A 72,089-nucleotide genomic window follows, 5' to 3' on the forward strand; every position below is an offset into this window, starting at 1 on the left:
TCGTTGTTGGTAGTTACTGATAATTTTATTTCATATCAATTAATTAATAATGCATCCTTTCCTACTCCCATCATCATAAATAATCCCTCAGAAAAAAAAAGAAACAAAAATACATTATGCAGCACACAAGACGAAGTGTACGAATTTTACGCTGGGAATTCTTGAAGAGATGCAAGGAAATAGTATGAAAGGATGAGAGATAAACAATTGTTAGTGAAAGAGCTCGTAGAAAAGAGAGTGTAAGAAAGTATGAATAAAAGATAATTACAAAGAAAAAAATTGAATTAAAAAGAATTTTTTTTTTTAATTTACAAAAGAAAGAATAAAAAGTTCTTTTCATATTAATTATTATGAATTTATTTGACATAATTCAAATAAATTCATGATTCAGTGATTTGATTTGCATACGTAACGTAGCGTAACGTAACGTAACGTTCACGGATAACTAAATAAGTCATAAAGAAATTGACGTAGGCGTTAAATATTTTTGCAAAATTATTTTATTAGGTTATAAAAACAAATGATTTTTAAAAAAAAAACGCACGAAAAAAAAAATTTATTATCTTGAAACTATTTTATAGATTTTTTACAATTAAAATTTTTTACACGAATTTTACATTTAATTTGAATTTTGTGAAAGTTATTTTTTATAATGCATATGTAATGATTTCGCTAATGATAACTTTCATTTTACACAATTTTTGCAAATGCATATTAAAAAAGCATTTGATAATTTTTTTTTTTTTTTTTTAACTAATTCAAGCTAAACCATATACATATGTATGTATGATATTTGATGCATTGAAAATATTCGATATTATTTCACATAAAAATGAAAATAGTTTAATTAAAAATTTAATCGAATCAAACTCTGTTACATTAACATTTCAAATATGATATGTGATAATTAAAATATTCGTTAGATTAAACAAAAAGAAATCAATGAATAATAGATTTCTTTTTAAATAATTAACAGATTTCGTTTCCATTTATAAATTTTATATAAATAAAACAATCGTACAACAACAAACTATAATTTGAACAAATTTTTTAATTACAATACAGCCATACTGCTAAATGCATTCAGTTATCTGTTTATTTTACAAAAAAAAAAGTTGCGGATAACAATCGTAATTGAAAAAAAAGAAAAAAAGAAAAAAAAAAAAGATTGATTACTTTTTATTTCAATTCATTTGCGGTTGAAAGTGTTTGATAAGAAAAATAATTGAAATATGGAAGTGAAAAATAATTTCAAAAAAAAAAAAGAAAAAACACAATAAATCGATCTAAATCAAATTTTACATTTAATTTGAAGAAAATATAAACAAAAAAACATGAAAACTTCCTTGAAGGAATTTTTTTTTGCTTCAAAAGAAGTATCAACACAAATTAATTGCTTTATATTTATCAAAACAATAAAAATTTTGAAGTTTAATTCATTCGGAACAATATATAAATTTTAAAATGCTAAAATTATTATGTTTATTTCGTGCAAAAAAAAAGTAATACATTATGTTGATATGAAGAAGAAAAGGCCAAAAAAAAAAAAAAAAAAAAAAAACAAATAATGAATAATTAAATAAGATAAAAAATAAGATCAATGAGATAAGTAATATTTTGATCTTATCTTCATGCATCAATTTTTGCATTAACATTTAAAATCCAACGTATTATGTCAATACATTAAATCTTAAATCTCTCTCTATATATAGATTTAACATACTTTATTGCTAATTAAAAACTTGAAACATTGAAATATTTCGGAAATTACTTGCATACTTAATACCCAACCATGAAAGACTATAAAAATACACAAAAAATTTTTGAGAATTACAGAATTTAATAGACATTTTTTTTGAAAATATTTCAAGTAATACTGAAACCAATACTGATTAATTTATCCTCTATATTTGAATAAATACCTGAAATTATTTTAATAATTAAAATTTATCATAGAAATGGGACACGAAAAAAAATGAATTAACTTAAAGAAAGTAAAACAAAAGTAATTTAACATATATTCAATTTGTTGAAAGTAGCTTAATCCAACAATTAATTCAACAATTTATGATTAATTTTAAATGCCCAAAAAGCATTTCCTTCATCTTTCTTAACCCATATTTCATTGATTACCATTTTGAACTCATTTTTCATTATTTCATATTTTCTGTTTTCAAGCATAAAAATGCTTTTATTTCTTAAATGATTGTACGTTTGAATTATAATTGATAAATTATTTGATTGACTTAATTTTTCAATTTCTCATTAGATTAGCCTCATTACTATTACACTTAAAATATATTTAGATTACGACTAATTAATTCAAATTTACTTTTTTTTTTTTTTCATTAAATTTAATACTCTATCTCTTTCCCTTGCTAGCTTTATTAATTTTAAATTCAATACTTTATTTTTTTTTTCTTTTTTTACAAATTCCTTTTTTTCTCTTAAAAAAATATGTATGTATGTTTGTGTATGTGTGTGTATGTTTGTTTGTATTTGTATTTGTCGGTATCAAATATATGCCTGCAATTCGTTTGCATAATTTTAGCTTATTCATCGTCTATGATTTATCGATGAAAAAAAAAGGAGCAATAGAGGAATGTATGATTGATTTAGTATCATTTGCTTCTGATTGCAATGATGTGATAAAATGTAGCTTATTACATTAATATTATTTATTTATTTTTTTAATTTTTATCTATCATTAAACTTTCATATCGATTTTTATGCTAGCAGAGAAAAGAATTTGCTTAAATATATTATATTTGTGATATAGGAAAGATTTAATAGAAAAGAAAAAAAAATTTATTTATTAAATAAATAATTTCTTATTTCATTTCATTTTCCTATTTTATTTATTTATTATCGTTTTCATTTTTTATTACATTTGATTGTTTAATTCATATTTTTATTTAATAATTTGTTTATTCTTTTTCAGTACACCAGAAATCATCACTAATTACAGATTTCATATCTGATTCAGTTGAATACATCATTTCTAATAATAATTATTATTATTAATGAATAATTATTAATGATATGATAGCAGTAATGATTATATCAGTATCAGTAATGGCAGAGAAAAATTCCAGTTATAATACAAATTAACGGATAGACAGAACAATATTAAGTGAAAGAAATAGTATGATATTGATTTGTTATCAAATATCTTTCAAAAATATTTTCTTATGAGCCTTTTCATTTTTTTTTTCCTTGTTGTTTTTCTTTTTTATTATGCAAACAATTCATTTATACAAAATTTTTTTTTTAAATGTTGTTAAAAAAATTTTTAACTAAATTGTTGTTTAAAAACTTCTTTTTTTTCAAATGTATACTCACAGAAATTTTTTCATTAATGATACTATTTTAGAAACGAAAAAGAAAAACTAAAAATTCCTGAACTATATTAAAATTTCTTTCCCTCCTTTTTCGCTGGTTGTTCCATATTTTTTTAAATCACTTTTATGATAACTTTACTAATTAATTTTGCTATTATTTATTATCTTTCCTTTATTATATACATCAGCAACCATCCAAATAACATATTACTGAATGAATAAATCTATTAAATTTTGATAGTTTTAAAAATTTGAAGTTTGTGATTGGATTACTATCATTTAAAATCATTTGGCTTATTATAAAAAATCTGCTTTTAAATATTCTGGTGACCACTTTCAAATGATGTTTCACTAGTGCCCAATAGCAATTTCAATTTCATACAAAAATTAGTTTTTCTGACATGCATTGATACTACCATGTTATCAGTATCAGTATAATCATATTATCAGTATGATTTTACCATCGATGTTTTATCAATGGTCATTTCTCGTTGTAATATTATGCTAAAAAAATTTCTCATCAAATGATTAAAATTTTCATTGCATCCTCTTCTCTTAGTCTTTTTTCTAAAGCTCTTATCACTAAATTGTTATCAATGCTTTCTCAGTGAACTTAAATGCTATCCAACCATTTCTCATCCGTCCATAATAAAAAATTTATTTTCTTCTCTTTTTTCGCTTTCGCTTCAAATAAACTAATTCAGATATTCAAGTAGAAAGAATACCATTTATATTTATACTTAAATAATAAAATGGCGGAAATACGACAAATATTCGATTGTAATCTCTTTTGCTACTAGTATTTTAACAATGAGTAAAACAGACTTACCGGATGATTTAATTAAAATTTATTTACTGCTTCATTAATTTTTTTTCATTAATTTTTTTTAAAGAAAAAAAAAAACTTTGTATGATATGTTACTTAATTTATTTAATAAAGCATGCTAAATTCAATGGTAAAACTTTATTTTACATTTTACTTCTCTATTTCTGTATGCTTTAGAAAAGCAATGAATATAATAATTAAATTTGTCACTTTTGAAATTGAAATGTTGAAAAAAAAAGCAAAAATTTTATAAAGATTTTACAAAGAAGAAATGAAAAAAAAAGAGATACAAGTTTTTATATTTTTGGTACTGAAATTTGCTTCAAATATACCTCAAACAATGAAGAATGGTTAATAACACAATTTTTTCTTATGAAATATGTATTCGTTAGGCACTAACTTTTTTTACCAAATATTTAAGTAAGTAAGTCAATCATCTTAAAAAGAATTTGTTTATTTTAAAAGTAAAATTTATTTGTTTTTCTTTTTTGCTGTCATTTTACCAATTTCAAATTTACATTATGTACATTAGTTAACGAACATTTCAAAATATCCATTTTAAATTTCTTATCTGCATTTATATGCTTAAAAAAATATATGAAAACGATAGTTCTGAAATTTTTTTTTTTTATTTTAAACGACTTTAATATAATATATTTATTTGTAAAATGGAATGAGCAACTAATATAGAGAATAAAAACTTTGCAAAAGTTTTGCTTAGAAAGTTTGAAAAGTAAAGCTTACAAATGTTTTGCAAAAGAAAAAAAATTTGATGGCATCATTTTTATCGCTTTTTGTTTTTATTTTCAAAGTATTTTGTGTTTTAGGAAATTCAGATTGCAGGATTTCTCCATTTTTATAGTTTACACTTTTCATTTTCATTCTTTCAGTGTTTCCTTAAAAATCAGCCAAATTGTGATCTATGCAAAGGAATATTGTACTTAGCATGTATATAAATATGAAAGATGAAAAATACTAAACAAATTTGATTGTTAAATTTTGAATTTATCCGAACATATCACTTTATAACTATATAATTGTTCATTATCATTAATTAAAATAATGTTATTCTCTCTCTCTCTCTCTCCCTCTCTCCTCTTACATTACACGATGAAAGCAAATTATTGCTAATTAATCAAAAATTAAATGAAAACAATCATTGTTATCATTACCATTATTAATCACTATTATTATCATGATTATCATTGTTGTTATTATAGTTTATTGCTTATAATCACTGGAAATGCACAGGGAGAAAGATTCATTGATTTCATTCTTTGCCATTTACACATTTAGCAAACTATAAGGATAGATCAATATTGCGCTTTTTTTTTCTCTCTTTCATTTAACTTTTTGATCAATTTTATTGATAAATTTCCTCTCCATTTGTCTTTCTCCTTTTCTCTCTCTCTCTCTCTCTCTCTCTCTTCCTGTCTCTCGTTTTTTTCTTTTCCCCTCTTTCTCCTTCATTTTTTTCTTCTTTTTGTATGAATGCTAATATTGCTGTAAAGTACAGCTTTTATTCAATGTTAGAAAGAGAATAAATGAATATAAAAGTCATCCAGATGGTAGCTAAATCAAAGAAAAAAAAATTTTATCAAATATAGAAATGAGTTTGATAAAAAAAAGAGAAATAATTGATTAATTGATTGTAGGAAAGAAAAGAAATTTTTTAAAAAATGGAAAATTTCTTTTAAAGTAACAAAATATTAATGAAAATAAATGCAAAATATTATTTAAATTCAGTTTATTAATATGAAGTATATGCTTTTTTCACTATTATTATTATTATTTTTTATTTCTTGAATTACTTTATTTAATCAATATTGCATTTTCATTACTACAACAATCTTTTATCTGCTATGTCAATGATTCTCATTTCAAATATCTTTGTTTTTTTTTTTTTTTTTTTTTCATTTTTTTTTAGGGGAAAAGAAATAAAATGATAGTGTATGAGTAGAGAGGAAAGGAATCGATAATTTCTGATAATAATAATTTTACAAAAATTTTTATTTCAAACTTTTCTTTTAATTCACTTAAAATTTGAAAATTTCTTCCAGAGAAAAGATGGAAGATGAAAAGAAATAAGGAGAGGAAGAGGAAGAAAGAAGAACCTAGGAAGAAAAATATATACAAAAAAGTTTCAACTAAATGATATTTTTAAATGTTTATATAATTTAAGAATTTTTCTTTCAAAATAAAGGAAAAAAAAACGAAATAATAATGAAAACTTTGAAAATGGCAATAATGCATATAGTTATCAAATCAAATACATTCATTTCTTTCCAGTTAAAGGATTGTAGAGAGAGAGAGAGAGAGAGAGAGAGACAGAGAGGGAAAGAGGGAGAGAAAAGAAGTATTAAAATGACAGATATATGCTATTGTTATAGTATTACAAATTTTGAAAGATAAAACGATAAATGTAGTAAATCGTGTTTGATTTTCCTTCAGTTATTTGAAAAAAGCATTGAAAGCAAAAAGCAAATTTCCGTTTTGACGCTTTTCCATTTCCGTTTCATTTATGTAGCAATATAATCGTTATCCGGTTATTTTCCGGTTAAAAATTATTTCACCATTCGTTTGATATCCCAAGGATCTCCTTCTTCTGTTTCATTATTTGTTTAACAATGTAATCGTTATCTGTTATTTCCCCTTCAAAAAATATTTCATCAATTCATTTGGCATTGTAAAATGGAAAGTTTTGTTAATTAAACAAATGTAAATATTATCTTTTCTCTTCTTTCTCTAACTGAGTATAAACGCTTATTGCTTAAATTTCGATATTACTTGTCATTTTCGTATATATCGGTGACTTTTTTCATAATGACTCATGTAAGTCCTTCACAATTCACAGTGTTAGGAATTTCAGACGGTCAAAGGTCATGGTGACGTTTAAGTATAGTGATACGATTATTTTTTAGATATAATTGTTCTGATAGAAACATGTCGCAAAGCTACAATTATTCAAATAGTTACTCTTGGAGAGATTAAATTAAAGTTAAATTTTACCTTAATTTAATACATGAACAGTTTTTGGATTATACAATTTTTAGAGCAATAAATCATAAAATTCCTCAGTCTGCTTCATAAATAAATTTGAAAGCTGAAACTTGTTGAAATTTTATTATCAAAAAACTTTAGTTAGTTAACGTAAATGTCTCGTTTCACAATCAAAATTTCATCGTTCAAAAAATTAATTCTGTTATTTTCTAAAAAATGAAACCAAGTATTACTCATTACATTTAATAATATAAGAAATTCGTGTAATTTCGATTTATAAATTGATTCATTCTTTTTTATAAAAAAAAAAAATTTATGCAAGAGTTAGTATCCAAATATAAACAAACTTCATTTTTTTTTCTTTTTGTATTTTTTCGAAAAACAAGAAGAGTATATATCAAAATTATGATTTTTTTTACAGATTATAATGTAATTTCATTTGATAATATATAATAGGAGAGGGAAACATCACCATTCTATCATATATAATAATTTAATGAAAGAATTGATTTCAAATATGGACATTACCCTTAATCGATATTTCTATTAAAAAATTTCAATTACCGATTTTAAAATCAGTGTTTTGCATATATATGCAATATACGTATTGCTTTTTTTTATTCATCCATATATCATAATTTTGAATTGCTTGAATCAATTTCTTTGCTCATTTTTCAATAAACTTAATTTTATGTTTTGCGTTTTGAAATTTAAAAAAAAAAAAAAAAAAATTGAATTGAATGCTTTAAATAAATAAAAGGTAAATCTTTTCACTAAATTTTAGAAGACAAATCTTTTCGATTTTTCAAAAATAAATTTTATCAGTGAATGATTCACATACATGTAAAAAAGGAAAAAAAAAAAAGTGAGATGATTTGTTGATGTTAGTTATTCAATTACAATCACATAATAATGGATGATTAAGCATTCGCTCTTTCCTTTCCTTCATATTTTTTTCCTTTTCCTTTCTTTTTAACAAATTTTAGCAAATTTCATTTTTGTCAGGTAAAAGCAATTATTTCTGTTAGGTAAGATTAATAATGAATAGATCAAAGGAAGGTTTAGCCTGTTGAGCTATCTGATTTAAAACAAAATCAATTTCAACTCTTCACATTTTAAGCTTTATCATCGATCATTTCTGCTAGCCAACAATCAAAATGTGAAATAGTCATAACACATTGCATGAGAGCAGCAACCGGAATTATCCGGTCATCTGTTTGTCCACTCAGTATAACCTTCCACAGGAATTCATACACCGGACACACCTCTCGATGATCCGTTATTATCTAAACCAATTCAGTTTTCTTTCTCATTTTCTGTCCATCGTTATACTCTCGATCCACTCGTCATTTATTTGCTTATTTAGCTGAATATTTCATAGAAAATTCACATACATTCCAATTTCCTCTGTGATACATACAATCAGTGAATAATTTCGTAATTTCATTCAGTTGTACACCGTTTTCTGTTAAATCTCTTCTTTTTTTCCGGTAATAGTTAATGATAATTCAATAACAGCAATTAACAATAGTGATAATAATAATAAATAATAACAATGAATAATAATAATAATAATAATAATGATAGAACAGTGATGAGGACAGTAGTAAAAATGACAATAGTAAAGAGAAAAGAAGTTTTGCGAACAGAATTTTCAACTTTTGATTTTCTTTTTCGAAAATATTTCGATTTCACGAATCTCATTTTAACGTATACGAATTGGCAGCAGTTTCCATTTCCAATTATTTACCACTTTTATTCTGAATCAATTTTAGAAATTCGAATATCTACGCTATAAATGAAGTGATGATTTATCGTTCTATAAAGTAATCGATGGCTCTCATTCAGTTACGTGAATTAGGTAATTTCCACGTTATTTTCGACAGAGTAAATCATTGGCCTTTTCTTCTAATACTGAAATAGTTTTTCTGCTTTTCTTAAGTCAAATTAAGTAAGTTGTGATGACATATTGTGATAACAGATATTGTCTATCTGACATATCCATCTAAAGTGATGTATGTGTCCATTTGCTTTTAATATTAAATTTTTATTCGGTTATTATGCCATGAAATGCAAATTTATTTGCAACAGACAGCAAAGGTAATTTTATGACTAAAAATCCAATGGTAAAAACTTCAATTTTTTTCGTTAAAATTTATATTCAAGAATTTTTATAGCATGGAAAAACAATATTGATCAAAAATAAAAGCGACAAAATCATGTCAGTGGATAAGACAATTGAGGAGCTAAGCTATACCTTGACTCAGTTAGGTAACCTGGTGGGTCATATTAATTCACAAATTGGACAACTTGCATCCAGGTCAAGTTTTTTTCTTCATCTCCCTCTATCCTGCGTTTAATTTATACCGCTATATATTTTAGTATTTCTTTATTGCTTTTTTTTCTTAAATTATATTGATTTTTTATTATTTTTTTTAGGATTAATTTAACATTAGATACATTCGATCATTCGGTAGCAGGCATAGCAATTGATGCAGAAATTATGTCAACTCACGTTGCTAATACTATATCACAGGTAACTATCAGTATTTATTACATTATTAAATTCAGAAAGGTCTAAAAATTTGGATTTTGACATTTAGCATTTTCATATTAAATTTAGCCTAATTTTACTATCAAGTTCAAAAAACTTAATTGTTGAACTTAATAATTTAAACATTACAGATTAATTACAGGTACCAAACGGTTGGTTGCTTTATTTGTTGCTTTTGACGATAATTGTTGTATTTTTGCTACTATCGGTTACATTAATATTAGGCACAATAAAAAGAAGTTTTGATGTGTATGAATTGTTCAAGAAACTTTCCACTTCTGATTTCGGTTAGTAATATGTAAATTTCCATTTTTTTTTCTTAAAAATCATTTCTGGAATTTTAATTTTCTTTTTTTCCAAGCACTTGATATTTTCAAGCTGTATTTTGCTAAAATGAATTCAAGCATCAAGCGTTATTTTTATTAGCTAAATGAAGCAATAGCATCAAAAGCTCCTTTTTATTTACTTTTCATTCAAAATTTTGTTTACAACAGCCTAAGCTAACCAAATAAATGATTGCTATGTAAATAATTGGCACAAAATTCCATTGAAAATTTCATTTGATGATAGGATGATATAACTTAATTATTTAGCAATTACAAATTATATTTTATGTGACATATACAACAATTTTTCCATTAATTTCAATAAATTTTCCAATTTTTTCGTAAAAAAAATATTGATTTATAATAAGCAAAAAAGAAAAAAATGAAAACAATTAATGACATTAAGAAGCAGGTCATTCTTATGGTCATGGACAGTATAGATTAGGGTCGAATGATGTCGTCAAACAAGATCATATCTCAATATCCATGGATATGGAACATGAACCGAGACGAGTTGGTCGAGAAATTAATGGTGACATTAAAAAACGAAGTCTGTTGTGATTTTTCATTTTTCTTTTTTTTTTTCTCTTCTTTTATAATTTAAATTTTAATTCAAAATTTGATTTACTTATGTATTGAGATTGAATGCAGCAGCCAAAAAATGAAATTAAATAAAAAATAAAATAAAAACTTATGAAAATGTGCTATAATTTATATTTGTTGCAAAAAGATAATGTTAAAGTTTTTTTTTCTTTTTTTAGTTCTAATAATTAATATTAAAATAAATAGAAATAATTAGTGAAAACAGTTTGATTAATTAAAAAACTGGTGTAAGAAAAAATGATTCATTTCAAAAATTGATAGTAAAGTATATAGAGTGGTATAATGAGAAAATTTTAAATTTTCATGCATCATTTAATGGTTTAAAAAACGAAGATAAAGCCGAGAAAGAAAAGAAATATTTTAAAAAAAATATAAATATTAATAAGTTTTAGGACCACAACCAGATAGAACTCATAGATTGCAATATCGCAATTATGCATCATCATTCAACAATGACCAGTATCTTACAACAACAATAGTAACAACATCCGACCCTTCAAACATTCCTACAACAACATTTACAAATAGTATTGCTCAAGTTTAAAACATTTAGATTGTTTGATAGAAATTTTACAAAATTATTTTGTCTCATTTACTCTGTTAGATAGTCAATATGAAGTCTGTTGGATAATTAGCAAAAGAAAATTATTGTTTTAGTAATTGAAATTTAGAAATTTGATGAAAAATTCAGCCATAAAAAAATTTAATCATAATTTATGATTTTAGTAGAATTTATGATATGAACGAACTTGTCAAATAGAATTAATTATTGCTGTTTAAATAATTTAAGCTTGAAAGTTGTAGATAGCGAGGAAGAAAATATAATCTTAATTACATTACATTTTTATGTAGCAATTAAAAATTCAAATTAGAATAAATAACTAATCATAATTTCAGTATATCCATATATGTTACTATTTGTAGTTTATTTACTTTGATCAACAAGCAATTAATAGTTGTTTACGTAATTTATTATTTATATCATGAATACATTATAATCAATATTTAATTTGTTGATTTTTCTTCTTTCAAAATAAATGTCTTAACTTTTTTTTTTTACTATTCTCTTTAAATATCGTTAGTCACTCTTCACTCTTTTCCACTACAATTTTTTTTTTTCATTTCTTGTTTATCTGTTTATCTTAAGGGAAAAGATTTTTTTTCTCTCACATTTTCTAGAACATATGAGATTACAATTTTTTTTATTCCATGTGGCTTTTTTTAATTCGGTTTTAAACTTGAGAAATATACTGACGCAATAGGCAATATATTGATACAGTAGGGAAATAGCACTTTATCACTGTTATCATTTCAAAAACTAGATTTTTTACCAAGATGATAATAAATGTTACAATATATTAGATTACTAAACATTTGAATATCTAAATTACCATTGTCTTTGTCTTTCTCTTACAACTATGAATTTAATCGTTTCAATTAGTCATATTTAAAAATGATCTCATTTTTTTTTTCTAATGGAAAACGATTATTTAATTATTGTGCCTTCTGTTGTTAATGATATGATAGTGCCGGTGTTTCATTATTTTTTTCTTTAAAAAAAAGGAAAGGAAAAAAATTTTGTAAATAAATATATTTTTACCTATTCTTTCCATATTATAACAGCGTTGAATTACACCATTACCTTAAAGAGCTACATTTCCGGAAAAACGAATTCTTTCAATTGTACTTCTCTCTGCTACTAACGCAGTTGATTAAAGGCAAATGATTAACAATAAATGAAATGATCGATTTGCAAATATTTTAGTACTGATGGAAAATCATTTTACGTGAAAAAAACATTTCAAATCTTCCAAGACCAATTTTTATCGGTAAGATATAACTAATTAATTTTACCTCATATGTCAGCAATTAAATTTTAGCAAAGATCAATAATTTAGAAAGAACTAATAGATCTGAAAAATTAGGCTAATGATTTTAGAAAAAAAAAAAAAGTGTGTTCGTGAAAAATCACTTGTGTTCATAAAAAAATTTCGACAAATATTTTTCTATTTAATCTTTATTGATTTCAATAAATTTTTCTTTAGCCTTACTGAAACAATCAATGATTAAAAACTTTGAAAAAAATGAAATTGTATTAAGTGCAAATTACAATAATATTGGATTTTTTGATAGACTTGAAAAAGGAAACAATCAGTGATTGAAATATTTTTGTTAGCAGTAAATTTTATTAGAAAGAAAAGCAACTTATGGTTTTTGCATGAGTAATTTTAAACAAAAGTTGAAATCAATTTAGAAAAAGAAAATTTTCTGTTTTTCCTATACTTCCAATTGTAGTAAATTTCTAATTTTTCATTTTGTCTTTTAAATTGTCTAAGTTAGTCTTATGGACTTTAGGCTAAAAATCTTTCCATTTTTATCATATTGTACAAAAATTTAATTTTATAGGGTAATAATAATTCTTTATTAATTAATTTGTGGAAATACTTTGCTTGTTGTTTATAATTTGGAAATGCTTCTCATAGATCGAATTATGCAATAAGTTTATTTGATTTTGCATTTCAATTATTTCATATACAGAATTCTTTGATCACTAATTAATATTTAATTTAATCATAGATGACAGCGGATGATGAAGTCCGCAATATTCATTGGACATTGGGAAAAATACATCAAGCATTGCATCAAACGGACAAAGAATTTGAAAAGGCTCTTCCGCAAGTAAATTATCTTTCGGCGAAATTGGAGCAAATTATCACAGATATAGCAAATGAAACAAATAATATTCGCAATGTAATTGTTATGACTGTATCAAATGTAAGTTTTTTTGTTTTTTAGGTTACTTATTATTGATAAGTGCAAATATCACTTGAAACTTACATATTATAAAATACTATAAAAATAATCGGAAATTTATTTCAGTTCCCAAATTACACCATATATTTGCTCACACTAGTTATCTTAGAAGTTATGGCAGGTATTATTGCAGTTGCACTTATCTATTCCATTATCATTTCATTTCATCAACTTTATCACAAGCAGCTCATGTCATTTGATAAGAAGAGAAATGGAAAATTATTTCGAAAAAGTGATAAAAAAGATATACAGAAATATGATACTAAAGCTCTAATCTATTACAGTCCTTTGTTTACTTCAGCTGGTATGCCATATAATAAAAATGAAAAAGAATGCTGGATTGATATGCATAATTTAGATAATCAAAGATTACTTCAGCGCGAAAAAGTTTGATAATTATGAATGATGATCAGTTTGATAATTATGAATGATGATATGAATGATGATTAGCAATCAATTTTGAAAGTGTCCAAAATGATAAATTTAATTAATAATTTCACAAAATATTATAAGATGACCGAATTATTATTCAGATGAAAGAACAATTTTGTATGTAAATATATAGCCTAAAAATTTTTCGTCTGAATGATTTAATTTAATTATTTTTTCTTTTTTTTTTGTTGACACATCTAATTTCTATTTTCTTCTCACACAAAGATTCAACATACAAAGAGTTTTTCAAAAATTACAGTGATTTTTTTTTTCATTATGACTGTTACTTTTCAACAATATTTCAAGGAAAGAAAGATTTATAATTATGATTAATCGTGATTTTATAATCAAATAGAATTCTTTCTTCATTGATTAAAACGATGCATTACCTGGCCAGTTTATATAGCCAGCAATAAATCTCTTAAATTATAAACTATAATTTCATTTTTCATTTATCTAATATATTCTCTTATAATAGTATCATCTCAATATATCCTTTCTTGCCTTTATTTAATACAAATAATATGTTTTCCATTCATTTCATTTGCTACCTTAATGTATTCCATGCTGTACTGAAATAAATTTAATAATTTGCATTTTTTTCTTTTCTTACATTATTTGTTGTAAAAATATTTGTTATAATCTTTGTCTAATGAAATTCTTTTTTTGAGATTTTTTTCTTATTTTTTGTATTTATTTCTGTAATAAACAAATAGTTCCATGTCTCTTTAAAAAAAAAAAAAAAAATAATGTAATTGTTACTACTTAAAATATACAACTCATAATTTGCATAAATATCATAATAAATAAACTTGTTTGTTTTTTAATATAAACATGGAAATACATCTTTAGTTATCCAATGAATTAATTAGTAACGAATAAGGCAAAATTGACGTCCATGCGTCGAGTTTTTATGAGTTCCTTGTGAGATCAGATCTCCGCTACGCAGTGATCATTTCCTTTTATAAAATGAAATTAACGAAGTATAATTCCGCTTTCCATTACTGGAAAAATTCCTGCAAGAATACTTTTGAGCGCATTACTACCTGCTATTGCAGAAGAACTTCTATCTGAGAGCTGACAGGGTTTTAAAGCTCGTAGAAGCATCACAAACATATCAGTTCTCAAGCAGTTGCAAATAGAACGAAGTATTTCACACAACAAAAAATGGAATAGTATTTGCATATTTGCGCATTTGCATTATCAGTCAATTTAAATACTTTAAATCTTACATGACGCAGAATTTTGACATGTTCTCTTAATTGTCTGGGATTGAATATGTTTCCTTTGGTATAATATGGAATATAAATGACATTTTTTTCATTTAAGTTGCTGTCACTTTTAGAGTATAATGCTGAAAACGTTTGAGGATGAAATTACTGCAAGAAAGCAATCTTGTTTCACAGATCAGAAAATGCATCTTTGTAACTGATATCACGAATTCAATATCACGATATTCCAAATAAATAATAAAATAAATCTATTAGTCATATGATAAAAAATGTTATCAAATTTTAACATTTTGTTCTCACATTCACAATAATCTCATTTTATCTTATAATCGAATTTCTATCTTCTAAATTGAATTGTTTTCATGCTAATCTTTTTTGTTATCTTATAATGCTTATACATACATACACTATTGGCTCTTATGTATACATTTAAACGTTGTAATGTCTAATTATTCAAAACCACTCCATTTTCCTACCTTTAAATAAACCCTTATTGAGGAGGGAAGGATTCTTTTGGAGCTTATTGGGATCCAACTGGAGTCTTCGAACCGAACGTTTTCTTCTTTTCTCAATTATTACTCAAGTATCATTCATTTATTGCTTTTACTTAACAATATCGTGTTGTCGTAATACAATTGTTTATTCCAAACGCCGTCGTTCAACATGCATATGTTACTCCAATTATTGGACTTGCCGTAACTCTAGTAACTATTTTTTTGTATAATTTTTTTGATATTGCTGAATATAGTTCCCAGATCGTGACACCAAGAAAATTTGTCGAGAAAGTTAGATTGTCTTGATAGGTTAGCCAAAATTCTGAGTAGGTAGTCAAAAATATAGAGTAAAATAAGTAAAAGCAATAAATGAATGATACACTAATTATACACATAAAAACTATTAGGAGCCAATAATGTATCTATAAATATTACAAGATAACAAAAAAGATTAGCGTGTGAAACAATTCAATTTAGGATTGTGTAAGATATGTTTGTGATGCTTCTATTGACTCTCAAGGTAAAAGTTCTTCTGCAATAACGCGTAGCAATCCGTTCAAAAGTATTTCTCCAACAATGGAGAGCAGAGTTATAGCTTTAGCAGTCTAACATTTTTCCTTCTTATACAGGAAGATGATGAAAACTTATAATGGAGATAGTTGTTAACTTGTTCCTAACAACTCATCAAACTTGGTTATCTGATTGTTGTCTTTAATAGCTTCCCTTAGAACTAACTGCTGAGAGTTTGAATGAACGGATGACACTGAAGAGAAACTGTAAATTTTTAGAGCAGTGGTTTTATTTTTTCTTTTAAACATTTAGTCATCTTCACTGAATATGCGGCAGCTTTAACCTAATGTGTGAATCCATAGAGCTATTTTCAGGACTCCGTAGAATTCTGCGCAATTACGTAAAAAAATTGAATCTTTTCTATTAGGTATTCTTCATAATCGGTTTGAATAATCGGTTTCAAGATTTCTGCTAGAATTTAATGCATGCAAGACGAAAAACTACTTTTATTTCATGGCAAAAGGGCTAAGCGAGGTGTGTATGGTGAGCAGTTCTTCTCTACCAGAAGTTCCTGGTTGTTTCTACCAAATCAGTCTTTGCTTCTTTTTAAGAAAAATTTTTACTTCCTGAGGATTTTACTGAGGATTGGTATTAATATATTGCTATGCAGATCAATCAAAACCAATATTAAATTAAGGAACCGGCAAAATATATCTGAAATATAACTGATAAGAGTTAATTCTATAATTCATAATATAATATTATTAAAACAAGATGAAATATTTCATAAAATATGAAAGCATTTATTAAATCAAAACACAAGTTCTTTTCTTCATTATTTTTTTCACTGTTCAACACTCTTCAAATATTTATCTCTACAAGTGGAACTAGTTTCAAAATAAAAATCTCTCTTTGTAGATAAAATTTCAAAAAATTTCATCAACACAGATTTGTATTATAATTAATAACAGTCAGAACACGAAAACTAAATGATAAAAAAGCTAAAAATTAAATCTAAAATCGACTGTTGAATTTTATTTTCAACAATAGTAATTAGACAATCATGATATGAACCATTGCATTCTTTATTAATGTCTTCAATCAATTTTTTCTTATAACTTTTCCTATATCTTTGGAGGTTGTCGCAATTTCTTTTTAGTAGGATGGTGAAAATTCTCTGCAACAAATTTTGATAGCAATTTATGAATTACAAAAACGGTTCCTTAGAAAAATGCAATGTAAAACTTAATACTAGTTTATTGTCGATATGAATTTTTTTTCATCAAAGCATTTGTTCTTTTAAATATTAGCACGACTGGTGCTTGTCAAATTTACAAATGATAGTTTGCATAAATGCAACAACATGCAGAAATTGGAAGAGGCAATTATTAAGCCTATTAATGATATAACATTATCTTATTTTTGATATGAATGCAAATGCACCTTTAATTTTGTATGGATTGTTTAGTAAGAAATAAGTCACATCTGCGAAATACCATTGATTTGATTACTAGGATATAGTCGGAATGAATTGAATTAATCAGAAATGAACTAATATTCTTGTTAACCAAACTATGAAGACTAAAAACTAGAAGTTCTTACAACAATATGCAAATTATTTGGTACAATATTGGATCAAAGAACACAGATAGTACAGATTAAAAATGTATTCAACCACCGATATTTGATGCTAACTATCATTTATGCTAATATTTCTTCATTTCTGCCATCCTAAATGTTACCACTGTTTAGCTTTAATTTCAAAATTAGCATCAAATCGAAATGACTGCGATATTCAAGCACAATATTGCAATTCCAAGTTCTTTTTCATTTGGAATATATGGTGATAAGAAAATACCATAAACAAAATTGATAATAATTGCTCATACTGAGACTGTTTCAATCGTTACCTTCTTGATTTTAATTAATTCTCATGAAATTAATGAAAAATAAGATGAATTGGAGCCTCACAAATGCGTTTCCTCGTCGCACGCTTGTGACATATTTCATTATTTGTCACTGCTTTCAAACAGAGTTTCAGCTCAAATTGAAATTCTTTCTCAAAACGATAAAAATAGCAATGAATACATATTGGAATTGCAACAATTGTTGAGGCTGAAATTTCAAAAATTTGCAAATTAATAATTGAAATTGGATTAGTGACACTACCCATGTAGTTTTTTAGTTTTCATCGAGAATCAAAAACTCATTTAACTGTACAAATAGCAAAATTGGGGTGTAAGAGAAAAAGTATGCAAAATAAAGCAAATGAACAGATTAAAAACTGTTTGAACCTTTGGTCGTTTAATTCCAATCAATGTGAAATAAAAGCTTCCAATCGAATATTTCTGTCATTGTAAAAATTCAGTTTTTCATTTTGCTCTTCATTTCAATGACACAAACTATTTGGTTCAGCTTTCTGCTTTGTATTGTTTTGGCTGAGAATGGAACTGTCCCTCTACCAGATGTCGACACTAAAAGCATCCTCTCGAATAACTTGTACTTCTCCGATAGCTTCAATATTCTTGACGAAATAGATTTAGAGCCAATCCTTGGTCTAAATACTAATACCTTTAACGATTCCTCTCAGCTCTTTAAAAATGAAAATGCAAGCATTGAGGAATTCGTTATCAAAACTGATCCCATTATTGCGGAAAACTCGGAGTTATGTATTCGACAAAGTCCTTCCATTACAGGTAACATTAAACTTAGTTCTCAATATATGCTCGCAACTTTAATTTCATAATCAGTTTTCAAATTGCATTAATTAATTCTCTAATTGCAAAAATAAATGTCATACGCGAGTTTTTCAGATAAGAAAAATTACGTGTGTCCCTATATTGGGTGTACAATGGAAATGAGGAGTAAAAAGGAATACATGGCTCACAGAAAAACACACCCCAAACCTTTTATTTATGAATGCAAAGCGTTCGATTGTGGGCGAACATTCAATCATTCGTCATCATTATTCAATCACAAGGGAAAACATGGACCTAAAATTCGGTGCGAAAAGTGTGACAAATACTTTCCTAATAAAGCTAAAATGAGACTTCACAGGAATCGTTGCAACACCGAATGTCGTTAGTTTTGCAGATTTCTCAATATTTTGAACAAATTTGTCAATCTGAAATGGAATGCACTTGAAAATGTGTTGCAATACATCCGTGCTGTGATATAGTAATACCAAACTAAATAAATACAGCGATATCTTTCAACCTCATTAGAGAATTCATTGTTGAAAACAACGAAAAATCAAATGTATTCGAATGTGTATAAAATTTCTCGTCTAAAGTGGCAAATTTACTTTATGTTACCAATATTTTTATTATTAGTCTTTATTATTGGTTTCCAAATTATTTTTTTAACCACCAAATGATATAATGGGATTTAAGTTACAAAAATTTTTTAGAACAGCAAATTTATGAGTGTCTCTATCCCGCATGCAATGTAAAAACGAAGTATTACAACGAATATATAATTCATAAGGCAACGCATCCCAAACCTTTTATTTACGAATGCAGAGTGCACGGATGTGGGAGAATATTCAATCATGCGTCATCATTTAGCTGTCACAAGGAAAAACATAAACCTGAAATTCGGTGCAAAAAGTGTGGCGAATGTTTTTCCAATGGAGCTAAATTGAAACGTCACAAGAAGAGTTGTAGCACCGAATATCGTTAGTTTTGCAGATTTTGCAAAGTATGCACATGAAAATATGCTACAAAATATCCGTCTTGTAGTATAACAACATCAACACTGCGTTATCTTTCTAACCTCAAATAGGAAGTTCCTCGTCATTTGTTTTCTTATAATACACACAAGTAGCAAATATGTGTTGATCTTATCACAGCTGAAAATTTACATTTTGATATTGCTAATTTTCAAATTACTTTAATTAGCTACAAATAATATGTTAATTGCAAAAAAACGTTTTAAGGGAGAATTTTTCAGATGAGAAAAATTACGTGTGTCCTTATGTTGGGTGTACTATGGAAACGAAGAATCACAATGAATACATAGCTCACAGGAAAACGCACCCCAAACCTTTTATTTATGAATGCAAAGTGCCCGGTTGTGGGTTAACATTCAATCAACAGTCATTGTTCAGCAGACACCAGGAAAAACACAGGCCTAAACCTAAATGCGGAAATTGTGGCAATGTTTTTAGCTGTAAGAATTATCTGGAAACTCACAAGAAGTGTTGTATCGCAACTTCTCTTTAAATTATTTAAAAATATTTGTTTATTTGAAATGCATATGAAAATGTTCTAAGAAACATCGATGATCGTTGTATTGCAAAATTAAATTCGAAAGATCCTGACAGTGCGAAAAAAGCATGCAAAAAACATTAATTCTCTTACTAAGCTAAACTGCAGTGAACTTTTCACTTCCTCGATGTGATGAGATAACATCTTAAAAATTTTCATTCCAGGTCTAACAGAAAAATTTAGGCAAAGCAGAGATGTATAAATGAGAAGTTGTATGATCATTTCCATTGTTATTATCAGAATGAAACAGAAATCTTACAATTTTTTTTATAAATCTAGTCTATTCTATCAAATAAATCTTTGTAAAATTTTTCTTTAGTAACTGTAAAATGATACCGCAAATTGAATATCACATATTACTGATTAACCAACTTTGGCAGAAAAAGAAAACTGCAGTTTTTTCATTAATATCGCTCTTGATATGCTAGCATCATCCTAGCCAAAGTTCTAACAACGTTCTAACAAACTTTTCCTTCCTTAAAAATTTGCTCAAAACTGCAATTTTTCTTCTTCTATGTTTTTCTTTAAATGCAAATATATATTTCAAAGAGTGAAATCAAAGTCTGATGATCTTCCAATTTGTAACTTTTCTAGTCACTGAGTGGAATTGGCAATTAAAATTTTCAAAATTTGCGGAATTGTATCAGTCGAATTTTTGTTACAACTGATTGATAAGTATGTTCTGTGATATATTTTCGAATTTTCTATATCTTTATTGCAAATTTTTAAGAAATTTTAATCTTTAAGATCGTCACATTGTAATTAACCAATTTATGTCATAGAGAATGTCATATGAGAGTTGGGTGTAAAATAAAAACGAAGAGTCAAAAGGAATACGTAGCTCACAAGAGAACGCATCCCAGACCTTTTATTTATGGATGCAAAATGTTCGGTTGTGAGCGAACATTCAATCATTAAACATCATTGTGCCGTCATCTGGAAATGCACCAGCCTAAAGTTAAGTGCAAAAGCTGTGGCAAAATTTTCTGCTATAAGCATAATCTGAAGTCTCACGAGAAGAGCTGTATAAAAGTTCTACTTTAGTTCCACAAATTTGGTAGAACTTTAAACATGTTTGACTACCTGCAAATGAAAATCTGCTGAGAAACATCCGTTGTATAGCAGTACAAAATTCAGTAAGTACTAGAACATTTATCCAACCTTAACAAAAAGATATAGATCTTTTTGATTTATCTTCAACATGAAAAGCGATAAACAGTACCTACTATCTTAAGAATCTTATAAATTTAAAAATTATTTTCTCAAGAGGTTTTTTCGCTCTTACTTTTACATGAAATTATGGAATAGTAAAAGACGAGAACTGGATTTATTCTTATCATATCGAAAAACTTATAATTAAGCTTCTTGTTTAAATGCATGAAAAAACAAGTAAAGAACTTTTACCTAAGTTGTTTGAAATATATTATCACAAACATTTTTTGGTGTCAGCTTTTCACATACATTTTTATGACCAGTTTTCAAACTACGTTAATTAACTACAAATTGACATAAGATAATTTTTCAGATGATGAAAATTACGAGTGCCCTAGTGCTGGATGAACTATGTAAAGAACGCACATGAAAACGCATCGTAAATCCTTTGTTTATGAATGCAAAGTGTCCGGTTGTGGGTTAACATTCAGTCATCAGTCAACGCATTACTGGCATCAGAGAACACATCAGCTCTAAACCTCAATGTGAAATTGTGGCACTAAAATTTGAAATTAATGCACATGAAAATGTGCTAGCAAACACCCGCGTTTGTTTTATAGAAATAAAAATTCGATTGCCAATTCCCATTCAATTCTTTCAATTATCAATACTCATTATAATCGGAAAAATAAAAGAGTCAATTGCCAGATCTGATTTAACTGCCGTGCAACATGATGATCATTTTTAGAAATGTGTAATGACATCCTTATCGATAAGCTTTTCCAATCACTATATCAAATGTTTTAGCGAAGTTAACAAACAATAAACTTGTAAAATTTTCCATCGATCTGAAATGACCTTATCAAACTTCAATTGTTGTTCAGTGATTGTTGAGTGGTATACTGAATTACGGAGTTTTTAGCTGAACAGTAAGTAAGCACTGAAAGGCAACTGGAAATGTTTATTTCAGAATATAGGATTAATCCATGAGAAAGAAGGGAATACTCACCTAATTTGCTATGAATCATATTCTGCTAGTATCGGCATCTACGCATGATTAAATCTTCTGCACTAGACTAATCTAGTGTTCTTGACATTCCGAAATTTTTGTCAGTGTTTACTGCTAATGAAATGAGAAGGTGTTTTTCTGCAAGACCGGATGGATTGGCGAGGTGTATTTGATGAACAATTCTTTTCCTGGATATCTGTGGATTGTTTTCATCGAACCAATCGCTGGGCTTTGATAAGAACCGTAGACATTCTGCGGAAGACTGCTGGATACTATTTTTGGTGAGCTGCCAGAGTGTTGCATGAAAATCTGCAAATTTGGAAGTTGTCCTGAAAATTGTCTCTTCCTTTTGCTCTGATAATTTTTTAAATTGTTGACTTTGAGTATTTTCATTGGAATGTCGCTACTTCTTTTTGGTTTAGCCTGGTAGTAGCGGTTTAGTTTGCATCGCAATGACGGTTTGACATTCTGTACTGCGCATCATTTGGTGAATTTCTGGCGAACATCGGGAATGCATCTTTGATGTCCAAGATGTAGTCGATGAGGTGAGGTGCCAATGTTTGGATCGAGGATACATCCAGTCATTTTTGGGCTGTCTTACTGCTGAAAAGTCGTCTTTGTAATCGATGGATGTCTAGCAGGAGAGGTCATATGTATTTAAAACTGTGTGCACATGGCTATTAGATAAGAATAAAGTAAAAATAAATTTTTTTATTGCAACACAAGAAAAAATAAAATTATTAATGAATGAACAGCAAAGAATAAATTATTCGCTTATTATTCAGTGCAATGCATCAAAAAATCATTTTGTGATAATTTTATAATACATTTAAAAAGTTTATGAATCTTTATTTTTCCCAATGTTTTCCGTCTTTTTCGTTTTCTCAGCCATCCAATTTAAGTTCTGCTCGCATTAGATTGGAAATATTGCTTGATAATTTTCTCTTCAGTTCAATTTGAAAAAAAAAAAAATTAATTTTGAAGACACTTGAACTAAAATGTTGAAATGTATCGCATAAATGCATTATTATTAATAGAAAAAACGAAATAAAAAAAATTAAATGTTAAACAAAAACTAAAAAATCAATTTAAAATCGAATTTTGAATATTGCCTTTAATAATAGTAATTAGACAATCACGATATGAACCATTGCATTCTTTATTAATGTCTTCAATCAATTTTTTCTTATAACTTTTCATGTATGCTTCAGAGATTGTCGCAAGATCAATCTCAGATCGTGAAATTATCAGACGAATCAAATCACCATCTCTGGTTTCGCTAGGATTCTGAAAAATGTTTAAATTGTTTAAAAAAGTTACGCAAGAGCATATCTTAATAGTTCAATCTTGGTAATCGATATCATTATATCATATCAGTATTATTTACCAGTTATCATATCCACTATTTTTATCATTACATTATATTAAATAACAATAAAAGACATATTAAGTGATTTATTTGATCCTATAAAGTATCCTATAGATCATCCTATAAAGTAGCTTTAAAATTGATCCTAAATATTTTGAAATGATTTTTTAATTATAATTCCATGACGACATTGTGTAGAATGAAAGCTCGATAATGCTACTGAAATATTACATTTGCCTTTTCACGATCACATGAACCTGTTTTACTTTATGTTTTTCATGCATTGGTTTATGAAATGATTGTTTACTTAATAATAATAATAAAATTAACAATATTAATAATACCTTTAGTGAGCTATTAAGCAAATCAGCAAAGTATGAATTGCTATTTCGAGCATACTGAATTAATGCAAGCAATGCCTTCTTTGCGGGACCATTAAAATATTTCTGCAGGAGGAATATTATTAAAATAAATTAATTGATGGATTGCTTATTCCTATCCTTCTAATTCACAAACGTGTTAGTAATAGCAAAATTTTAAATATGCAAAATTGAATTGAAAAAATTTTTCGAATTCATTTAATAAAATTATCTAATTACTGAATTAAGATACAAATAAATTGGAATTTTTTACTGGAAAATAAGTTATAAAAAGCATAATATTTACTTTTTTTATTTAGAAAATAAATTACTGTAAAAAAATTTTTTTTTAAAAAAAATTGTTATTAAAAAATAAATTATATTTCTTAGAAAATAAATTACATTTTTTTTAAAAAAAATTTTATTACTGGAAAATAATTTATAAAAAAAGCATGATAATTACTTGGGGGATTGAATAAATGAATATGATTATAATAACTGATCAGTCTACATATTCCAACTTTTTTAAAGTATTATTGATTTTATTAGTTAAAAATTTTAATTTTATGAATTAGAACACATCTGTTATGTTATTTTTTAGCTATAATTTTTATTTTTTCTTTGAGATAACTACACGTATTGCTATAGGCAAAATAAATATTGAATGAATAAATAGATATTTGATACCAAACTCTAAAGAATATAAATATTTATGCATATCAGAATATAATATTGCATCTATTATATCACAAATACTAATGAATTATTCATTTAAACGTTTTATTTATAAAATTATTTAATATTTAATTGTAATGATTTAGTACTTAAATGGTTTTTGAATTGCTAAGGATTAATTCACTCACAAATATATGCTTTTATTTAAGGACTTTATACGAAAATGTAATCTTGTAAGATTCAAACACTGTTTTTTTTTTTTTTTTAATTATTATTCATTTAAAAGGCAAAGTGTGAGAGCAAACTTCAATGTCTTGTTCAATTTGACGTCCAGCAATTGTTGCATATTCTACGGTTAAAGTATTCAATTGATAAGTTGGAAGTGATCCGACGATAATTTTCATAGCTGTTTTATCAATTTTTTTCTTCTCACCCAATATTTTTTTCACTTCCTGTAAATAAACATACTTTTTAATTATTGACCATAAAATTAACATATCATCCTATGATTCAACACTATGTTGAAATACAATAAGATAACATTTATCAGTAATCTTATCACACACCAACTTACTTGCTTAATTTTCTCCATATCAGTGCTGCTGCTGCTATTATCATTTGTTGCAATGATTGGCTTCTGTATGACAATCAACAAAATGTCTTTGAGGTCACCACTTACACGTGTAGCTATATCATTTTCCAGTTTATTACCTAGTATAATCTGATATTCATTTTTGATCGCAGATAATTCCATGCTAGTTCGCAAGCAAAGAATTTCGATTAGTACAGATTCATTGATACTTGTTCCCTAGAATCAGTAATGCTAATATAATATTTAGCATTGTTTATTTGTGTTTATGCATGAAAAATGAACTCATGGCAAAAATGGAAGAGATTCTTAACTGATACTACTAAACATACTGAGTTAATTAAATTGGAATAAGAAAAGATGGAAATGATGCAAATTTTCTGAAGTGAATAAAATTTAAAACAACTTGCAATCAATAAATAGAAATTTTGAAAATTAAGGAAGTTAAACTCAATTTTTTTTTTTTATAAATTAAAAAATGTATTACCAAAATTGTTAGTAGTAGTAATTACATGCATCACAAAGTAATATATTAATTTCAGAACAGTTAAAATTTTTTTCCAAAGCCCAACCAGTACTCACTGTATTAAAGTATCGCATTGAAATATTCCAAACTTAGAAAATGAAATTATTATTATATACTACATATTTATTTATATGTAGAAAATATACATATGTATATAATTTAAATTTAATCATTTCACTTTTAATTTAACCATTTCATTTTTGATTTTTAGATTTAAGTTTAGATTGAACAAAATGTTTGCATTTCTCATCAATTATTATCTTCCCATATTTTTTTCTTCTGTAGCAGATATAATATAATTATGTGTAATAGTTTTGTATTAAATGAGACTAATTTAACGAAATTTTAATTTTGAATCTAACGAAAAATTCACATTAATTGCTTTAACAAGTTGTAAAGTATCATATTTGGTTGGCGTTTCCATAAGTGCCAAAATGATATCTCTATAATCATCAGATAATCCATTCATTAAATCTATCATCAAATCCTTCTTATATTTTATCTTATACGGTGTTTTAATCTGAAAAAGAACATTTATTAAATTATTCCCTTAAAATACAATAATAAAGAAAATTAAGAAAGGTGAAGGAAGGAGGAGAAATGAAAAAGAAGGGAAGAAATAAAATGAAAGAATAGAAATAAAAATTTAATTTTCTTTAAGCCAGATAAGTTAAGAGATAAGTGTATCACTTATCTCTTATCCTTTATCCATCTTAATACGAATTACTGATTGTATCAAAATGATCAATAATTAATTTAATTTTGACTTACTTCCTATGAATTTAAATTCTAATATATGAAATATTGCATGTCATTTTCACTATCTTAAAATATGAATAAAATTTACATTAGCTTTGAAATTATTAACCAAAAATATTACCATTTGCCGCTGTGTGTTGTTAATTTGTGTAAGTATATGAAATATTTGAGTTTTACTGGCATCCGTTTTTGATGTTAATAATTTTGCCAACAAATCTGCCGCTTCATCATCATAAAATGGAAATTTGGCGCTGATTGTTCCACGATGTGCGCTATTTGTTGCCAACATAATTCTTTGACAATTTTCAGTTGTTGATGAAGAAATTAACCTAGCAAAAAAATTAGCAAATTTTTTTTAAATTAAATTGCTGAGTGCTTTCAATAATTTTTAAAGTGTTCTGAAATTCTTAAAATAATGCTTTTAAATATTAAATTACAGATTTGAGTGATAGAAGAAAACTATCGAAAAATTTTCTACTTTCTGAAAAGTATTAAAATTTTGAGAAATAGAACTTCTGTTAGAGGTGATTTCTTTATTCATCAATTAAAATGAAAAAAGAAAAAGAAAGTTATTCTTCAATTTTTCTCACGTGATATGAATTAACATTTGTAACTTCTAAAAAAGAGAAAAAAATGTGTACGATGTGAGAATTTTTAGAAAATTTATATCAAAGGTCATTTATAAAAGCAAAGAAATGAATATGAATGAAGTGAAAAGCATAAGAATATGAAAAAAAAAAGTGCGATTGGTAGGAAATATCAACAGAAAATGTGAAATGAAGACGAATCACATTAAATAACTTTTGATTAAACTTTGCTGATAAAAGCAATGCTAGGATTATTATTTTGATTAGCAGTAAACAACAAATTGAATTATAGAAACGGATGAAATCATTGGTTCAGTCAGTCATTAATCAGTCATTTGATAATGATAATAATTTCATATAATCAATTTATTTGTTCGGGGATTTTTTTTCCAGTTCATTTTCTAAATTTCAATTCAAAATTTTTCGTAAAGGATGAAAATTTATTCCATTTCCTTTATTTCATTGTTTAATATAACTACTGTTTTTCCAATAATTAATAGTATGAGTGTAAATTTAGTTTCAAATTAAGTTATCTTTTAAACTTCCATTGTCAATTATCATTTTACACATTATATTTATTCTTGTATTATTCATTTGGAAGCAAAAGTTTGATATTTTCATATTTTTTAAGTTTAATTGAATTCTCTATCTTATATTAACGGAATTTGGGTCGATAATAAAGGTAGATAATAAAAAGTCTCTAGAAGAAATAACAAAAAAATTTTTCTTTTTTTTGGTTATAAAAAAATGAAAGTATTAGTATGATTTTAGGTATTTTATTTCCATTTTTATTAAATTGTCATAAACAATTTTATTCGTTTTGATTACTAAATGTTTACGAAATTCCTTCTTATCTAACACATTATTCAATATCTCAAATTTTATTCAATTTTTTAAACTATAATAAGGTATTTTATTGCTTTTTTTCTTTTTGAAATAATGCACATTTTTTGCTGTTACTGATATCTGTCTTTTATTTATTTGTCAGCAATAACTGCAAATTTTCAATAAACCAAAATATTGTTGTCACAATAAAATCAATTTCCGATTATTATTTATGTACTCTTAAATTGCAGTGCGTCAACGATAATTTATGAACATTTAGGAGCATTATTCAAAGGAAATTTATTTCACTTCGTTTTTATTGTTTTGCGAATTTAAGAGAAAAATGAAAAGGCGAAAATCATTTGTTACTTATTGCTATTATTATTTATATAATTAAACGATTCATTTAAGCTTTCTTTCATTTAATGTTATTATTACCATTATTATCACATTAATTAATAATGATTGATAACGATAACTAACAATTAAAAACAATAAATATTATTGTCAATATTGTTAATTATTATTACTATTATTATTGCTAATATTACAAGTATTATTGTTCTAGCATTACAACTACTACTATTGTTATTATCACTAATATTATTATTATTCTTATTATTACCATTGTTATAATTATTATTGTCATTACTACTATTGTCATTAATTATTGTAGGAAAAAAATGATAGAAACCGATGTATAAATGAATGATATTATGAAGTTTTATTAATTGTGTGAGAAGTTATTTAAACTTAAAGAAGGAGAAACAATATAATAAAATGTAATAAATAATAAATATTTTGGAATATTTTTCAAATTATATGCCTTTCTCCTTCCCTGTTAAAACCTTAATTCTTATTAAAACATTTTTTACTTTAATACCAAAATTGTTGCTATTATTGCTAATTACTGTTATTAATTAATGTTATTATTACTATTACTAATTACTATATTATATTATTGTTGTTGTTAATTGTTATTAGTATTATTTCTATTATTACTGATTATTATATTAGTGATTTTTGAAGAGAAAAACAATCATTGATTCACTATTTATAGCTTTACTTGTTTTTTTTTAAAAAAAAAAAAAAAAAAACCTTTTTTCATTGAATGATCTTACTTTAATGGTGGTGGAAAATTTATTATTACTAATTATTCATCGAAATGAATTAAGAATGCTAAAATACAAAATATTTTTAAATTTCTGTATTCAGATGAAAGATTATTACAATAATACCATAATGAATTAAAGCAATTAAGAAATGGGTAGATTTTTTATGAATTTCTTTTTACTAATTAAACAATGATTGAATCAGTATGAATGCACGTAATCTTCTTCGCAATGATAAATTAATCAAATCTAACATTTCTCTCAGCCAACTAATTTTTTGATCAAAATGTTAAGATATTCCTTTAAATTAATGATAGTATCAAAATTAAAATATATTAAAAGCATTCATTCCAGCAGTAATCTTTCATTGCTAACTAATATTTAATAAAAAATGATACGATATGTTATATTATTTGTATTGTTTATTGCATCAATGAGCAATAAACAGAGTTAAAAGTTTAAGACTAACTTTTTTTCTTTTCATTTTGCTATTTTTTATTAATGAATGTAGTTTTTTATGGGGTAATTTTTGTAATTTTCGTTATTTCATTATAATTTTTATTCATGCGTTTATAAAAACAAAAATTTTTTTGTAACTGCATATTCTTTTATTTTTAATCTTTTTGTTTATTCTTGAATTTGCTTTAAATCTATTTTGAATTTGTGTTTTTTTTTTTTGTTTTCTTTTTTTTTTTGAAATGATTTTAGTCACAATTTAATAGATAATCATTAACAAATAATTAGCAAGCAAAGCAAATACTATCACTGGAAAAAATCTGGATGTAAATAATGGAATAATAGAATGATATAAGGAAGTGAGAAAAAAGGATTAACCAATTTGAATATCAGAAGAAATGATCGATCAACTGATACAATCATTCTTTAAAAAAAAAAAGATAATATCGGAAATAAATATTTAGCGATTGAATTAGATTCATATAAAAATGCAGTGGGAAAGATGGATTCATACAAGAGAAGATGAATTTTTATAAGATTTGATAAAATGAGAGAAAAACAATGAAATTTAAAAGATGACAAAGTGGGATAAGGAATTCCTTCAAAGCTAAACTATCCATATTTACTCGAGAGCAAGGGAAAAATGTAAAATGTTAATTTGCATGCTAATTTTCACAGATAAATTAAGTATGCAAAGAGAATAGCATATCCTATTTTTTTAGTCTGGAACTCGATAATTAAAAGAAATAGTATTTTAATTATTTTTGGAAAATACAACATGCCATTTACATAGAAATAAAGCGATATTTGATAAATTTATTTTGCAACTAAAATCAAAATTTAAACCAAAGTCATTGGTATTATTCATAAAATGAAACAAAAACTTTTAGGCTATTCTTGAAATGTTATAAACAGCTGCAATAGCAATAGTATCATTAAATTAATTGTTGATTATCAGGTGTAATTATGGTATTAAATTCATTAGTTCAATTAATAAAGTAATTAAAAAATTTAGTGATGTTTAGATATGTTTGAACAATATTTTGAATAATTGTTAATTAAAGCAAAATGATAGGATTGATGATAAAAATAATAAAATTTGTTAACATTAAAAACAGACATATAATATATGCATGTATGTAACATATATAACTGTGATAATAATGATGACATGATGATAACGATGATAACGATTGTATACAATACAACATATATATAACTGAAATTATATATTATTCCCATTCATTTATGCTATTCGCTTACATAGCAATGTTAAATTTGAATTGATTACTGATAATAACAATAAAATTACTGATAACAATACCAACAGTAACAAAAAACAATAATTATCTATCTTTTCGACAAAAATTTGCTTTATGTAATGCTATTTCATGATAAGTAATATTGTAATTTCCTATGATTCACAATGTTTCCTACTGATTTTGATAAATTATTAAAGCAATAGTACCTAGGTAATAATGTATATTTCTTATGTTTTTTAAGTTAGACAATAAGAATTAATGCTATTTCTTATGATAGAATAGAAGGCTTCAAATTATCGCTTATGAAATAATCATATTAAATATTTATTAAATTAAGTAGCAAGTTCTAACCTTTCAAAATAAATTTCTTTGGAAAGGTTAATATTTATAAGTTTGACAAGATACAAAATCGTTCTAATTAAAATTTAACTAATAAACTAAAGATTACACCAGGAAAAAAAAAGACGAAAACATGATTTTATTTGTTTGTTTTTTCTTTCTTTTTAATAAAAATAATGAAAAGTTAGATGGAAAATAAATTAGTTCAAAAACAAAATAAATTTTTCCAACCTTTTTTTTATTATCTTTTTTGTCCAATTTTAATTTTAATAGAAATTAAAAAAAAATAATAAAATGAATAAAAGTAATGGAAAGTGGATGAAATGAAAATAGAAAAAGTATTTTTCAATGGAATGAAAATGTAAAAATGATTGCTATCGATAATGTTTTAGTAACAAAATCTCCTTTCTCTCTTTTTTTTTTATCCTTTTTTTCTTCACTTTCCCATAATCGTTTTTTTTCTCAAATTTTTTCGGACTTTTTTTTTGTTCTTTTTTTCTTTTGCTGTTTTATTGATGTGCAAATGTATTGAAGACTGAACACAATTCAAGATGACAAGTGCAGCGCTATCGAAAAGATTTTTATTTGAATAAAATAAATGAATGTTCAATTGTTAATGCCATCTGGCGATTCCTTTTTCTTTTTGGTAATGAAATCTTGCAAAATGTTAAAAGAGACAGGAAGGAATAGAGTAATAATTAATTATTTAGCTAATGCTTATATATTTTAATTGACTTTTTTCTTTTTTGGATATAATTATTGGAAAAGAAAAGAAAGTAGAAGAATTTAGATGAAATTAGATATTGAAACTTTGACACTGTCTAATTTTTTTTTTTTTCCACTGAAAAGGATCAAAGTAAAATTGAAGAAAAATTAACAGTTTAATACTAATTTATAGATGAAAAGATTTGAAAATAATTTAAATACATAGCACTAATACAGTTAGTAATGTTCGTTTTTTCCTTTGAAAAAGAAAATATTGATTATATAATTTTGTAAACACTTTCTAGAATTTTTCACATTTTGCACCAAACTTTTTCCAAACTTTGATATTTAAAAAAAATTTTCTTTCAAAAATTTGAAAAGATTTGAAGAGACGAATTTTTTCTAGCTATTTTCATTCACTTTTTTTTATTCATTATTTTGATTTAGTATTTTTAAAAATTCTATCTAATTTTTTTCTTCACCAAATTAGCTAAGAATAATGATACTATGTAATCAATTATCAATTTCAACTTATAATCAGATTTCAATGTTTACTTTTTTATAACCAAATGTATGATTGTACATTTAATCCATTAAAACATATGTTTTATTACATTCAATAAAATATGTTAATTATTATAGAATAAAAAAAAAAAAAATTGAATATGAGATTTTAAATCGGAAATGGAAGTATTGAGAAAAAATATTTGAAGATGTGATTGTGTATTCATATTTATGTATTTACTACATAAAATTACTTACCACTGAAAGAATTTTAGTAAATTGTTTTTATCAGATTTATCAGAATCGTTGCTAATATTTGCACTGTTATATCTGAATATTTGGTGTAAGTATAATGTTTAATATACCAATTAAATTAAATAAATAAGTTAGTTATATTTGCTAAACAATTATTATGCTAATTTCATCCAATTTAGTGCAATTCAATTTAAATCTAATTCAATTCTAATCTATTTTCTGATGCAGTTACAATTATAATGATACAAATTTATATTATTAGTTTTTTCTTTTCAAATTATAAATTCAGTTTGATTGATCAGTGATGTATTTGATATAATTATTGTAATATTTACGTAATCATAAGTTATCAAAGAATTTGAATTTTCTTTTTAGCTTGCTGCATTTGCTTACTAATTTATAGAAATTTTCAAAGATAAATTATTTATTTCATTAGCAGTTAATTAGTTTAATTATTAATTAACGACTAATTAGTTTAATTATTAATTAACATAAAGCAAGTTTGTTTTTTTTCATTCTTTTATTATTTAAAAGTAAAATATTTAAATCAGTTTAAATTTTAGGTTGATTTTATTGCAATTTTCTATATAAAAAGAAAAAGAAAAGATTCGAATAATTTGAATGGAAAAATCTAATTTTTTTTTCACACCAATCTTGAATTGTACTAAAATTCAGACTGCAAAAGTAATTGCACCAAAATTTAAATAATAATAGAATGAAAAGATCACTGATCCAAAAATTTCGGCACTTTAAATTGGATTGCAATTTAAAGAATTGCAGGAAGTTTATGAAGGACTGTGCAACCACTCTACCTTATTTAATTCTGTTACTTTTAATTTCAACTTAAATTAAATTAGGACAATTTTCAGTAAGTATAAATCACAAGCAAATGAATGTGAACAGATTTTAACCTTTCTTTTTCTTTTATTTAAAAGGAAATAAAAGCGAAGTACTGTAAAAAAGAAATATAAAATTTAAATGACGAAAGATATGTAAATTAGCATCTTCGTTAAATAAGTGTTAATGATAGTGGTAATAATAGCAATATTAATAATTATTGTCATAGGGGTAAAAATGTTCGTAAATTTGGTGACATCATGAAATTTTATTATTGAACAAAAAAAAAGGAAATAAAACGAATGTGAAAAAAAGATGACAAAATTTGATTTCATTAATCCATGGAATGATTAAAAGCTATCGAGTTGGATAATTGACATTGTTTTAGCATATCATATACAATAGATAATTGCTTGTGATTATCACGATTTGTCAAATCATTTATTATCATTGTTATTACTATTATTATTAATATTATTATTAATATTATTATTACTATTATTATTAATATTATTATTACTATTATTATTAAGTACTGTAAAAAAGAAATGTAAGCTTTAAATGACGAAATTAGTATATGTAAATTGTTATTGTTATCATTATTATTATTACTATTGCTATTATTATTATTATTATCGATTTTCAGGAAGCTACCAGATCAAAATAATTTTCTGAATTACTTATCCAACAATATTATAGAAATTACTGAAATTATTATGAAATTAATGGAGAAATTAAACTGAAAAACTGAGATTCGGAATTTTAATTTTATTTTAAACTTTACTATATACAAGGCAGAAAATTTGCAGCTTATTATATGAATTATGTTCTTTTCATCTTCGAATTTACAACAGCTAAAAAAAAAATTGAATTTAGATAAAGCCAACAAATATCGTATCAGTAACCAAATGTAATCGATATCAGCAGTTATAGTTATTTCAATAATACGTAGTGCAGTTGTTCTTTACAATATTTTGCTTTTAATTTTAAGCAGACTAATTCGTATAGCATACAGGTTTTTCTGCAACACTTACGTTTAATTACGTATCTGACGTAAAACAACACTACTAATAGACATCGCCGAATGATAGGATCGGAATTCTATTAATTCGTTTAAGTAATCAAACATGTCAAAACGTTTCTTAACCAGAAAAGAAGTTCCTTAATTTCTGATGAGGTTTTATCATTGTTGTTTTTTTCTCCTTTAACATAATTTGCATTCTTTAATCTTATGAAAATACAAATAGATATTAGGTGCAAAGTGTTAAATAGATTTTCTGAAGGAAAATTTGTTTTCGCTTTTCTTCACTTAAAACAAAGCAAATAAAAGATGCAAGAAAAAAATGTTATTATTAGAAAGAAAGAAGCAACAAAAATATTTTAAGAAATTATGATAAAATGTTGAAAAATTATAGTAAATTAATGAAATATTGCGATGAATTACGATAAAATATTGACAGATTATAATGAATTACGATGATAAATATGATTGTACTGCAATAAAGCGATTAGTAAAAAGAAAAAATTCAAAAAATACATTTGAAGCATTAATTAAAATACTGCAGAAATTATTTTAAATGTAATAATTATTAAAGTTCTAAATTCATTCATAAATTTAGCAGTAATTTCAGTTTCAAAACAATAATTTCATTTTTAAACTATAATAAGGCTTCAAATAAACAAAGTTTAGAATGAAAGATATGATGTAATCATTTCCATAACTAAAGTATTAATCATATTTATTTATTTTTTGTTCCCTTATTGTTTGTTGCTATCATTAATGAATAATTAAGAGAAAAAATCATTCAATTTCCTTTGATAATAACAATTAATGCATCACGGTACGGTCCAGAACATTCCGATTTAATCCAATCAACTAATGGTTTTTTGTACATTCTTTCAAATTCTTCTCGGATTAATGCCAAATCAATTTCGGATCGTGAAACCACTATCCGTATCAAATGATGATCAGCTGTACCAAGACCCTAAATTGATAATAGATAATTTAAATTTTTTAAAAAAATTTACTATCAAATTTAAGATGATAATTTTTATGTGATTTTTCCATTAACATATTGATTTATTGATTTTAATGTAAACTGTATGTTTAGATTTAGTTTAATGTAATCATAAATTTTAGGAAACAAATATTTTTTATTAAGCAAAAAAGGAGAAATATTTTTTCTATATAAAGAAAAATGAATGCAATAAAAAGAATAATAAATTTCTTTATGATTCATTCATAGTTCCATTAATACTAACATAAATATATAAATCATCTAAATTGATAAATCGACATGACATATTATTATATCAATATTGAAATAATAATCATATAGCTTAGAGGGATTTATTAAAGTAAAAATAAAAAAAAATCTAATTAAAAAATTTGGATACATAATTAAAAAAATCACTTTTCGATAATAATAAAACTTTTTTTTCTGAAAACAAGTAATTATGCCATCAAAATAAAAAAATGTGAATATTTCATAAGTTTCACAAAGTATTAGAAATTTTGAATCATTTATTACTTTTTAAAATTTTCACATTTTTATATAAGTTTATCAGTTTATTATCAGTAACGATAAGATTAAATAATAAATGATGAAATGAAAATTTTCTTTTTTTGATTCTTAAAAATACTAACTTACCTTCATAGCATCATATAATTGCTTAGCAAAGAAACGTGGCTTATTTTGAATACTATCAATTAAAGCTAAGTAAGCAATTTTTGCATCACCACTAAATACTCTCTGCAAATATAAGTGTAATTATACCTTTTCTTCTAGCTGCATAATTATTAATTAATAGAAATAAAGTAGATACTAATGATTTATATAAATCTAATACCTGAAATGACTTTTCACTAATAATGTTTTTTACAGTTGCAAAAACATTTAAAAAAAAAACTTTGCTTGTGTCATATCAATTTACTTTATCTCACTTCAAAAATTTTCTATTTTCCATTTCTTTTTCTTTTTTTCTTTGATATACACCACAGAATACTTCATCCATTGATACTATATAATGTTACTTCAAAATTGACCTTTATGCTTAAACTGAAGTAAAATGTTGATTTTTTTTTCAGATCAAAATGTTAACATAATATTATCTATATAAATCATTGTAATAAACCAAGAATTGATTAAAGTTACTTTTAATTGCTAAAAAATTTCAAATGAACCTCAACAGCTGCCGTTAAAGGTTCACCGGTCATACTCTGATATTCACTGAATAGTTTTTGGATTTGCCGAAAATTATCCTGACTTAAGACCGTTTTGAAAGTTTCCTTATCCGGTTTCTCTTTTTTTTCCTTATTGCCAAACATTCGTTTTGCCGCCTTAAAACATCAAAAAAAGTGACTGAATTATATTCTTTTTTTTTTATTTAACATTAAAATAAAGCACTTGTCAATTTTGTAAATTAATTTTCTATTTACTAAGATCATAAAAATTTTAAATCATAATTTTTGCTAATGTCTAAACAAACAAACAGTATCATTTTGATTTTAAATAATTATTCATTATCATTAAAATATGAGAAGTGTTCTCATTATTCACAATAATTTACTACTTATTAACAATTATAAAGAAGCATTATATCGTATGCTAAATTACTCATTAATTAATTATCTTATAAATTATTATTGTCATATCTTTCATTCTAAAATATTACTGTTTATATTGTATTATTTAAAGGAAAATCAACATATGAAAAAGAGCAAAGAATCCAAAAAAAAAAGAAAAAATTCAAACCAACTTCTCTTGCTTTCAAATAATTAACATTGTATGATCGATCACGACGAGTATTAAGCAATGCTAAGAGTAATTCTTTGAAATCACCGCTTGTATCACCAACAATATCACTTTCCAATGTTCTACCAAACTCATCCTTGTATTCATTTTTAATTGCATTTAATTCATCATCATTTCGAGAGCATAGAATATCAATTAATGTTATTTCTGTTGTCCCCAAACCCTAAAAAGATTTAAAATAAAAGAAAAAATGAAAATTTAATTTGTTTCATAATTTGAAGTAAAAAAAAAAAAGATTTTTTTTAATTTTAAAAATAAATACATTGATTGCATTTCTCACTTCTAATTATTTTTACTTGAAAAAAATTTTTTCTTTTTTCTGATATGTAAATTTATATTCATACACATATATATTTATTAAAAGAATTAGTTTTATTTCAAAGGATAAAATAAAAAAGAAATTAAAAATAAAACTTATCACTAAAATATTTCACATCTTTAATTCGTACAAATAACTTTTATTTCATTAACCTTCATAGCTTTTTGCAGTTGCATAGCATCATATTTAGTTGGTGTTTCCATTAATCCAATGATGACATCTTCAAAATCACCTGATAATTCCTTTTTCAGCTCATCAATCAAATCCTTTCCATATTTATTTCTGTACGGCGTACGAATCTGAGAAATATTTTACAAAAAATAAACAAAAGCAAAATAAGAAAAAAGAAAATTCTGTTTCAATAAAAAAGAAAAAAACAAGAAAAAAAAAAACTGAAATTAACGTTGTGAAAATATTATTAATTATTCAATTTATTACAACAAAATTCTATTTTAACACATATTTGTCATTTTTATTTTTGAAAATAATGAATAATTTTTTAAAAAAATAATTTTAATGAACAACAAACAGATATGGTTTTTTTTTTAAAAAAAAAGAACTAAATGAGTAAAAGAATATAATAATATAATTGATATAATAAAATTCAATTCAAAAATTAAATCTGAACTTTTTTAAAAAAATATATAAATAAGTAAATAAAATACCATTTGTCGTTGTGCATTGTTGCAATGAGCGATGACCTGAATGACACGATATTTGTCACATCCTGAACCTTTCATCGCATCATATAATACATCAGCTGCTGTTTCAGCATTAAAATCCATTTTTGGTTTGATTGTTCCATAAAATTCAGATGACATTTTGAAACGTTTATCAATAAATTGATAAATTTTAGGAAGTTCCGCTAAATATCTGAAAGCTTCATTTTTTCAAAAAAATAAAAAATTTTCTTTTTTGAACAAAAAAAAAGTAAAATGTTTAATGCATGAATAATGATAAAATTATAAAGCAAGATTTACTATAAAATTTGTCGCTTTCAAATTTGTCGTTTTTTTATCTAAAAAAAAAGTTTTTTTATCTTTCTTATCTAAAAAAATGAGTACATTTTGAATATAACAGAAGTCAATTTAATAGCAAATTTAATAAGCACTACTGAATAAAAAGAAATAAAAAAAGCAAAAAATATTTTAAAAAAATTAAATTCAGTACAGTTATAGAATTTGATGCAAAATTCTAAAATTATTGCCAAATCTTTTTTTTTTTTTTTTTTGTTTCTGATATTTTTAAGTTAGATCGCTAAGCTAAATATTTTAACTTATTCAATCGTTCAATAAGCGGAAGTTAATCCTAGAGGTATAAGCGAAAGTGAAACAAATGAATGAAAAATAAAGATTATAACGTAAAAAAAAATAAAGAATATTTAAGGTAAAATTTTAGGAGCAAAAAAAAAAAAGAAATATCGGTGAATGAATTATATAATATCACAAAATCAATTCAACTTCCATGCATCAAAAAAAAAAAAAAACTTTTTATTTTGTTTTCACCGAAAAATTATATACACTAATTTAATTTACAATTAAAATTATATTTTAAAATTTGAAAAAAAAAAGAAACATTTTAAATGAATCTTAAATCAAGATAATTCATATCAGTTAACTATCACTGAATAATATAATAGGTTGGAAGATTCAGCGAAAATATGAAATTGATAAGAATGGTGAATATAACCTGAAATAATTTTGATAAACTTATGCTCTAGTATTTCATACTATTTTCTAGGTTTATATTCTGAAGTATAAAAGACTAATATCTTGAAAAGACTTCAAACAATATTTAAATGAAATCAATCATTGACTATTTTTCCAAAAATTTTTTTTTGAAAATAATTAAGAATTGCAAGAATGCTTCAAATAGCTACGGCTTGCAATTTTATCATTCCATACTAAACTAAGTCAAAAAAAGGAAAAACAGAAAATTACAATTTTGGATATTCAAATCCACGCCTTTCTGATGTTTTTTTTTCTCTTATCTTCCATTTGGATGCATTTGATAAAAATTTTGATGGAAATACTTCTTTTTGATGAATTTGATAAATTAAAAATTACCATCCGATAATTAAAAAATAGGAGGAAGAAGAAAAAAGGAACATAAGACGGAGCAGCTTGTGTTTATTAAAAAACCTCAGTTCTTAAAAGCATATAGAAAGAACTTTTATTAAAATGCTCAAAAGCATACTGCAAGACATATTCTATATATTCTGAAACATTTGTTTTAATAATATTTATTTAGCGTACATTCTGGAAAGTTTGTCGAAAAAAAAATATTGCTAAGCCTTTTCCAATATATATTAGAAGGCCTAAATAATTCAAAAATATTATTGTCAGTACATATGGAATGCATAGAATGTATGAACACATAATGTTAGGCCTTTTCCAATACATTCCACAAAGGCCTAAATTTGAAGATATTACTGCAAAATCATTTGAATATGCATGAAACGTGAAACACGTGTCTTTAGATATTTGTAAAGTATACACGTGTCTATCACTTAAATGCATAACATTAGACATTTGTAAACGTATACACGTGTCTATCACTTAAATGCATAACATTAGACATTTGTAAACGTATACACGTGTCTATCACTTAAATGCATAACATTAGACATTTGTAAACGTATACACGTGTCTATCACTTAAATGCATAACATTAGACATTTGTAAACGTATACTACAAGGCCTAATTTTGAAAATATTACTAAAACTTTGCTAACACATATGAATTAAAGGATTCATTGTATCATATAGACTCAATGAAAATTTTTTTTCCATTTAACGATTTATAATATAAGGCCTTTTAGTTTGAAATATCTTTTAAGGCCTATCAGGAAGTATTATTGCAACGAGGTAGAAGAGAGGGAGAGAGGGAGAGAGAGGGAGAGAGAGTGAAAAATGCTATAAATGAAAAGGAGAGAGTCCATTGAGTTTATATGAATGATACAATGAATCCTTTAATTGTGCTATCTGTCATATAAAAATGAGTCATCGTTTCGCTTTTTTTTATTTTTTAGTTCCTTTTTTTCCGCGTTAGGAGAAAAGAAGAAATGAGAAGAATAAAATGCACTAATGCATAAAAAAGAGAGAAAAATCAATCGCATCTCATTTCCAATGTTTTTTCCTTTTTTCCCTTTTACCATTTTTTTTCTGTTTTAGTATATTAAACAGACAATGGAATTTACGAAATTTACGTATACGTGTGTATACATTTATTAGACATGAAATTCTGACGTACGTGTGTGTACGTTTATTAAACATGGAAATTAAATATACGTGTGTATACGTTTATTAGACATGAAATTCTGACGTACGTGTGTGTACGTTTATTAAACATGGAAATTAAATATACGTGTGTATACGTTTATTAGACATGAAATTCTGACGTACGTGTGTGTACGTTTATTAAACATGGAAATTAAATATACGTGTGTATACGTTTATTAGACATGAAATTCTGACGTACGTGTGTGTACGTTTATTAAACATGAAACTTTGAGTAATATTCTTGTATATCTGTAATACTTAATTGTTACAATATTTTTATTCATTAACATTATTGAACTTTAAAATTATATCGAAAAAATAGGTCTATTCAAGGTTATATATTCGAAAAGAATTTTCAATTTTTTTTTTTGTCTGAAAGATATAAATTTGTCCTAAATGTTAGCACTGAAATGATTATTATGGTAGATAATTAGACTCAATTTTTTTTTAAGTCTATTTAAATTTGAAGATCTAACAGATGTGCTAGAATTACAGGTTATGAATTTACACTAAACTAAATTTACATTTAATTGATTAAAATTTTATATGAAAATGATCGCAATGCAAGAAATAAAAAGATAAAAGTATAAAATAAAAGAATAAAATGAGAAATTTGAAAATACAATGGAATACGTTCCATTTGTTTATTTCAACAAACTAAAACAAACAACAAAAGCGAAAAGTGAAATTTGGCAGACGGTTAAATAAAATGAAAGCTAAAATCTTTTAAGCATTCAATTAAATTAATGTGAGTTAGTATTAGCGTAAATATTGGTTTTTGTTAAAAGTAACCGCTAAATTTATTTATAATAGTAAATACTCCATATACTAAATGGTAAATTTAATTTATGATAATAGATAAAAATGCAGAATAAATACGAAATTATTAAAATTTGTTTGTTTTTTTTTTTAAATAGCAACGACAGCGATAATGACAACAACTAATAGCACAATAATAATTAGTAATAGTAATAATAATGATAACCATAATGATAATAATAATAAAATTAAGCTAAGAAGAAATAACATCAAAATACAAAATTTTTTAATGCATAGAACTAAAAAGTAAATTGTTGTGAATTAAACTAGACCAAACTAGACTGACCAGGTTTGATTATACTGGACTAGCCTATAGGAGTTATTATTGTTAAGATAAAAAAGATAAGACAAAACAAGCATATCAGATGAATATTGAATGCAAGAGACAAAATTACTATTAGTAATATTTTTGTCAACAAAGTGAGTGATAAGGGAAATGAAATGATATAAACTGTTCTGATGTTTAATCTATAAAATGAAAAAGAAATGAAATGAAGGTAAAAAGAAAGAATGAAATTGTCGAGCGTTCAACAACGCGAAGTTACATCACTAATGCGAATGTTACGAATCATCGATATAATTGCGCACGGATAGATAGATAGATAGATAGGTAGGTAGGTGCATTTTATGGTGTGAAGAAATTTTAAGGAAGGAAGAAGAAGGGGAAAGACAACAAGTATGAAAAATGTTATTGAATTGTTTGTGTTGAAATACATTTGGCATCTAACAAGGTAATGGATGATGTTAGTAATAATAGTAGTGATAAGGATGATAACAACGGTGGTACAGTAATAAGGAAGGACGATAATGGCATTAATGATAATGTTATGGTTAATAATGATAGTGATGATTGACAGTGCTGTTATGGTTGTTGAAATTCCAGTTGTAAAAGGAAGAGAAGCTGAGTAATATGTTTATCGATTGAATTTTTTATTTCTTTTCCGATAATCGGTTAATTTAAGCACAAAAAAGTTACTTTTGTATACAATACGGAAATTTATTACAAATGCAGTTTATTCGTAGAAATTATAACAAAAAAAAAAACTGTTATAACAACGATTCTATTAACAAACATAGCATATTCGTGTTTCATTTATATTTATGCTAGTCATCCTAATATCACTACTGATAGGCGACTCTTTGAGAGTGTAGGAAGAACGATACTTGTTTAACGATAAGGATATTGATAATATTAACAATGAGACTAGCGATAGAATAGCGGTATTGATGAGGATGATGATTTTATCGATGGACAAGATGATTTTGCCCGATGATGGTAGTAATAATGGTATTTATGATGATGATATGACAATGATAATAATAATAACATTGATTTCATTATCGTTAATATCATTGTTTTTTGTCTCGTAAAAAAAGAATCAGTCAATAATGTGAAATTCAAATTCAATTTTCATACATTCGAAATAACATCCGAATAAAGTTTAATTACTCACTCACTTATTGTTTATCATTCTTCGATTAAAAAACATTTTTTTTTCTCTTAGATGAAAAAAATTTTTGTTCTCTTTAAATCAGAAAAAAGGTTTTTTTCTCTAGTTTAAAAATGGTAAACAATAAGTGAATAAGTAAATTACATTCGGACCACAAGCAAACAATTTTTTTAGCTTTATTCTTGCAGTCACTAATTCTTCGATATTAAGTTAGGTCTTTCAGTTTCATTTTTACTTCAAATGCTCAATATTTTTGAGAAATAATACTAACATAAATTTGAATACAACTTACTTATTTATTGTTTATCATTTTTATATCAGAAAAAGAGCAGGTAAGTAAATAAATGAATGAATCACTGATTAGAGGTAAAAGTAAAAATGAGCGAAGCTTTTAATAAGCCGAGTAATAATAGATAGGATATACGAAAGGATAGCAATAAAATTTAATAAAGATTGATCGAAACAATTGCAATTTCCGCAAAACAAATTTTCTTTGATAATTGAATTTTGGAAAAAAATTCTACAAAAATGATATATTTGATAATATCGTATTGATACGCTTTGAAATTAATACTATTTATTGATTAAATTTATGTTTTAATTTAAATTGAGTTTAGATTTTATACTAACTCGAATTCATTTCGAGTACCATACGATTGAGATGTACTTTCACATTTGATTTTGTTAATTTATAGCGGAAATACGTTTTAATTAAAATCCGAAACCATAAATCAAAATAAATTGCTTCCCATTTTATGCCTCATTATTTTAACATTTCACTACCGATGACATTTATCTGTAGCAATTATAAATCATGAAATCATACCTACCCAAATCAATCATTTTTTTCAAAAAAAAAAAATTGAGCTTTTCAAATGAAAAATAGAAATTATTATTCAATATTATTTATTCAAAGGTATGTTACAATTCACCGAATATGATTCATATTATTTTCAATTTTTCAATTCATTTGTTTCTTTCCTTTTCTTCGATTCTCTTAGTCAAAAAGCGAAACTTTTTTGAAAGAAAAAAGTTTCATTCTTAAAATTCGAGAAAGAAAGAGAAAGAAAGGAAAAAAATATAATAATGAATTAAAATGGACACATGTACTATCCATTCATTCATAATTTCGATTTAATTTCAAAAGTGAAACATACTGGAACTTCTTGAAATAAAATTAAAGCACTAAAATTATTAAAATAGTTTATAATACCATACAATAAACACATTTATGAAATACTTTAATAAAACCAAACATATGAGTGTGGGAAGCAAGTACCAGTATTCTTTGTAGCATAAAACCATTTTTGAAAATAAAAAGTAAAAATAAAAAAGAAAAACTGGAAAAAAAAGTAAAAAAAAAAAAACGAAATGTTCAGAAGAATATTTCAAAACATTGCAAAACTAGATAATAGATTAAAGGCAAAATGAAGAAAAACTTTGAATTCTAAATTTTTTAAAATTTCTTTTGCAAAGAAATTTTGTTGTATGTAAAGTAAAACTGATTTAATATCATTAACAAAAATGAAACAAATTTCTCCTTCGCGTCTCTCTTTTTTTACATTTTCCAAAAAAATTTTTTGTCTGAATTACATATTTCTACTTGTACCAAGAATAATTATCAAATTTTCGAGCTAAAATTTGCCGCATCTAATACTTAAAATCATTTTTATCGTCTTTCTTACCATAAAAATAATCAAATTTCGAATTTAAAAATTTTTGAAATTAAAAGATTAAAGGCATTCAGCATTAAAAAAATATTCATTTTTTCGTATTCTGTTTATCCGCCAGAATAATTTTTCTTTTTTTTTTTTCTTGATATTGTACAAATATATATATATGAATTTGTCATTTGCATGGGAAAAAGAGAAATATTACAAAAATTGAAATTATTCATCACAAATTTGAAATGAAAAAGAATAATAATAATATCGAAAAAAAAAAAAAAGAAATAGGAGGAAAAACTGATTATTCTAAAGACAATCAATCATTTTATAATAATAATTCAATCAAATGTATAAACAAAAATAATTTTTGCAATAATACTGTATTATCCTGAAATATCATCCTGAAATGTTAATCCATCTTCTTTTGCGTTTCCATCACTTCCGTTTTCGTATTTATAATCATCCATTATTCCACTTTTTTTCAAAAAAATTATTCTTTTTTCTTATTTTTCTTTTCAAAAAATTGATAAATTTAAAACATTTTTTCATGTCGTTTTTTTCTTTTTTTTTTTAATACATATTATATCGTAGGAAATACTGATTGAATGTGCAGTATAGAAAGACAGAAAGAAACTGGATCCGGAAAAATGGATATTTCAGTAATTGCAAGAAAGACAAAACAATGACAACAATTACACTAAAGAACGATAGGTATGTGTTGATCATTAGCTGTTGCTGTTTGATTTTCATTTAAAATTGAATTAGCTGATTGAGCACTGCCGATTCCCAGTGCTTGATGAACAGCTTGCGCTGGAATACTACCATAACGAGTTGGTTGAGTATTATTCTGAAATTCAATTTGAAAGAATTTTAAACAAGAAGAGAAAAAACTTAGAAAATTTCAAAAAAAAAAAAAAGAAAAGAAACATTGAATTACAACCAAATGACTGTATCTAATAATAACCATCTTCTTTTTTTTTTTTTTGTTTTTAGGGATACACTTTTGTTTCCGGAATCGATTTAGTTATTTTCACAGACCATTAGAAAAGCAATATTTTGGAGAAATTTTTCCAGTTAAAAAGATAAATTTTTAAATTTAAAAGTAACCTGACATGTTGTTGGCAACGGTACCATATCTAGCTTTCCATTCTTGTAAGCAGCAACAAACTCGGCAACAATTTCACCGCTTACATCCGGTTTTTCACAAACACACATCCGACTAACTGTTGCATCCAAAATAACAATAAGAGGTAATTCTGCATTATCCAATCCTAATCCTTCCAGTATAAAATCACATAACGGATCATCGCCAGTATAAAATATTTGCAATGGATCAACCCATGGTGGTACCGATATATCAGATGAGATCGAGCTAAATTTATCAACGTTTAAATTCTTTCGCCATCAAAAATCGGAAATCTCAATTTTCACAAATTCTACTTATTATTATTATAAATTAATTAGTCCTAAATAATATATAAACATAACAACAAGAAAATCGAATTAGCTTAAAACTGTAATTTGAATATTTTGAAACAAATGTAAACTGAACTGATACCTATTTACTGAATTAGTTGAATATGCTAAATTGTTCAAATCATTATTTCCATTAGTATTGTTATCAGTGCTATCAATTTCCTTTGATGGCAAATGCTTAATTGATTCCTTTCGTTCTCGGAAAAGTGATTCAGCGGTTGGTCGTAATACTTCCATCGAGAAAGTGACATCATCTGGTGAACCTTCTAAAAACATTTTTTTTTCTTTTTTTTAGTGGGAAAAGAATAAGGAATTATTTGTTGAAATAAACTGAAATAATAATAATAATATAAGAAATGGAATCTTCCAATTACCTGTAAATAACACTAATGAAGGTTCATCTCTTAATCGACACAATGTATTTTCATTTAATTCATACAATGGTAACGGTCCCCACGGGAATAAACTACCGGATGGATCATTAAGTAGTACATTACGACCGTGCCTCGTTATTAGACGATTTTCCTCGTTCAATAATAAAAATGCCGGAATACCTAAATATTTATAATAATTGACTATTTATAATAAAAATATTTATAATAAATATTTATAATAATAATTTCATTTCTATTTAATATCTTTTTATGCAATTCTGTTTAATTTTGGAACTTAAATTCAAATGATATTTAAAAAAAAATTTTAAATCACATTTTTTTTTAAATGAAGTAGAATATTACTTAATAATTGATAAATTTTTAAATGCATTGTATGATTGTTGTGTTACGTTAACATTTCCTTATTATCGTTACATATTTATGCATATGAAAATTTTATTTTCTTAAAAATATATTACCAATGTTTTTAAGAATACGTGCGCCCATGCGTATTAACGTCAAATACGTATGAATTGAATAAAATAGACACGTGAAAAATTAAAGTAAACTCTACCATTTACGCTATACAAACGAGTAAGCTGAGTTGCTTTCTGCGGATCATACGGAAATGCCAACCAAGGCATCGTTGAAAAATGATGTTCAAATGATTCTTGTGATCTGAAATTATCTATCAATTAATTAAAAAGTTACTTAAATATATTTTTGTGTCATTTGTTTTAATTTTGTTTTAATTATGTTTTAATTATTGTTGTCACAAAACCTAATCTATGTCTTTTGTATAAATATTTGCTTGTCAACAACTGTTCCATTCTTTAAACTCATAGTATGGGAAATCAATGATTGTGTATTTCTACGTGAAAATTTTTAGTATAAAAAAAAAAGATTTATAAATTTCTAAGTTTTTATATGAGAAAAAATAATTTATAATTTAAATAGTATAATTAAGAAGATAGTATAAATTCATCAAATTATTTCATATTATAATATTATGAATTTGTTTCTGACTGAAAAATATAATTAGCTGCTAACTCAATAACTTTATTCTTTACATAATTTTACAAAATATTCACCTATCAGATGAGCAAAAGAAAATCTCGAATGGAATACCGGCATTTTTGAGTGATTCATAGCAAGATATCAATTGTTGTGAGAATGACCGACATGGTGGACACTAAAATAGACATTTCAAAAGAAATTTTCATTTTTTTCTTTTTTTTTTTTGGAATGAGAAATAAGTTAAAGAATAATAAATAGATAAAAAATAAAGCGAAAAGAAAAAAAGAAAAATGAATGAAAAAATTACCCAATTAGCACCAAAGTATAAGCCTTTGACAGTTGATTTTAAATTTTGAAAATTTTCAGTTACTATTTTCTTGGTACCATCAGCTTCCTTACAATTCCTTAGCACAGCACCTTGAAAAAGCTCTTCTGGTGTCGCATTACACCTTTAATAAAATTAGTTCATTTTCGAGAAATAATTCAATTTTCTATGATGAATTAATTCCAATTAATTAAATGTAAGATTATGATGATATCTAAATTTAATTATAACTCATTTTATATTTTTACATAATTAATTTTACTTCATATATTTACATAATTAATGTGAATATATAAGCGATACGTTTCTTTTATTAGATGATTTAAAAAATTTTAAGGATTAATATACTAGAACAGATTAATCTAATAATCAAACATTTTTTTAAACTAGATTTTTTTTTTTTAAATTCTAATTAATTAAACCATAAGATTATGAAATTACTTAATTTGAATCATAACTTAATCTGTAATTTTATGTGCATAAATAAAGACTAAGTTTCACAAAAAGCTAATTAATTATTTGTATTATTCAAAAACATTCAAAAATTTAATTTTGACTAATAAATATTATTTTTACCAAAAGAAAAAATCAACGAAAATTTCTCTTACCATGGAAAATTTAAACCATTTGGATCATCCTGCAACAGACGTCGACCATCATCGGTGATAATTTGTCTAGTTGATGCATCAACAACAATTAATGATGGTGTTGAACAATAACGTAAAGCTCGTAGTAGACGGCTCTAAAAACAAAAAAAAAAAAGTCGTTCAAAACGTTATCTCAAATTTTTTTAGCAAACACAAAAATTCGAAATAAAGAATTAAATTGGCGGAAATAAAAAATAGATTATAATGAAAGTAAAAACTTATTGGTGTTTCTTACATTATAGCAAATTTCTTGTCAAAAAAAAAAAAATTTATAAGATGAAAAATTTTGAAACTAACTTTAGCCATGATATTGATAGGTACGATGATATACCATCCTGATTCACTGATAGCAGGGTGTGGTCTGATATCATCATCATTATACAGGTCCAAATCAATGATTACAACATTAACATCATCCACTTCAACCAATCTTTTTTTCTTACTCTTCTTACTTACACCAAAAAAACGACGTAATCGAGCTGGACTTCTGGAAAAAAAAAAAACAATTTAAAGATTAAATATAAAATTAAATTAATTATAAATTAACATAGAAGTTAAATTAACTAGGAAATAATCAATGTATAATTGGCTTGCAAAAAATTACTCGTAACTTTATTTTATTTATTTTCATTACTCATATTTAAATATAAGCACTGATATGATTTGATTGTAATAATGACAAGCATATTAAAAAATTTTTTATTTCGTTTAACGTACAATTTTTTTGATTGTTTCTCAAAATACTATGTAAAATTAATGATACTTGAATTTTCTCAGAAATCTGTGATCTAACTAAAAGAATTTATAAAATATATAGCAAAATGAAAAAATGCAGCTTCTAAATGAAAGTAAATTAAATTTTTTAATAATTTTACTATACAATTCAATAATTTATTTTGTTTTGTTTCTTTTAAATGCTAATGCAAAAAAGCATGCAAATTTTTATTTCTTACCAAAATTTATTATTAGACTGCAATTATGTATAATTTCCACAAAAAAAAAGGGAGAAAAATGTCAAAATGATAAAAAATACTATGATTTCATGCAATTTTAAATTTGAAATTTGTTATTTTTTCAAAATTTCAATTTCAGGTTTAAGTTTAAAATTTGACAATTAAAAATTGCTTTATTTTTACCTCCTTCAATCTATAATAAAAACAGTTATTTTCATTTTAATGTCGACAATGCAAATAAAAGGAAAATGAATTATTAAAAAAAAAAAAAAGAGAAATGGATGAGAGAATGGAATGAATGAACGATATTTGAGAGAGATAAGAGTAACCGATAAATGATATTCGAAATTTTTGGGTTATAGGATGGTGGAATAATCAAAGAGAAACCGATAATGAGACTTTTAACCTTTACGGGTCGGATAAATAGTCGTAAAAAGAAGGACAGAAAAAAATGTTCAAAAGAATAATTCCATTAAAGCCATTATATACGACGATGTGATAACTATTAAAGTGAGTAATTAACTGATGAAAATTAAAAATTGATTGGTGTAAAATGAAGGAGTAATTATGGAAGGTTATTACAATGATAAGTAAAGTAAGATAAAAGTTTTAACAGTTATGGTCATTACAGTTCGGAAGTTTTAACAGTTAAACGATCGTAGTAAATAATAAGCAAATAATTTGGAACTTTTAAAATTATAAAAAATTTAACATCCCTAGTATCAAATATATATATCAATGATTATACGACAATTTGATATATACTTTACTATTATTAAATTTTCTTTTATGATAACAAATTTTTTAACAATCAGAAATTTCAATTTTGTTGAAAATTTGAATAAAATGTTCAGCGATTGAGAAAATTTTTCGAAAAAATTCATATGATATCATACATCACTCTCTATTTATAGTCATTTCTCAACCTTACAGATTGTAAAATTAGTATTTGAATAAATTAACACTAAAATTGAAAAAAGAAAAAAAAAAAAAACATAACAACAACTTTATTTTAATTTTTTCCATTTCCTTTCATTTTATTGAATTTTTAAGGAATAATTGATAGTGAATCTATTACTTTTTACATTTTAATAATAATAATGAGAAGAAATAAATGCAATTTCAGAGAGAGAAGAAAAGGAACATTAGATTGATGATAATAATAACTTAAACAGCTGTTGCATTTTAAAAGTAAGGATAACAAAAAGAAAAAAATTTAGGATTGAAAAGTTAAGAAAAAATAATAAACGTATTATGTAAAACATTAAATGATATACTTCCATTCCGGAAATAAGGAAAACTTTTCCGAAGGGAAGAATTTTTGTTAATATTATTTACAGAGATGAAATAAATAAATGATATAGTGATAAATTGAAAATGATTAAGAAATTATTAATCGAAAATTGCTTAAATCAAATATATCCATTTGATTTATTTGCGTGTTTAAGATATATTCATGAATTATTTAAAGCATCAGTTTTTATTAGGAAATGAAGTGGGAAATAATCGATATGGAAGAAATTGGAAATTATTAACTAAAAATTGTTTAAATCAAATAAATCTGTTTCATGTATTTACCACAAATTATTCGAGGAAAAATTAACAATGCAAAAACAAAAGGAATAATAAAAAGCAAATTCATCGATTATTTATTAATTACTACAAATTTTTTTTTTTTTTTTGACTTCATTTTGTAAGAACAAAATGCGATTTGCAAATCTCATGCAACAACTCATTTCAATTTTCAAATTATCACTTATTTTAGGTATATTTATTTATTAACTTAAATCAACTGTTATTATGCTAGAAAAAATTTTTCGTTTTTTTTTTTAACTTGTAATTTTTGATTTTTGACTTCTAAACTTACACATTTTAATAAAATATGCAGTAAAGATTGCATATGAAGAGTTGAAATTAACTGAAACTACCAAAATAATATATAATTTAAAATGTACACTTAATAAGACAGCATAAAAAATATACGGCAATTAAAATTTTAAATTTTATTTTGCAAAAATTTTATCACTTCATTTCCTTTTTCTTGTTTTTCTTTTTGAAATTCAAATTTAATATTTGTTTAAATTAAGTAAAAACTCACTCTCTTGGACAATTAGCAAAAATACTATTTCGTTGTTGGATAAGTTTTTTTAACGATGAAATAGGTTCCAATGAACGGGTACTGCTCGAATTGATCAGGTAAAAAATAACATATCGAGAACTTGCGAATACGGCGTCCAATGTTGTCAACTCATTCTGATCTTCATTACTACCTGACCAAAAAGAAAAAAAAAAAGATATTATTCATTTTTCGACACTATAAAAAATCATCAAAATTTGCTAAAAGAATTATTTTAACATTAAAGTGGTAACAGTTGTTATCATTACAAATTAATAAATTCATATTATGTTTCCGATAAAAGTTTGATGACCTTTGGACTATTTTCGAAACTAATATTTCCATACTAGCTAATAAAACTAATATTTTTTAAACTAATTTGGTAACCATTAAATTAATAATTTGTAATTTGTTACGATTCTCATTTAAACCATGCATAATTACCTAAATTCTATTAACTTAGTATTTCTTTTTCAGATCATTAAAAAGCAAAAAATTAACGCTCAAAATAATGGATAGTATATATACACACACACTTTTTTTTTTTCTTTTTTATAAAAAATTTTTGAATTCTAATAAATTTCATAAGTTACATTTAGTAAATAAGACGAATACTATCTTCATTTAGTAAAAAGTACGAATGAAATCAGATTTTAAATAAATTTTAAACACACACAGAGAGAATTATCATAGAGAACAATTATTCATTGTAACAATTCATCCGAATAAATTTAAATTTCTTCAGCTCATTTATACTGTTTAATACTTACTTAAATGGTATCAATAATTTGAGTTATAGTGATAATTTAAGTATATCACTGATTGTTTGGGAGCAAACACTGCTTGAATTTAAAAGAATTGAAATTTCGAATTAAAAAAAAATGAATTTTAGTTATATTTTGTGTAAATGTCAAATAAATATCAAATTTGTAATACTTGCAAAATTTATAAAAAAACACAACCAAAAGGATGAGAAAAGTTGCTATAAAAATACTAAAAATATTAAGCAATCATACATTTTACAACTCAAAGTAAAAAAGAACACTTAAAAAAAGAAAAAAAATTAATTTCAATTCTAAAATTAAAAAAGTTAAAAAGAAAAAAGGAATTTAAATTTCCAAATTTCTACTATTCATTTTAAAATCTGAACACTTTTTATTCTTTACTTCAACATTTAATCATTTTTGTGAATTTTCTTTCCAATGTTTCATTTTCTTTTTTCTCTATTTTATTTCTAAAATTTAATCATTTTGCATTATCTCTTTTCTACATTAGAGATTATCATACTACTCTCCCCTCACAAAATTTTAATCATTTTCATCTATTTAATTTCAAAATTTAATTATTCCTAAATTTAATCATTTTCATCATTTCCTCTCGACATTTCTAATATTACCATTACTACCATTATTTTTCGTCCATAAAAATTTAATCATTTCCATTATTCGATTTCAAAATTTAATTATTTCTAAATTTATTCACTTCCACTGTTTTATTTCGACTTTTTCTCAACATGTGCAAACATTATCAGTACTAATCTTATTTTTCTCGCTTAAAATTCAATCAAAGATAACCTTTAGCAGAAGCAGCAGATGGAATCAAATGTATAGCACCAATATTTCGGAAGCAGTAATCGTAGAGATCTTCAAATGACATCACGATGATAGCAGTGATAGCTAATGATAAAATTGTCAGCTTGCAATGATTTAAGAGAGAAAATGATCGCTGTCGAGACAATTGATGATATTGTTGTTATTTCTGTTGTTGTTTGTTTGTTTGTTTGTTTGTCTCTCTCCCTCTCTCTCTCTCTTTTTCTCCTTCTTTTCCCTTTATTTATCCCTCTCTTTGTACTGAAATAATAGCAAGGATTATATCACTTATCACAACATCAAAGCAAAATTCCGTTATTTCACGCCATTTGATAATAAATGATAATGATAGTATTTATCACCAATAAATTATCATTTATATATCTATATATAAATTTTATTAATGCTATTTTTTTCATTAAGTGATAAAAATAAGTGACAAATTTGAAAAGCAAAAAAAAAAAATTGATGTTTTTTATCTTTATTTCACTCCAATTTTTTTATCAGTTACAAATGATAAGTAATATATGATCATTTAAATTACATCAATTTTATTTCATTTCATTATTTCGGTACTTGTAAATAAGAGAGAAATTAATTCCCTATAAAATTGATCAATTTTGAATGAGTTCAGAAAGGAAAAAAGAAACAGACAGGAGGAAAAAATATATTTAGTGCCAGATGCTATCAACATCACAGATAATATCGGAATATGCTGGTTAGTCGTCAAATGTTATTTTTACTTTTTAAATAATAATCGTTTCAGTTTCTTTCACAAACATTTAATAAAATTAAAAATAAAATTAAAAATATTTCACAAGGATTTACTATTAAATTAGAACGATTTGAAATCAAAAATGGAAAATTGCTGTAATTCGAATTGTAAAAAGAAGAAAAAAGTATAATTATTTGAATTTTTTTCCTTCTTCATATGAAATAAAGTGGAAAATTTCCAACAAAAAAAAATTTTATATATAATTTTTATCGTATGAAAGGAAACACTGTGAAAGTTTTGAAATTAAAAATTAAAGTTATTAAATTAAAATTAAAAATATAAACAATATGTAATTTAAAAAATGAAAAAAAGAAACAAATTTTGACGGTGGGTATAAAGAAGACAATGAAATAAATCAATAGGAAGGTGAGAAGAGAGGGAGAGGTAGAGAGACAAACAGAGAGAATCTCTTTAAGAAATGAGCAAAAAAGGTTTTCAAACGATCAGTAAATAGATGAAGGAAGAAAGGGAGGAAGAGGGAGAGAGAGAGAGAGAGAAAGAAAGAAAGGAGAATGTTCACAACACTTTTTTAGAGCTATAAAATTTGAATGAAATGGATTGAATCAATTTTTTTTTCACATCTTTTCAGTTGTATATTCAAATAAAATCATCGCATTTCAATTTTATTTATTTTTTCTTCTTTTTGTTCTTTTTAATAACATAATTGATGTCAATTAATAGTTAAAAGAGTGAATGCCACATTATAATTCATTTGAAAAAAAAAAACTAAATTAGAAAAGTTTGAAATTAAAAGTAAGAAATTATTGTAATTTGAATTTTGTGAAAATCATTTGGCTATGACTATATGAATGGCTATAGGTTACATTAGAAATTTTTAGAAATTACATTAAACATTTAAAAAAAAGCTACATTAGAAATTAACTTACATTAGGGTAGTATAAATTTCAAAAAAAAAAAGAAAAAAATGAAACAGAAGTAAATAATTTTGCGATCATAATAATACCTCTCATCAACATCAATAAAAACATGATTGCCGTTAAAGTTAAATTTCAAAAAAAGAAGAAAACTTTTAAATTTTAGAAAAGTTAAAATGCTCTAATAAAAAAGATTTATTGTAAACTTCAAAAAAAAAAAGTGTGTGAAGTTTGGAAAAAAAGCCAAAAAAAATTAGGGCAGAAAATGGATCCATTATATGGCATAGTATATACTTTAACTGATATCAATGATTTCCATCAGTTCAGTGATAATATAATAATGAAAGTCTATTGCAAATGAATTACATAATGCTAACTGTTTTAATTAATAAGTCTAAATCAATTTGTTGCTTAATTACTTTCAATCTTTTATCCGTTTATTGCTTCTTTTTTTCTCGCTGTTTTATAATTGTTCTATTATTTAAATCCAAAATGCAATATTGTCTTAGGAAAAAACTGTAGTTTAAGTAAGAAAGTGAGAGTTTCAAAAAAGATTTGTAGAAATCACACAGGAATTTATTTAGTACGTAAATCAGGTAGCAAAATCATGTAGAAATCATTATTTCTAAATCATTAAATCATTATTTCTACATGATTTTGCATTTTTTTTTTTTTAGCACACGTGGAAGTCGTATAGGAGTATATCTGGCATACGTAGAAATCACGTAAAAATCTATCTAACTTACGCTTGAACTTACCTTCTTTAATCCATCCATTCATTCATATCTCTTTTTCCATGCAAAATACAAAAGAAATACCGATAAACCTACAAAACGAATGAAACGAAGAAATTCAAATGCATGTGAGAGGTTAAAATGTGAAAAAAATGGGAAGGAGAGAGAAAGGGAGAGAGGGAGAGGGAGAGAGAGGACGGGAGGTCTAATGAAAGAAATGAAAGGAGAAAAAGAGAGAGAGGGAGAGAGAGAGACTCTCATAACTACCAAACATTTAAATACTTTTTTATATTTCTCTATATGCAAATGGACACTGCAACCAAACAGAATGTGAAATGTTCCAAAATATCTCTCTCTTCTTTCATTTTCGTCTTCGTCTTTCGTGATGAATTGAATTTCAAAATATTCCTGTGCAATGAATTCTAACTGATTTGTAATAAAATTAATTTCATTTCTTAAAAATGAAATTAATTTTGCCTATCTTCTCTTTTCAATCCATACATTCAAAAAAAAGAGGAAAGAAGAAAGAAGAAAATGGATTAAATTGAATATAAGCATATTAATCAAGTAAAATTTCAATTTCTCATTTATGATTTATTCATTTTCTTCAGTCCCTATTAATTGATAGTTTTAAAATCCAATAAGTTCAAAAAATTATATAGGAAAATAAGCAAAATATACTATTACTAATATGGCTAATTTTGAACATTTCAGAAAGTAATCTATAAATGGAAATATTAAGTTGAGTTAATTTGTATTAGTAACAGTATATTTGATTTATTTTAAAAATGTACATTAGAAACTATAAATGTATTTGTGTATCATTAAATTCATTCGAGTATTATTGGAATAAATTTCAGGAAACAATAAACGGAAAACAAATGGTAATGGCAGATTTAAATTACGAATTATTAATTCTGCATAAGTAATCCATTATTAGCAATGGACTGGAAAATATAAATAAGAATAAATATTGTTACATACTTACATATATATGCATACATTAATTCTACTAATTATTTTCTAACGTTAATTAACCTTAAATTGAGGCACAAATTTCCATATTTTATAGCATATATCAAACTTATTAATAATGGCTTAAAAAACAGTAATAATAATAAATAAAATAATAATAATGAACAAATACATAATATAACTAATTTAGAAACTAAAATGTGACTAAATGAATTGGAAGGCTAGTATTAATAGTATGATAATTAATGAAAAATAGCGGTGAAAAAATTCCTTCACTCTTTTTAAAATTTTGAAAGTATAGGAAATAAATTTGAAAAAGATATCAGCATGGGAAAAAAAGTTTGAAAAAGAAAAAGAGAAATTAATTGAAATTGGGAGAAAAAAGCAACTGCAATCTATTCAGTGATAACAATAGTTAATGAGAATTAATTAATAGTAAATAATGACAAATGACAATAATAAGTTTGCAAAAATAAATAAAGAAAAGTAGTAAAAATGTCGTGACAAATGAAGTTTTAAAAAATTCAAAAAACTCAAAAATAAAATTTGAACTAATATTTTATAATGTTAAACTGAAATAAATTATATATATATCTATATAACATTTTTATGTATGTATTTTGTATTCATATCTGATCGAAATAAACTCTAGCAAAAAAAAAAAAAAAAAGAAAAAAGAATGCATCTTTTCCGCTTAATTTTGTCTATCAAACAAACAAAACTGATAAATCAATTTATACAAATTTCATTTCCACATATTATATTTCAATTTTAAATATTGAATTTTACTTTATTATAATTGTACATACAAAAACATAAGAGCTTGTATATACATAGATGTATTTGTCTAAGAATAAAAAAGTTTAATGATAATTGAGATTTATTTTAAATAGTTGAAGAATTGAATGAATGCTACCCGCGGAAATGTCACCTCAAGTTGTGATGAAGAAAGAATTGTAAGAGATAGACAACAGGACGAGAAAAATAAATGAATGAAAGGACAGACGACAGATGTATTCTTCTTCTCTCTCCCTCTCCCTCTCCCTCTCTCTCTCTTTCATTTATAATTTACTGGGATAATGATGAGTTATAGAAGAGTTATTTGATATGGAAGGGACGCGAATAATAAATAATAAAGGAGGAAAGAAAAAGAGTGGGAGGGAGAGGGAGAGAGAGGGGAAGGAAAAGAGGAAGAGAGAGGGGACAGTCATTTGAAATAAGAGGTGACAAAGAGAGAGGTAATTTATTAAATGAAAAATATTGTGGATTGCAATGAATAATATATATTATTAGTGGAGTGTAAAAATAAGAAAAGATGAAAAACAGGACGAAATGAAGAGAAAAGAGAACAAGTATGTCTCTTCCATTTCTAATTTTAATACACAGAATGAAAATATTAGAAATATCAAATAATTAAAATTACTGTTTTTATCAGTATTATCATCTGTTCTCATTTATTATTATTATTGATATAGTAATAATGGTAGAGGTAGTTAGTATTAATTAGATTTGTGGCAGTTAACACTTTTTTCTCAGAGAGAAAAGAATTACAAATATATAAAAACGGTTGAAATTACTGAAGTGAGTAAATATTTTATGCTTAATGTTGAATAGTTAAAGTAAGAAAAAAAAAGTTGCTCAAATTTCATCTTTTAGCATTCAACGCTTAAATTTGATTCCATTTGACCTTCAATCTTTGGAGTATATATTAATTACATTTTCATGACTTTTTTACATATTAGTAAAGGATTTAATTGATCTATATCATATCTATTCCGTATTTTCAAATCAGTCTAATATTATAAAAAGTATTCTCTTTAATTCTTCATGTCCTATAAATAAAATACAATAATAGTAAGTTATTAAGTATAAAATAGAGGAAGGAAATGATGATAAATAGCAAAGCTGTAATTAATCAGCAAGGACAACAACGGGAATATAACAATAACCTTCGTAACCTTTTGATGGATGGATGGATGATACGATGACTGGACTATACGGCTGTACTATACGCTAGAAATTGCCGTCTTTATAATATTTTCTGGTGGATCGTGAAATAGGCGGCATATAATGTTTGTAATAATAATCTTTTCTTTCTTCTGCTTTTTTTTATTTTCTTTCCCTTTTTATTAATATTTTTGTTTCCATTTGTTCTCCTCTTTGAATTTAATTATTTTAATCCATATTAATTGGTGTAAATATTATGATAACAATTTAACATATTTATAAAATCCTACATATTAATTTGATGTGTAAGTATAAGGTTAGTGATAATTGAGAGATGATAATGGTAGTTGAAAGATAACGATAACGGTAGTTAATAGTAGTAATTGTCACGATGATAATAATAACAATGATAGAAATGGAATAATGAATAATTATTGAGATGTTAATTTTATGGCAAATTTGGTAATAGGTATAAATTTTGCTGTAAAATTTTGAGATAATTATAATATTCTACTATATATTAATTTGATGTCTGACTATAAAGGATAGTCATAATTATAAAGATGATGGTAATAACAATTATAAAGGTGGAACTGGTCACTGTGAAGATGGTGATAAATGATAATTACAAAAATGGTCAATAATTAATAATTGTAATTATCATAACGGTGGTGATAGTGATAACTGTATGAGTAACAAGGTGAATAGAAGATGGTCATCAGGATGACCTAGTGGACACTGTTAAATAAAACATGCGACATTGGTGACAATTAAGAAGTATCATTGAATATGTAAGAAGAAAGGAAAAGGAGAAAAAAATGAACGGACAATGAGAGAGAGAGAGAGAGGGAAAGAGGGATTTGAAGATAACTTCTTTTGTTAGTATATGGATGTTCTTTAGCCTTAAAATGACCATTAATAATGAATGATCACTTCAAGACTCGAAAAAACATTTAACAAGTAAATCATACGAACTGAGTAATTGGAAATGGAAATTAAAGATAGCAATGTGAGATAAATTTGATGGAGTTAGTCAGTCCCAATTGGGGTTTTACCAGTTCATCGTTTAATCAACCGTTTTTGAACCAATGCCGAATGCATTTATCATATGCTATTGTCGGATTGAAAGAAAGCGGAAGAGGGAGTTAAAAGAGATAGCGAGAAAGCATGCAGAGGACAGAGGGAGAGAGAGAGGGATGGAGGGAGAGAGAGAAAAAACGGGTCATTTTGAAACCATGTCACTTAAAACACCTTAACACATCGACAACAAATCGTAATTGTGCTTCGCTTATGGAATATCCATCGACTATGATTTAATTCAGATATTCCCGGATGATTTAAAATTGGGTATATTACAAAAGAGATAGGAAAAAAGGCTTTGTTTCAAGCATATATCCATTATGATATTTAATCTTTTTCCGGAAGTCAGTCTCATGAGTAATTATTATAATATTTCGAGATTTTACAAATATTGACCATATTTATGAAACCGACATTGCTGAGATAATGATAATGATCAATCAATAAAATATATTTTAATGATGATAATTATCTGAGTAATAATTATCACAAAATATTCAAATTAATTTAAAAATCGAAAAAAAAAAACGATATTATTTCATAATAATGCAACTGAATAAATAAAAATAAATGGTAATTAAAATAAAAAAGGAATATTTGCACACAACATTGAAATAAAGTTATTAAATATGCCGTAATGGGTATATACCAGTTCATTACTAATTAACTAATTCTTAATATTTAATTCCATTTTAAATCAATTTAAATATTTTATCTATAGTAGTAGTAGTAGTAGTAGTAGTAGTAGTAGTAGTAGTAGTAGTAGTAGTAGTAGTAGTAGTAGTAGTAGTAGTAGTAGTAGTAGTAGTAGTAGTAGTAGTAGTAGTTATTATTAGTAGTTGTAGTAGTAGTTATAGTAGTAGAAGTAGTAGTAGTAGTAGTAGTGGTAGTAGTAGTAGTAGTAGTAGTAGTAGAAGTAGTAATAGTAGTAATAATATTAGTAAAAGTAGTAGTATAGTAAGTAGTAGTAGTAGTAGTAGTAGTAGTAGTAGTAGTAGTAGTAATATTATTGATTATCGTAGTAGTAGTAGTAGTAGTAGTAGTAGTAGTAGTAGTAGTAGTAGTAGTAGTAGTAGTAGTAGTAGTAGTAGTAGTAGTAGTAGTAGTATAGTAGTAGTAGTAGTAGTGTAGTAGTAGTAGTAGTAGTAGTAGTAGTAGTAGTATAGTAGTAGTAGTTAGTAGTAGTAGTAGTAGTAGTAGTAGTAGTAGTAGTAGTAGTAGTAGTAGTAGTAGTAGTAGTAGTAGTAGTAGTAGTAGTAGTAGTAGTAGTAGTAGTAGTAATTTAAATTTTTTTTCCATCCTCCTTCTCCCTAGCGCTTCATCCTTTCTACCATCTCTACTTTAATTTCAATCACCCCAAATAATCAGCTTCTTTTTTTCCTCCACTATTTATCACTCTTTAGCATCATTTCGAACAAGCAGATGTCATTTTAACTTCATTTCACTCTTTTTACATTCAAACAATATCACAATCTATTTACTATCATTTATCAAAATTGTATTAATCTCTCTTCTTTTTCTTCTCTTTGAAAATTTTCAAATAATTCTTTATTTCTTCAATTAAAAATTGGAAATTTTCTACTGAAAATTATATAATTTAATTTAAATGAATCAATTTTCTTAATATAAATTTTTCAAAAATCCAAAATTTTATCCTCGCGTAATATCCAAGTATAATAATTTAGAAATTAAATGTCAAATATATACAAACCATACATATATCATTTAATCAAAATCACTGATAAAAAATGAAAAACTTTATTAGGAAAAGAAAAATGAAAATATTCATTGGCATTAGGATTATACATTGATTCGATCGACAGAGAAGTTCAAATATATATGTAAAATAAAAAATTATTTTAGTTAATGTAATGTAATTACGAATTATTATTAACAACAGTTAATGAATATTATTACATTGATAAAATAAAACATATCAGAAACGGAACATAAATGAATGCTGATAAGGACTAATTTGGTAACTGAAAATAAATCTGACATTTTTTTAAAGAAATTTAAAATAAAAATAAAAAAGTCATCATTAAATAATATTTTCATTTGTTTTTTTTTTCTTTCACTTTTTCAATCATAATTTGCCTTAGCAACAATAATTTATAAAATATTCCTTGTTTTAAAGCAAATTACATAAATATTTTAGGCAAGCATTTTACTAATAAATTTATTTGTTTGCTTTTTTTCCATCAAAAGAAGAACAAATAATTTTTAGATGAAAAATTCTTCGTCTTTTTTCTTCCATGTCTATTCACCAATTTGCTTGTTGTGCAATAGAATCAAATACAAAAAAAAATTACGCTATGATATTTGCACATAGTTTATAAAATTATTTTAAAAACGAAAAAAAAAATGAGAAAAAGCGTAATTGGAAAGTTTAAAGGCCAAATTAAATTTTGATTTAATTGAAATTTCAAATATATTATTTGAAAAATATAATAAGGAATAAAATTTCACTCTATAAATTGATTTAACAATAACGATAATGAATGATGATTAATGTGGGAAAGGAAATCTTTCACAGTAATTTTATCATTCTTACTGAACAGTAAATTAGGATTACAAATAATTAAGAGAAAAGAGAACAGAACAAGAGAAAAAAATCATTATAAAAAACAAATATATTAAAAATATTTTTGTTTTAATTTAAGTAGTTGGTTTTTGATTACATAAAAAATAAATTTATATTTTTAAAAGTCATCATTAAAATATGTGAAAATGCTTTTATTTAATTTTCTTTTTGGTAACCTTTGAAAATTTTTTATCCATATCGGTTCATCATAAGAATTTTTGTATTGTGATGCAGATATTCGGAAATTTTTATTTTTTCTAGAAGTTTTCCTTATTTTTATCAACTAATTACAAAATGATTTTATGACTTAAGCCAATACATCACCAACTATCATTATTACTTATTAACAATATACTTATAAATTAAACTTATAACGTTACAAACACACACATTATCCATGGCAATTCATTGATAACCATTTTAACTAAATTAAGTGAATTTTTTTTTCGCATCTTTACAACTGATTATAAATCATTTTTTAAAATTATTTTTTAATTAAGTTACTAATTATGCAAGAATAAAAAATAAAAATGTTGAAAGAAATTGGATTTTTGACGTTATTTGGATCGCATTTTTGATAAGATCCTTATCACTTCGTCTATTATTGAATTGTTATCAGCAGTGCAGTGTTATGATTTCCCGCTATCACAAATATTATTCTAATAATAGAAAATTATGATACCTAATTGATGTGGTATAAGCAGTTTATCAGATTTTACTCACATATATACATGGCATGCATATTGTCTGCACAATTGCATGATAGCATGCATGTTATTAGCATGATAGCATGCATGTCATTAGCATGATAGCATGCATGTTATTAGCATGATGACATGCACATCATTTTTAAATGCTGTAAATTCATTCTCTTTAATCCTCGTTTGTTAACAGTCTAGCTGTATGATACTAATAAATGTTATAAATTTATATGGTGAATAATTATAAAGGAAGAAAAGGAAAAGATGAAGAAGAGGTAAAATGAAAGGTTGAAATTTAACTCTATTTTTTAAACTTAATCCAATTTCATCGTACTTCATATCGAAACTTATTCATTGCAATACATTTTTAATTACCTGTAATATATTTATTATGTAATGGAAGAAAAAAGGAAAGAACTGTCTGGTAATTTTTTAAATTCTTTTCTATAAAATAAGAGGTGTAACAATATTATGATAACTACATATCGTTCCTATATTAAAATATTATATGAAAAATTAGCCGAATGATAGGAAACGAATAAATGTAATTTCATAAAATAAAAGAATTAATGGAGGGAAAGAGAGAAAATAAGATAAATATGCAATTTTATTCTGATTGCCGTCTTTTCATGCGTTCTATTTGTCGGATAATTATTACATAAAATTAAAGTATGCTACAATTTTATCACATAATGTTTTATTTTTCAAGAAATTTTACAACAAACACACGCCAAAATATAAATGATTTAAATAAATAAATAAATATATTTTTCTGCATACATCAAAAATTGTTATAATCAGAATAATGTGCAACCATTACTTGCTTCAGGTTTTTCGGAACGCAAGCTTTGAATCAGTTAAGAAAGCAGTAAAATGAAGTTGCAAAAATATTGAAGAACTATTTTGATTTATTTGAATTTTTGACCCAGTCAATTGCTCTTTCGTGCATCTATGCAAACCTACCAATCTTTTCTTATTTTTCTTTCCTTTTCAAAAAAAAGAAAAAGAAAATCACTTTTTCCCTCATTCTTATTTCATGCTTACTTTATTATACATATCTCAACATTATTTACCTTATCACTGTTTTTCTCGTCATACTCCTTATCTTTTGTTTTTATCACTTACAATAAGGAACTATTAAACAAAAAAAAAGTGATGTAAAATTTTACATGATCCTGTTTTCCGAACTTGAAAAAACATTGCAAAGAACACTACAACGTACCACTTTTCATTATCTCTCTCCCTGTTGCTTTATTATTTTCTTAAACAGCGTCTTATCACATTATTATCGTCTCCATATTTATCCCATTCATCTGTCTCATCATTTTTGGCAACCATAGATACCCACCAGACATTCACTCGTCTACCCATCTCACTCTCTTCCTATCCTATTTGTTTCTATTGCTTCATTTACATATTCCTTTCATGTTGATTAAACGTTTCTTCCAATTTTTACCTACAATTCTGTATAATTAAAAAAAAAAAGTTCCAAAAAACCAAATTATCTAAAATTCTACAAAAAAGAAATTTTTTTTTCATGGAAAAATTCCACACGAAAAAAAAAGGTAAAATATACATGATTAATTATTGCTGTTGACAGAAGAAGCAACAAGTTGAACTCAATATTTTCATTTTTTTTTTTTTTTTCATTAATATAATATTTTAAATTTGAAACAAAAGAAATCAACAATTAGAATACAACTGTTGTTGGCTGAAAACTATGAATAAAATCAACAATTCACTTGATAAACACGATACATACTACGCTTGAATATTTCTACCATCACATCAAAAAATTTTAACTTCACATTTTTCTTCTGTCCATTTTATCCGATTTTTTTCAATAAGAAATGATGAAAAAATGAGCATTTTCTAAGCATTATCTGATAATGTCTTGCTAATATATATATGATAGCGATGTCAAATGAACCTGCTTACTAAATGTGATTGCTGAATCTCAGCAAGAATATACTACTTCCTATATAATCGCTACTATGAAAATGCAAATGAACATACCAACGACTGTCATAAGCAGTCATTTCTAAAATTCAGTTCCATCAAATTAGAAAGTGCTAAGTTTTAGTGGAAAATATGATCTAAAATGGAATAAAAAAAAAAAAAAAAAAAAAAAAGACGGAAGAAGATAGTGATGTTATCCACTTCCCATTCTTTAGTAGTTAAACTAAACGAATTAAACGAAAAATATATTATTTAGCAGAATCTCATCTTTTTATTTCTTTTCTTTTCTTTCGTGAGGTATTGAGATGGCGCACAAAAACACTTCTACATTTCTTCTTCAACAGTTCCTCATGCGCCATATTTTCAGTCAATGATGCAATTGCACTTTGTGTCGATGATTTGCCGTAATTTGAGGCTATCTCCGCAGTCACGTAGCGAGTTTTCTAAAAAGGAAAAATCGATAAATTACCAAAAGTTAAATAATTGTTACACATTTTGGTAGAATATAACCGAATTACTGTCTTTATACAAAGCATAAACTATGAATACAAAGAAATACGAAATTTTCAAAACAGTTTAAAGCAATGTAACAAGAACAATGAAGTGTATATTTCATTTCAATACCTTATTTATATCAAAAATTTTATCACTCACTAAATACCATTACGAAAACAACGTCAGTAATCAGTAACGAGGAGTTTCATGTTCATGAGAAAAATCCTACCTTGACATGAACGTAATGGGCTGGCAGTGACTGTGATAATAAACGATTCAACTGGGTCAACAATGCTTTCTTTTCTTTTCGCAGATCTTCAATCATTTCTGCCGTAGCGTTCTTTTTGTATCCACTAAATAAAAATCAGCATCAAGAAAATCAGCATCTTCTTCTCAACAAAGACGAAAACACTCTGTTAATTCCTCTAACTAAAGAAATTAATTTTTTATGTAAATTAACAAGGAACTAATGACCACAACAATATCTAACAAAAACTTACAATTAACAATACAAAGTACATCACATTGGAATTTTCTTTACCACTATCAGAATCTACATTTTTCATTTTAAAAGCTTATTTCCATGAAAAAAAGTCAAATTCCAATCTTATTTTAAAATTCAATACAAAATTACTGTTGGATATATTTTTTGAATAATGCAATACAAACAGAAATCTCTCCTTCAAACTTAAACGAAAAGCTAAATCATAACGATCATTTTTAAAAAAAAAAATGGAAAATAAAAAAATAAACACAGACCTTCCATCCAAATCCAAATCTGCACTTGCTGCTGCTTTCTCAAACCATGTCTGCTTAGAATGCATCTATAAATTTATGCAAGCAATTGTATCGATTGCACATACAAGTATATATTATGGAAAATAAAGACTATTTGTTTGTCCGTTGTTGGAACAAAGATGCTAAGAAATTAACCTAGAATAAAATCTACATACAAATGAACCAACTAATAAGTAAATATTAAAATTTATATATAATGCAAGCAAATCATGAAATATTTCCAAAATTACTATTGCATAATAATATATTTGGATAAGGAGATGAGATAAAATACGGATATTACCGAAAAGTTTTTGAAAAAAAATTTCGTTTGTTAATCTTCACCTTCTTCAGTCTATGATCTAACGCTTCGACTGCTGTTGCAACTTCAACTCGTTTTTTCAAAACGGCATATAGTTCAGGTGAATCGAGTGGAAATATAGGAAATTCTTTCTCTAAATTCAAACGTTTTTTCGTTAACACTGATTCATATTTCAATAAAATTTTCGAAATTGGTACATCTTTATTTGAATATCAACATTTTGAAACAGTTTCTTTTGAAAACTCTAAAAATTTATTTACAGAAATTCTAACACAAGGAGAAAGATATAGGAATATAAGCAGAAGTAATCCTACAATATTTGATTCCTTAGTTACCCACTTATGAAATTTCCGAGCTAAAATTTCTTAGTAAAATTAATGTCATAATATTCAATTTCCTGACTAATCACTTCACGAAAAATTCCAAATCAAATGAAAACAAGAAACATTAACTAACCTCTATTCAAATTTCTGCAAATTCTTTGGTAATAAAAAACATCTTGGGAATCGATAAGTAAAATTGCAAGTCCTTCCTTCGTTGCACGTGCTGTACGACCGCATCGATGGATGTAAAGCTACAAGACAAATAAAAGTTATAGAGATAGAAAATAGTGAAACATATTATTATATATCATTACTATTAAGTTATAGAGAATGGTAAGCGTTGTTATGAAGAATGATCGAGACTCTTATCATTCTTCATAACAATTTCTCGAGCAAATGAACTTTGATTCATTTGCTCGAGAAATTGCTGAACGATGTATAACAAACACATTTCAGGTACATCACCAATCATAATCGAGCAAAGCATCAAGTGGTTGAGATTATAAATTCTAATAGATATCACATCAATAAGATACTTCAAAATCTAAATCAATCATTCGTTTAACTTGAAAATTTACTTCAGCAGTTTTTGGTATTTGATAATGAATGACATGTTGAACATCTCGAATATCCAAACCACGCGCAGCTACGTCAGTTGCAAGCAAAACAGAATCTTCTTCCACTAAAAATTCAAAATTTTTCATATTGAAAATCCACCACTACTACAGCAAGAATCAATTTAAATCAAACAAAAAAATAAAGGCTTACTAGCAAACTTTTCCAGGTTTTTTAAACGTTTCTTCTGCATCATTTTCGCATGTAACATTAGTGGAACAGGTTTATGCTCAAGCTAGAAAATAATCAAACCATAGTAGTAAAGGTAACAAGAAAGAACATAAAAACATGTCAGAATATGATTCTTTGTTTCTTTTTTAACTATTCTTATGAAAAAAGAAGAAAACAAATCTCGTTTTACCTTTTTTAAGATTCCATGCAATCTTCTAGATGCATCGACTGAATTGGTGAATACTAATGTTCGCCCACCATAACGATTTAATAGATATATGAGATTGGTGTCCTGAATCAACGCTTACAAGTAGCATAAAAGAAATTATTATCATTATCGGCGGAAACCAAACAGAGTGTAATCCGCAACGAAGTTTACCTTTTCCAATAAATTGTTGCAGTTAATCCGCGCTTCTACGACTGTCTTAGCTGTACCTCTTTCACCAGTAATATCAATAATTCTGTGTTTTTCTTTTCGTATTCCGGTGATTTCAATCAATCTGCCTAAAGAAGAGAGATAAGAAATCACCGATCTGCAAGTGAAAATGAACAAAAAAAAGTGAACAAGCAAAATAAACGAAATATTTCATGAATACCTTAATAATTGATATATCAAGTGTGCAAATGTATCACACTAAAGATATAAATAATCATGTTATTTTGGCAAAAGATGACTTAACACCAATAAGAATTGACAATTCGAAAGAACTTACTGATTTTTCCATCTGTGTCGATTTTATCAGCGTTCACATCACCATGCTTTTTAGACGCAGGGTGAGTATAGGTAAGGGTAGCAGAAAATACAAAAGTTTGGAGCTTTTTAGATGTATTTCTGTAAAGGCTTAATGTATTTCTTCAAAAATATTAGTGAATAGAACAAGCAGTTGATTATATTATCTTTCTTAGGAAAATCAATGTTAGGCTATATTTAGCGTTCAGTTGCATTATACAAAGAACCCACTACTTTAAGCAATATTTTAATGGAAAATCTTACATACTCACTTCCTTAGGGTGTCTAAAATATGTTGCAGATCTTCAAAATGTCCTTTTTCAATCATACGATCAGTTTCATCAACTACTAGACATTGTAAGTGAGACCAGTCAGAAAGACAGCTATCAGCTTCAGCTGATGTCATTAAGGCTAAAAGTCGTCCTGGAGTAGCAATAACGATTTCGGGTACATATTTTAATATACGCTCTTGTTTTTGCAATGAAAGACCACCGACAATAGATGCGACCTGCAAAATAAAAGTAACAAAAATAACTTAAAATCTAGTTACCCAACTTTTTATTACCCAACATAATCTTAAGCAAACCGAATACCATAAGCTGTTTACTTTATTTCAGGGAAGTAAGAATGGTTCAAGATAGGATCAAATAAAAACTTAAACCAATCAAATTATGGAAAGAACGTAATAATTACTTTGAACGGAGTATACTTTAGCAAAGCATCGATGTGGTTCCTAATTTGCATTACCAGTTCCCGAGTTGGCGCAAGAATGAGAGCTCTAATGCCCTTTTTTTGTTCACTGCTTTCCAGAAATGACTGATTTGCTAAAAGATGTTCAACAACAGGCACACCAAACGCCAGTGTCTTCCCACTTCCCTGTAAATGTATGGTTAAGCATAAAAGCTAAATTCGATCAACGAAGAAAGAATTGGTAACACTTAATTAGATGCTTATTATATGCTAGCAAACTACTACACACACACGTCATGAGATTAAGACCATGCTATATTGGACAGCATGTTATAAGAATATGTGATCATTCTGGGAATATAAGTGAAGCAATTAATAACTGAGACATCTTGCAAATGAAGATATGATGGAAATAATCTTTTACTAAACTAATAAACTCATAAACTTTCCATCAACAAAAAACTTCCATGGACTAGTGTTAAAAAACTAGAAAAAATCAAACTTTACCGTCTCTGCCGCTCCAATAATATCAAAGCGATCTCTAACAGCGCTTGGTATGACAAGTTTTTGTATTTCCGTCGGCTCAGTAAACCTATAATATTTTATAGTATCAATTTCACATCACTATTACCACATAATATTTCAAAAAATTCATCAATTGTCCTGCAATCCAAAAATTTAAAAAGTGATAGGAAAATACCCCATATCAGCGATAGCTTTTAAAACTGCATTAGAAATATAAAGATTTATCCAACCCGACATATCTGCAATCTCGCCTTTTTTTCCATGCAACTCATCTGCAATCATATTCTTGAAATAGCAACATGATAAAGCAGTGTATTGCTCAAAAGTTTCTTTAATGCTGGTGAAAAAGAAACACGAGAAATGAAAGATGCCAATACGAAATGTTTTTAAGAGATGGAAACAAAAAAGAAATATATACCAATTTCTTCATTATTAAAACCAATGCTGCCATTTATTCCTTCACTCTTCGCAATGGAAACCTTTAAAATGGCAATACCATCTGAATTTACATGAAAACTTTTCTCATTCAATGGATTAACCTGGTAACTTTAATATAATCTTCTTACTTATACCATTAAAAGTAGGACTAGACAGAAAAACGAGTAGAAACATTTATATGACATAATAATTTACATAATTTACATTCTTTTCCTTAAAAAATCCTATCAACATAACTTGATCTTTACTCATATAAATCTACCTGCTTTGTAACCACAGTCTCATTAAATTTCTCCAGCTCTTTTCCTTTTTTATTATTCATCGTTTTTAATGTGTGGTCATCATTTGTTTCAGATTTATCAAGTGCATCAGTTACTTTTCTCTTTTTCGCGTTCTTCTTCTTCTACAATTTTTCAACCAAAAAATTAATAGAATAAATATGGAAAGGAACGAAGAAACAAACATAAGAAAATTGATGTGATAAAAAAATTAGTGGTATTCTCTTATCATACTACTACTAAAAGTAAACAATTCCATACCACTTTTTCAACCTTAATACTGTAGAAAAAGAAGAAAAAACTGCATTAATAGTTGTCTCAACAATTCATAGTCTTCAAAACGGTATCAAATCTTAATTAATTCGAATAGTTTCCTACAATATTTGAATGATTCAAGGTAATAAATTCATATTTTAAACCTACAACATCTTTCCCATTATAACAAATATTAGCACCTCATTTTATAATATATGTTGTATAAACCAAAAGCAACTAAAAAAAAAAAAGAAATATACCATTGCATTCTTTCCATCATTATGTTCTCCGATCGGCATCGGTATGTATTCTTCAAATGATGAAAGAAATGTGAAATTCTCATCAATAATACATTCACCAGGAATATTCACCATTTTCCATTTACCATTACCACTGACAATTTTTGGCATTTGATTGAATTATACTGTAAAACGGACTGAATCTGAAATAATTACCTCCGAAATTTATTAACAAATTTCTGATAAATTTAAGTAGCTCAAAACATCATGTAACGAATTTGCATTTTGGGTGGAATTTGATTGGTTTGAATGGAATTCAGTGTTTAGTTGGACTGTATGAAATTATTAGCAGAATGATACTTTGACTTTTATACATTTGTCTATAGCGATGGAGGAGATCTTTTCGAGATGGCTTATGCAGAATTATTTTTGTGAAATCATGTTACGCTGCAGAATCACTTTTGTAACTCGGATTTTCTGCAGATATTCATTTCTCTCTCTCTCTCTACATATATATAGAATGATTTATAACAAAATTATTTCTTTCATTTCAGAAATTTACCGTAGACACAATACCGTATCATCAGTTATTAATTAATTAAAGAATTGTTTTTTATTCCTTCCTGCAGAAATTTTTATTTACTTTGATCTTCAATCATTTATAAAAAGAGTGGTTAATTCAAACTTATAACTAGTTCGAGGTCACTTTGAGGGATTCCTGAATCATTTGATTAGGTTAATTTGAAATGCAGTAACTACTTGACCTTAATATTTTATAAATAAACAAATGTGTTGGAATGAAAATATTAGTACCTCTATTTTGCTGCAGAAGAAAATGCTAAATTTAATGAATAAAAAAAAGACAAAGAAAATTTAATTTTACCCGACATCGCAGTAATTCGATGACAAATAAGTGACAAGGGAATTGATCACTTTATTCTATGTACACTATGAAAATGTTTGATCAGTTATTTGATGCAAATACAGTATTTCATGCAATTCGATTTGTTCCAATTTTCCATTTTCCTGAAG

The 72,089-nt window shown here is 25.5% G+C and overlaps 8 protein-coding genes across 8 annotated transcripts; 3 read left to right on the forward strand and 5 right to left on the reverse strand.

Annotated features, from left to right (window-relative positions):
- Window positions 1–9,386: 9,386 nt before the first annotated feature.
- On the forward strand, window positions 9,387–11,194 carry Bm2857 (Uncharacterized protein; the record flags this gene model as incomplete). The annotated part of the gene is made up of 5 exons (XM_043076537.1): window positions 9,387–9,487; window positions 9,607–9,703; window positions 9,864–10,008; window positions 10,460–10,597; window positions 11,043–11,194. 5 exons carry the CDS (start codon window positions 9,387–9,389, stop codon window positions 11,192–11,194), a joined length of 633 nt encoding a protein of 210 aa, XP_042932471.1.
- A 2,033-nt stretch (window positions 11,195–13,227) lies between these two features.
- Bm17363 (Uncharacterized protein) lies at window positions 13,228–13,857 on the forward strand (the record flags this gene model as incomplete). The annotated part of the gene is made up of 2 exons (XM_043076538.1): window positions 13,228–13,425; window positions 13,531–13,857. The coding sequence occupies 2 exons, from the start codon at window positions 13,228–13,230 to the stop codon at window positions 13,855–13,857; spliced, it is 525 nt and encodes a 174-aa protein (XP_042932472.1).
- Window positions 13,858–16,284: 2,427 nt separating this feature from the next.
- Bm14249 (Uncharacterized protein) lies at window positions 16,285–16,440 on the reverse strand (the record flags this gene model as incomplete). Its single annotated transcript, XM_043076539.1, has 1 exon — window positions 16,285–16,440. The coding sequence occupies one exon, from the start codon at window positions 16,438–16,440 to the stop codon at window positions 16,285–16,287; it is 156 nt and encodes a 51-aa protein (XP_042932473.1).
- A 205-nt stretch (window positions 16,441–16,645) lies between these two features.
- Window positions 16,646–20,355, forward strand: Bm17364 (Uncharacterized protein; the record flags this gene model as incomplete). The annotated part of the gene is made up of 5 exons (XM_043076540.1): window positions 16,646–16,706; window positions 18,676–18,828; window positions 18,946–19,212; window positions 19,542–19,808; window positions 20,084–20,355. 5 exons carry the CDS (start codon window positions 16,646–16,648, stop codon window positions 20,353–20,355), a joined length of 1,020 nt encoding a protein of 339 aa, XP_042932474.1.
- Window positions 20,356–23,644: 3,289 nt separating this feature from the next.
- Bm10655 (Annexin family protein) lies at window positions 23,645–27,127 on the reverse strand (the record flags this gene model as incomplete). Its single annotated transcript, XM_043076541.1, has 6 exons — window positions 23,645–23,848; window positions 24,275–24,376; window positions 25,270–25,416; window positions 25,539–25,772; window positions 26,453–26,599; window positions 26,960–27,127. 6 exons carry the CDS (start codon window positions 27,125–27,127, stop codon window positions 23,645–23,647), a joined length of 1,002 nt encoding a protein of 333 aa, XP_042932475.1.
- An 8,398-nt stretch (window positions 27,128–35,525) lies between these two features.
- Window positions 35,526–38,675, reverse strand: Bm14250 (Uncharacterized protein; the record flags this gene model as incomplete). The annotated part of the gene is made up of 6 exons (XM_043076542.1): window positions 35,526–35,705; window positions 36,372–36,473; window positions 36,905–37,060; window positions 37,480–37,698; window positions 38,007–38,153; window positions 38,520–38,675. 6 exons carry the CDS (start codon window positions 38,673–38,675, stop codon window positions 35,526–35,528), a joined length of 960 nt encoding a protein of 319 aa, XP_042932476.1.
- Window positions 38,676–45,769: 7,094 nt separating this feature from the next.
- On the reverse strand, window positions 45,770–53,636 carry Bm10657 (NXN protein, putative; the record flags this gene model as incomplete). The annotated part of the gene is made up of 11 exons (XM_043076543.1): window positions 45,770–45,919; window positions 46,180–46,444; window positions 46,631–46,814; window positions 46,923–47,102; window positions 47,497–47,600; window positions 48,014–48,114; window positions 48,247–48,388; window positions 48,873–49,006; window positions 49,209–49,398; window positions 51,963–52,134; window positions 53,555–53,636. 11 exons carry the CDS (start codon window positions 53,634–53,636, stop codon window positions 45,770–45,772), a joined length of 1,704 nt encoding a protein of 567 aa, XP_042932477.1.
- An 11,826-nt stretch (window positions 53,637–65,462) lies between these two features.
- Window positions 65,463–71,228, reverse strand: Bm4436 (DEAD/DEAH box helicase family protein; the record flags this gene model as incomplete). The annotated part of the gene is made up of 17 exons (XM_043076544.1): window positions 65,463–65,642; window positions 65,924–66,047; window positions 66,454–66,518; window positions 66,817–66,926; window positions 67,250–67,367; window positions 67,695–67,792; window positions 67,885–67,960; window positions 68,093–68,194; window positions 68,282–68,406; window positions 68,616–68,734; window positions 68,905–69,140; window positions 69,326–69,508; window positions 69,830–69,914; window positions 70,023–70,119; window positions 70,266–70,326; window positions 70,548–70,688; window positions 71,079–71,228. 17 exons carry the CDS (start codon window positions 71,226–71,228, stop codon window positions 65,463–65,465), a joined length of 2,070 nt encoding a protein of 689 aa, XP_042932478.1.
- Window positions 71,229–72,089: the final 861 nt, after the last annotated feature.

This window comes from Brugia malayi (genome assembly GCF_000002995.4).
Source record: "Brugia malayi strain FR3 genome assembly, contig: Bm_v4_Chr1_scaffold_001, whole genome shotgun sequence".
Lineage (NCBI taxonomy): Eukaryota > Metazoa > Nematoda > Chromadorea > Rhabditida > Onchocercidae > Brugia > Brugia malayi.